Raw genomic sequence first — 72,089 nt, forward strand, 5'->3', positions numbered from 1 at the left:
CTTGTGACAAAGGCAACTCAGTAATTGATTCCACTAATGGTTGCTCTACTATAGCATGAAAAGTGGACAAGTGTAGCTCACCTTGAGAATACTCACCTTCATTTCTCTCAGCACCATTTAATTTACCTTGCGAACTTTCTTCAGATAATGTAGCTGCATCAGCCTTCTCCTCATTCGCGAGTGATGGAAGTGACATCTCAAACATATCGTTCTTCTCATTTTGGAGACTTTTCTGAACTTCCTGCAAAACATCAGTGATAGGAGGCACAAGCATATCTTGTTGCTCCGTTGGATTCTCCAAAATTTTGCGCTCAACAATGCAAGCAAGCATGAACAATTGGCCTATATGATTATATGTCACATTAACAAGCCCAGCCTGAATATTGAAATTAAGCCCTCTGAAAAATCTAGTCATTGTGTTCTCATTAGATTCTTGTAAACCACTATAAGTGATACAAATTTTAAAATCATGAAAGTACTCCCTAACAGTTTTGTCACCTTGTTTTAGATGTTCCCATTTCTCAAGGAGAGCACGTCTATAGTATGAAAACACAAATCTTTTTCTCATCAGTATTTTGCATTCATCCCAAGTTTCAAGCTTATTCCCCACAGTATGCCACCAAAAAGATGCAGAACCGGTACACTTATTACTAGCAGCCTTAATCATTTGAGCATTAGAAAAATCATACTCATCAAATTGTTTTTCTACTGCTAGCTCCCAATTAATGTATGCAGCGGAATCATACTTTCCATCATAGACTGGTAACTTACATGCAACTTGTGCAAAATTATAGTCATGTACCTCATATGCATCACGTGAAGAAGTTGTCATATCTCGTCGAAGGTGTAGATGTTGACGTTGAGCATGACCATCTTGTTTCCCCTTGCGCAATCCTGCCATGGTTAGCAGCAAACAAGAAACATACACAAGAATATACACGCTCCTATCAACTATTAGGTACTGGCAGCTCAAATGTCACACACACTCAAGCTTTTAACCAAGCTCTTACAAGATCTTACCAATGCAAGTGGAATGGTGATGTACACCGACTCAACCAAGCAGCCCAATAGAGGTTGGATATATCGATGCCTCGGCAAACACTTGCTGTACGGCTGCAATCAAATCTGTGGAGCTCTGGGTAGGCTTAAATATGTAGCAAAGGAATAGCAAATGCTCAAATCAGAGAACGCAAAGTTGAATAATTGTTCAAAGTCAAGTACCGTGCTGGTCCTAGGCTAGAACGTACTAGAGACGCGAGCCTAGACACAAACGATACCACAAGATAGCACTAGGAACAACTCATGCACAACTCTGATATATGAAGTTCAGCTCAAACATAACAGTATTTTCTCTTTTCTTTCTTTCTTCTTTCTTCTTTTCTTTTTTTTCTTTCCTTTTCTTTTCTGTTTTTTTTTTGGTGCGGCTTTTTTTTTCTTTTTTTTGCACCTTTCTGCCTTTTTTTCACTTTTTTCTTGATTTTTTTTAACAAAAACTGACTCAAGGACCTTAATGTAAGATTACAGGGACTCAAACATAAATATAAAATTTATAGGGACTCAAATGTAAAAGTCTAAACCCAAAATTAAAATTATACAAAAAATGGAATGCTGAATTTATGCCGGTTCCGTTTTTCCAAACAGATCTCGAAACCGACACCAAACAAAAATTCGCCAAGGTGTTTGACACAACTCGGAACGGTGGAAGAGAGGGAGGGAGTCGGACTCGGCCAAAGGGGCGAGTGGGACTCGGCCAGGAGGTGGAGTGGATGGCAGCCGAATTTGGTGTATGGGATAAAAAGGAAACTGATTTTTAACCAATCCAATCTACTATATCTTTCCAAAACAAACTTGACTACTTCCAAAATCAGATATGGTAATTCACCTTCCTCCTCTCGTGCACGACACAGGCACGGCCAAAACAAACACACACAAGGATCGGCAAACTCTAGATGCAACTCAAGAACTCCAAAACTAACCGATAGAAACGTCTGAAAACTACAAAAATAGAACCGTGGCAGCGAGCCGATTCCGTTTTCGTAGGTCCCGACAACAACAGAGACACGGTGGCAGCGACGACTGTGGTACAAAACGTGACCAGAACTCGAAACTCTAAACGAACTAGACGCTAAGACCAGCAACACGACGTGACGATGCAACACAAAATTCAACAAAGCAAAAACTGAAAAGAACAATGCAATGGCACAATATGGCTAGGTAAATGATACGAATTTTTTTGTATGGCTATTTTCTGGTTATAGGAAGATAAAAACTCACCGAGCAACGAAAGCTCTGATACCACCTGATGAACCCTGAGTTCCTCTCAACACTCAAGGCTGTTGTTGGCCCGATCTTTCGGTGAGTTGTGATAACTACGATTTGGGAGAAACGTTGACGATCCGACTACAAACGTACGAGACGTTGTGTTGCGCCTTAGCGATCGATACACCTCTCCGTGGGTTGTTGATCTTGCCGGTGCAGATCAACCCTATTCCTGCAAGCAAATCGAAGAAACAAGCAAGAACAAGATAAAAGCAATCTGATATTGCAAATAGGAATTTAATACAAATGATAAGTTGGGGTTCCGAAGAACAAGCAGACGGACGGTCTAGCCGACACGCGCGCTGCAAGCAAGTAGCAATGGCTAAACTTTAATCTATCAAAACCCAAGAAACCCTGAAGGGGTACCTAACTATTTATAGAGGTGGGAGGACGACCAAGAGGGTCCAAGGGTCGTGCTCCACCAGATTGGGGCGCACCCCACATGGGCCTCACATGGGCCAGGGTCCCAAACAAAGTTACAAGCCCATTGGCCCAATACAGCAGATGCAGCACCTTGCTTTTGTGATTGCGGCCAAACGAGATAGATTTCCGAGATGAGGCTGGATCCGTTGGAAGGAGGACTTCGAGAGCTTTCCATCAAGTACTCACGGGCCCAAAACGGAGCACGTATGTAGATTTGGCGGCCGTTTGAAGTCAGCAATGTAACACGTGGCCGAATCAGATTGCAGCACATGGAGGACTTGATCTTGATGTCTTCTTGTTGATTCATGATGTGAGCAATGGTCGTATCCATAGTAGCCATGATCACATCAAAACATCGCACCCGTCGGTGCTCAATATGTGCCAATATTGGCATTAATTGACAAAAGTTCGTCAATGTTTTTGCTACGAACTGATGTGACCATGGCTACTACGGATACATCCGTTGCTGACATCATGGATGAACAACAAGATATCAAGTTCGAGATCTCCAAGTGCCAAAATCCAATTCGGCCACCTGCTACACTGCTGACTTCAAACGGCCGCCGAAGCTCCATACGACCTCCGTTTTCAGCCCGTGAGTACTTGATGGAAAGCTCTCGGAGTCCTCTTTCCAATGCATCAAGCCTCATTGCCAATATCCATCTCAGTCGGCAGCAACTGAAGAAACAAGGTGCTGTGACACCTGTAATGGGCCTATGGGCTTGTAACCTCATTTGGGACCCCGGCCCAGGTGGGGCCCATGTGGGGTGCGCCCCAAGCTGGTGGAGCACGACCCTAGGCACCCCTAGGTCGTCCTCCCACCCCTATATATAGCTAGTTACCCCTTCAGGGTTTCTTGGGTTTTGTTTAGATGAAAGTTTAGCCATTGCTACTTCGCTTGCAGCGCGCGTGTCGGCTAGACCGTCCGTCTGCTTGTATTCGAAAACCCAACTTATCATTTGTATTAAATTCCTATTTGCAATATCAGATTGCTTTTATCTTGTTCTTGCTTGTTTCTTCGATTTGCTTGCAGGAATAGGGGTGATCTGCACCGGCAAGATCAGCAACCCACGGAGAGGTGTATCGATCGCTAAGGCGCAACACAACGTCTCGTACGGTTGTAGTCGGATCGTCAACGTTTCTCCCAAATCGTAGTTATCACAACTCACCGAAAGATCGGGCCAACAACAGCCTTGAGTGTCGAGAGGAACTCAAGGTTCATCACGAACGCACCCAATACACTCCAATATGTTCAAAAAATCATGTTTTGGTGCTTTTTGAACTTTTTCATTCTGGTCAAAAACATCGCACCCGTGAGGGCTCAATATATGCCAACATTGGCATAAATTGACAGATGTTGGCCGCGCAAATCACGAAGTGAGTTTTTGGCACGAACGGACCAAATACACTCCAATATGTCCAAAAGTCTTATTTTGGTGCTTTTTGAACTTTTTCATTCCGGTCAAAAAAACATCGCACCCGTCGGTGCTCAATATATGCCAATATTGGCATTAATTGACAAATGTTCGTCAATGTTTTTGCTACGAACGCACCCAATACACTCCAATATGTTCAAAAAATCATGTTTTGGTGCTTTTTGAACTTTTTCATTCCGGTCAAAAACATCGCACCCGTGAGGGCTCAATATATGCCAACATTGGCATAAATTGACAAAAGTTCGCCGCGCGAATCACGAAGTGAGTTTTTGCCACGAACGCACCAAATACACTCCAATATGTCCAAAAGTCTTATTTTGGTGCTTTTTGAACTTTTTCATTCTGGTCAAAAAAACATCGCACCCGTCGGGCTCAATATATGCCAATATTGGCATTAATTGACAAAAGTTCGCCGCGCGAATCACGAAGTGAGTTTTTGCCACGAACGCACCAAATACACTCCAATATGTCCAAAAGTCTTATTTTGGTGCTTTTTGAACTTTTTCATTCCGGTCAAAAAAACATCGCACCCGTCGGTGCTCAATATATGCCAATATTGGCATTAATTGACAATTGTTCGTTAATGTTTTTGCTACGAATGCACCCAATACACTCCAATATGTTCAAAAAATCATATTTTGTTGCTTTTTGAACTTTTTCATTCCGGTCAAAAACATCGCACCCGTGAGGGCTCAATATATGCCAACATAGGCATAAATTGACAAAAGTTCGCCGCGCGAATCACGAAGTGAGTTTTTGCCACGAACGCACCAAATACACTCCAATATGTCCAAAAGTCTTATTTTGGTGCTTTTTGAACTTTTTCATTCCGGTCAAAAAAACATCGCACCCGTCGGTGCTCAATATATGCCAATATCGACATTAATTGACAAAAGTTCACCACGCTAGTCACGGAGTGAATTTTCGACGAGGGCGCACCCAATCTACTGCAATATGTCCAAAACTCATGTTTTTGTGGTTTTTGAACTTTTTTTTCCGGCTAAAAACATCGCACCCACGTGTGGCAATGTAGGCCAATATTGGCATTAATTGACAAACTTTCGCCGCGCGAGTTACGGAGTGATTTTTCAATATGGACGCACCCAATCCACTCCATTATGTCCAAAACACATCTTTTGGTGCTTTCTAAACTTTTTCGTTCCGATTAAAAACATTGCACGCACGTGTGCCAATATTGGCATTAATTGACAAAGTTCGCCACGCAAGTCACGGAGTGAATTTTTAACAAGGACGCACCCAATCCATTCCAATAAGTCAAAATCTCATGTTTTTTTGGTTTTTTAACTGTTTTTTCTTGTTTAGGTTAAAACCATTGCACCCACGCGTGCCATCGTAGGCCAATACCTACATTAATTGGCAAAAACAACGGACCCACGTGTGCCAACATAGGCCAATATTTGCTAGCTCTTTGAACATTTCATTCCGGTTAAAAACATCGCACCCACGTGTGCCAATATCAGCATTAATTGACAAAAGTTGGCCACGCGAGTAAAGGAGTAATTTTTCAACACGGACGCACCCAATCCGCTTCATGATGTCCAAAACTCATGTTTTGCTGCTTTTTGAACTTTTTCGTTCCGGTTGAAAACATCGCACCCATGTGTGCAAATATTGGTATTAATTGACAAAGTCTGCCGATGATGTGACCACGCCTACGACGGATACAACCATTGATCATGTCATATACCCACAGGTGGTCTCGTTTCATAACAAGTGCCAATTTAATCTAATCAAGAATATGACACTACCTCATAAATGTATGCGTTTATATGTTCAGGACCAATCCACTTATTTGGGGCTGCATATGGAAGATAAAGACGACGGCCATGGTGCATGCAGAGATGGAGATGAAGTCCGCCGCGTTCTAGAATCCAATTCGACCACTTGAGATAGTGTTGAATTCAAACGGTCGCAAAATCTCCATATGGCCTTCATTTTGGGCCCACGAGTACTTGATAGAAAGCTCTCGGAATCCTCCTTCCAACGGATCCAACCTCATTGTCAAATTCTATCTGAGTCATTGGCAATTGAAGAAACAAGGGGCTGCATTGTCTGTAATGGGCCTATGGGCTTGTAATTTCGTCTGGGACCCCGGCCCAAGTGGGGCCCAAGGGGGGGCTGCACTCTAAACAGAGGGAGGACGCCCTTCTGACCTCCTACATCCCTTAAATAGCTAGTAACCCCTTCAGGGTTAGTTGGCTTTTGTTTAGATGAAAGTTTAGCCATTGCTACTTCCTTGCAGCGCGCGTGTCGGCTAGACCGTCCATCTGCTTGTATCCGAAACCCCAACTTATTGTGTGCATTCATTCCTAGTTGCAATTCAAATTGCTTTTATCTTGTTCTTGCTTGTTTCTTCGATTTGCTTGCAGGAATAGGGTTGCTTTGCACCGGCAAGATCAACAACCTACGGAGAGGTGTATCGATCGCTAAGGCGCAACACAACGTCTTGTACGGTTGTAGTCGGGTCGTCAACGTTTCTCCCAAATCGTAGTTATCTCAACTCATCGAAAGATCGGGCCAACAACAGCTTTGAGTGTCATGTGGAACTCAGGGTTCATCAGCCGCACGAGTCACGAAGTGATTTTTCGACACGGACGTACACAATACACTCCAATATGTCTAAAACAAATGGTTTTGTGGTTTTTAAACTTATTCATTCCGGTCAAAAAAATCGCACCCACGTGTACCAATATATGCCAATAATGGCATTAATTGACAAAAGTTCGCCAAGCGTATCACGAAGTGATTTTTTGCCACGAACGCACCCAATACACTCCAATAAGTCCAGAAATCGTGTTTTGGTACTTTTTGAACTTTTTCATTCCGATCAAAAACATCGCACCCGTGGGGGCTCAATATATGCCAATATTGGCATTAATTGACAAAAGTTCGCCGCGCGAATCACGAAGTGAGTTTTTTCCACGAACGCACCCAATACACTCCAATATGTCCAGAAATCGTGTTTTGATGCTTTGTGAACTTTTTCATTCCGGTCAAAAACATCGCACCCGTGGGGTCTCATCATATGCCAATATTGGCATTAATTGACAAAAGTTCATCGCGCGAATCACGAAGTGAGTTTTTGCCACGAACGCACCCAAAACACTCAAATATGTCGAAAAATCATGTTTTGGTGCTTTTTGAACTTTTTTAATCCGGTCAAAAACATCGCACCCGTGGGGGCTCAATATATGCCAATATTGGCATTAATTGACAAAAGTTCGCTGCGCGAATAACGAAGTGAGTTTTTGCCACGAACGCACCCAATACACTCCAATATGTCCAAAAATCTTATTTTGGTGATTTTTGAACTTTTTCATTCCGGTCAAAAAATATCGCACCTGTGGGGGCTCAGGATATGCTAAAATTGGCATTAATTGACAAAAGTTCGCCGTGCGAATCACGAAGTGAGTTTTTGCCACGAACGCACCAAATACACTCCAATATGTCCAAAAGTCTTATTTTGGTGCTTTTTGAACTTTTTCATTCCGGTCAAAAACATCGTACCCGTGTGGGCCAATATATGCTAATATTGGCACTAATTGAGAAAAGTTCGCTGCACGAATCACGAAGTGAGTGTTTGCCACGAACGCACCCAATACACTCCAATATGTCCAAAAATCATGTTTGGATGTTTTTTGAACTTTTTCAATCCGGTCAAAAACATCGCACCCGTGGGGGCTCAATATATGCCAATATTGACATTAATTGACAAAAGTTCGCCGCGCGAATCACGAAGTGAGTTTTTGCCACGAACGCACCCAATACACTCCAATATGTCCAAAAATCATGTTTTGGTGCTTTTTGAACTTTTTCATTCCGGTCAAAAAACATCGCACCTGTGGGGGCCCAAGATATGCCAATATTGGCATTAATTGACAAAAGTTCGTCGTGCGAATCACGGAGTGAGTTTTTGCCACGAACGCAACCAGCACACTCCAATAAGTACAAAAATCATGTTTTGGTGCTTTTTAAACTTATTTAATCCGGTCAAAAACATCGTACCCGTGGGGGCTCAACATATGCCAATATTGGCATTAATTGACAAAAGTTCGTCGCGCGAATCACGAAGGGAGTTTTAGCAACGAACGCACCCAATACACTCCAATATGTCCAAAAATCATGTTTTGGTGCTTTTTAAACTTTTTCATTCCGGTCAAAAACATCATACCCGTGTGGGCCAATATATGCTAATATTGGCACTAATTGACAAAGGTTCGCCGCACGAATCACGAAGTGAGTGTTTGCCACGAACGCACCCAATACACTCCAATATGTCCAAAAATCATGTTTGGATGCTTTTTGAACCTTTTCAATCCGGTCAAAAACATCGCACCCGTGGGGGCTCAATATATGCCAAAATTGATATTAATTGACAAAAGTTCGCCGCGCGAATCACGAAGTGAGTTTTTGCCACGAACGCACCCAATACACTCCAATATGTCCAAAAATCATGTTTTGGTGCTTTTTGAACTTTTTCATTCCGGTCAAAAAACATCGCACCCGTGGGGGCTCAAGATATGCCAATATTGGCATTAATTGAAAAAAGTTCGTCGTGCGAATCACGGAGTGAGTTTTTGCCACGAACGCACCCAATACACTCCAATAAGTACAAAAATCATGTTTTGGTGCTTTTTAAACTTATTTAATCCGGTCAAAAACATCGTACCCGTGGGGGCTCAACATATGCCAATATTGGCACTAATTGACAAAAGTTCGTCGCGCGAATCACGAAGGGAGTTTTAGCAACGAACGCACCCAATACACTCCAATAAGTCCAAAAATCATGTTTTGGTGCTTTTTAAACTTTTTCATTCCGGTCAAAAACATCATACCCGTGTGGGCCAATATATGATAATATTGGCACTAATTGACAAAGGTTCGCCGCACGAATCACGAAGTGAGTTTTTGCCACGAACGCACCCAATACACTCCAATATGTCCAAAAATCATGTTTGGATGCTTTTTGAACTTTTTCAATCTGGTCGAAAACAACGCACCCGTGGGGGCTCAATATATGCCAATATTGATATTAATTGACAAAAGTTCGCCGCGCAAATCACGAAGTGAGTTTTTGCCACGAACGCACCCAATACACTCCAAAAAGTCCAAAAATCATGTTTTGGTGCTTTTTGAACTTTTTCATTCCTGTCAAAAACATCGCACCCTCGTGTGCCAGTATTGGCATTAATTCAGAAAAGTTCGCCGCGCGAATCGCGAAGTGAGTTTTTGTCCAAAAATAATGTTTTGGTGCTTTTTGAACTTTTTCATTCCGTTCAAAAACATCGTACCCGTGTGGGCCAATTTATGCTAATATTGGCATTAATTGACAAAAGTTCGCCGCGTGAATCATCAAGTGATTTTTTACCACGAACGCAACCAATACATTCCAATATGTCCAAAAATCCTGTTTGGATGCTTTTTGAACTTTTTGAATCCAGTCAAAAACATCGCACCCGTGGGGGCTCAATATATGCCAATATTGGCATTAATTGACAAAAGTTCCCCGCGCGAATCACGAAGTGAGTTTTTGCCACGAACGCACCCAATACACTCCAATATGTCCAGAAATCATGTTTTGGTGCTTTTTGAACTTTTTCATTCCTGTCAAAAACATCGCGGCCTCGTGTGCCAGTATTGGCATTAATTCAGAAAAGTTCGCCGCGCGAATCGCGAAGTGAGTTTTTGTCCAAAAATAATGTTTTGGTGCTTTTTGAACTTTTTCATTCCGGTCAAAAACATCGTACCCGTGTGAGCCAATTTATGCTAATATTGGCATTAATTGACAAAAGTTCGCCGCGTGAATCATGAACTGATTTTTTACCACGAACGCACCCAATACATTCCAATATGTCCAAAAATCCTGTTTGGATGCTTTTTGAACTTTTTGAATCCAGTCAAAAACATCGCACCCGTGGGGGCTCAATATATGCCAATATTGGCATTAATTGACAAAAGTTCGTCAATGTTTTTGCCACGAACGCACCCAATACACTCCAATATGTTCAAGAAATCATGTTTTGGTGCTTTTTGAACTTTTTCATTCCGGTCAAAAACATCGCACCTGTGAGGGCTCAATATATGCCAATATTGGCACTAATTGACATAAGTTCGTCAATGTTATTGGTACGAACGCACCCAAAAAACTCCAATATGTCGAAAAAATCATGTTTTGGTGCTTTTTGAACTTTTTCATTCCGGTCAAAAAACATCGCACCCGTGGGGGCTCAAGATATGCCAATATTGGCATTAATTGAAAAAAGTTCGTCGTGCGAATCACGGAGTGAGTTTTTGCCACGAACGCACCCAATACACTCCAATAAGTACAAAATTCATGTTTTGGTGCTTTTTAAACTTATTTAATTCATCTTTTGGTGATTTTCGAACTTTTTCATTCCGGTCAAAAAACATCGCACCCGTGAGGGCTCAATATATGCCAATATTGGCACTAATTGACAAAAGTTCTTCGTGCGAATCACGAAGTGAGTTTTTGCCACGAACGCACCCAATACACTCCAATATGTCCAAAAATCATGTTTGGTGCTTTTTGAACTTTTTCATTCCGGTCAAAAAACATCGCACCCGTGGGGGCTCAATATATGCCAATATTGACATTAATTGACAAAAGTTCGCCGCGCGAATCACGAAGTGAGTTTTTGCCACGAACGCACCCAATACACTCCAATATGTCCAAAAATTTTGTTTGGGTGCTTTTTGAACTTTTTCATTCCGGTCAAAAAACATCGCACCCGTCGGGGCTCAATATATGCCTATATTGGCATTAATTGACAAAAGTTCGTCAATGTTTTTGCTACGAACGCACCCAAAAAACTCCAATATATCCAAAAATTATGTTTGGATGCTTTTTGAACTTTTTCAATGTCGCGTCCCAAAACGACTCTAAAATACATCCTCGAAATTATGCCTAGAATAATTAAAATCCGTGTGAAAGCCTCCAACAATTAAAATGTGCAAAGTTAAAAGTCAAATAAGGCTTGGAGGATTTTTGTATATTTCCTAAAAGCCTAAAATGCGTAAATAAATTTTAGTGGAATTTTCAGAGCACAAATAATAATTATTAAGAAATAAACAAAGTTAAAATGATTTTATAAAAAGAAAAGCTCTAAAAGTCCTTTTCCCCCCCCCCTCCCCCTCTTGGGCCGGCTCGGCCCATCTCTCTCCCTCTCTCTCCTCTCCCCCGCGGCCCATTCGGCATCCTCCCCGCGCGCGTGCCGCCGACGGGCGGGCCCGCCCGCCTCCCTCGATGACGGGTGGGGCCCACCCGTCATCCCCTTCCTCCCGCCGCTCCCGCCGCCCCGCCCGCGCCCTAGCGCCGCCGCCGCCGCGAATCCCGCCGCCCCCGTCCGCCCCGCGTGCAATCAATAGGGGGGAATTATTCCCCGGGATCCCCTCCCCCTTTCCCCCCATTTTTCCCTCTCTCTCTCCCTCGGATTCGTTAGGAAACTCCTCCCCTAACCTCGCCGGCGCCACTAATGGCGGCCGGGTCTCCCGCGCCCGTTTCCCCCTCCTCCGGCCGCCCTCTCTCACACCCAACCCTATATAAACCCTCCCCGTGCCTCCCTCCACCGTTTCCGCCACTCGCCGCTCTCTCTCCCCGCCGAAATCGAGCTCGCGCCGTCGCTCTCTCTCTCGGCCGTCGCCGCCGAGCTCCGGTCCGCCGCCGTCGTCGCCCCGGACCACCTTCCCCCTCGGCGCCGCCTCCTTCGGCTTCGCCGCATCCTCGGCGACCTCGTCCACCCCTCCGTTTCACTCGCCGACCGCCGGAACACCGTCGTCCCCGTCGACCCGAGCCACGCCGCCGCCTTCCTCCGCTCCGGCTGCCTTTCCGTCATCGCCGTCGACCTAGGGTGAGCCGTGGACCGCCGCTTCTTTTCCCCCTTCCCTCCCCCTCTCTCGGCCGCCGCTCCGCCGTGCCTATGGCCGCCGCCGGCGACCATAGGGGCGCGGGCGCGCCGCCTCCCGCCGCTGCGCCGGCGTGGCCGCCTTCGGGCGCACCGTGCGGCTGCCGCGTGGGGCCCGGCTGTCAGCCGCCCGCGCCCTCGGGTGCGGCTGACGCGTGGGACCCACGGTGCCGGCCGGTGTGAGCCCGGGTGCGCCCGGTCCACCGTGGGCCGTGGGGCTGCCGCGTGGGCCCCACCCCCATGGACCCGGTCCGCGCGCCCCTCCCCTCGGCTGACGCAATAAATCCATTTTTAAATTAAAATTTAAATAAAGAAATTCGTAAATATTCATTTAAAGAGCATATAACCTTCAAATGGCCATAACTTGGCCATTTGAACTCGGAATTGGACCGTTCAAGTCTCTAATTTTTCCTTAAGAAGTCAAGAACCCATTTTTGTGCTTTGTTCCTGCTTGTTATGTGGAGTTTATTAGAGTAAAAGCCTTTTCTTTTCCGTTGGTCGTGTAGACGCTGCAGCTTCGGAAGATCCACTCTTCGTGGAAGTTGAAGCCGACGTTTGGGAAAGCGAGCAAGGCAAGTCACATCATCCTTGAACATATTGAATCCCAGTTTATAAAATTATGTTGATTTAAATTATTGCACTATCGCTTTATTTAAATTCCCGCGTAATCACTGTTTTATCTAGCCATGCCTATTTAACTTTGTTATGACCTTATTATTGTTATTGTTATTATTTCCTTGTTCACCCTAGAATAAACAAAACCCCAACTAGTGGACACTCTACTCATGGTACCACTAGTATGATTTTAGGTAGATGCTTCGCTATTTAATTAGGTAACATTAGGTGGTTTTTCAATTCTAGACTTTGGGATATTCTCATCACCTGGACACTATGGAATGGATGAATTATTGTGGAATTGGATTCACACCGCCCCCTCTATTCAAAATCTCCAAAAATGGTTTTAGGCTGGGCTCAGGGTGCATGGTTTTGATAGTAGCACCTCGGCCATATAAGGACCGGTCTTCGGGCCTCTGTTGCAAAGCACTACCGTACTTCCACATGTCTAGTGGGTAAGGCTTAGTTTGTGGCTCAGTCTGGTTATAAACAAAAGTACACGGATGGAGATGGACGAAGTCGGGGGTCGATGGACATCTCCAGGGCAAATGAAGGCTACACGAGCTGCGGCCCGGTAGTCGAGATGTCATGGCACAGGGCCGGTGTCCTGCTGCTAGGGGCTCAGTCCTGCCTACCTGTCCCGGGGGTTCCGGCCGTAGGTGGGATTGGGTCGGTACTCTTGTCTATGGCTAGGATGGGTTGGAAACTATGTCACGTCTTCCGTCCGTATACCGTGGTGGTATGTGGCACGTGGTTACACGTGAGGAAGATGTGTCTTGTGGGTAAAGATGTACACCTCTGATCAGAGTATAATCTATTCGAATAGCCGCGCCCTCGGTTATGGGCAAGCCGAGCAATGTACCCAAGTTAGTGTTTTAATTCTTAAAACCTGCTAAACAACTAAAATGTGGAATGGTTGGCCTGGGTTGGCTTGGGACGAGCTGGGACCCAGGGTCGGGTTGCCAGTTCGGTTTGAATCATCGTAGGCCTTGGGTTAAGGCAGGTTCGTGTGGGTTCACGGCCTTGATTATAACTCTGGAATCGTGTTTACAAAATAGCTTTGAGCAACTAAGTGTCTTTTAATGCTGTTTACTGCAAACCCTAACCCTTTATATTATAACTCCCTTGTACTCCCTTGCATTTATCCTGCACTTGTGGGTGTGTCTTGTTGAGTACAGTGGTTGTACTCAGTCTTGCTCAATTTTTCCCAAACCCAGAAGAGGAGCCTCTGGAAGATGAAGGCCTTGGTGTCTAGCTCGTGCCTGCCGTCAAGCGCCTGTGGTCGTCGCCCTAGTCTTCCGCTGTTTCCTGTTTGTCTTTTTGTGTGCTGGGCCTTCGCTGCCCATGTAATAAATTATCTATTTACGCTTCCGCTTGTTAAACTCTGAACTGTATCAACTTTTAGTGTACCTTGCCTCCTGGGACAAGGAATAATGCACGCACGTAAGGAACGCCCGTTGGGTTATTTCCGGTCGTGACAAGTTGGTATCAGAGCCCCCTTGACCCTAGGACGAGCCGTAGATCCCAAGCCTTAGCAATATTTTCAAAATAAAAATCCTTTCTTATTTGTGAAAATCCTCTAGTCTCTCTCTGTCCTACTGCTTCATTTATCGTCAAAATCTGACCTTTAAAATGTTGCTTTTCTTTTTGTTTTTGTTTGTAGATGGCCGGCAGCATCAACCGTCGTGGTCTGGACCTGACTGGCTTTGTTTTGGAGTAGCGGGGCATGTGCGTTGTCCTGGGGTATCCGCATGGAGTGGACTACCAGGGCAGGCAGCTCCCGGAGCAGGAGGGTGACGATGCAGAGCCCCACGCTGCTTGGGAGGTTACTGCAGTGATCCTCACTGGCTCACCCGAGAGGACTTCGTTGGCAGTCACCGCGGGTGGAGATTCCTTCTCCGCCGCTTGCCAGAACGCCGCTCTCCTCGCCATCGGCACTCTTCACCAGCGCTACCCGGACGAGTTGCAGCACTCGCCCTACCGCTACCACCCTCGCCGCGGAGGAGCCCGCGACTACGCCACCTTCCGGGATGCTAGCTCGGAGGATGACGCTACCATCATGCACCTGGCGCGCATGGTGGAGGCGTACGACGCGGCTCGTATCGACTTCCATCATATGGTGCGCCGTGGGATGGTCGAGAACAACATGAAGATCCTGGAGCTGCGTCAGGAGAATCTGCAGCTGAAGAAGGACCTAGACGCAGTGGAGGCGCAGCTGCATCAGCTCAAGATTGCCCAGGGAGAGGTCTGTCGCCCCAAGCGTCGCCCGTCTGCCGCAGCCAGAAGATCACCGCCCGCAAGAGCACCTCCAGGCCTGAGCTTGTTCGTCAGTCCCTGGCGTGGACCTGCTTCGTGGAGACCCCTCGTGCCGAGCCCGCGCCCGTGGTTCCTCAGGAGGGGGAAGCCTCCGGCGTTGGTAGCACGGAGGATGCGCTGTTGCTCACCTTCCGTCCTGGACCGTCGCAGCGGTAGACGAGCAGTTAGTAGGCTTGCGCGTGTGTTCTTTCTCGTTTGTCTTCTTGTTGGAGTCGTGTGGGGCATGGTTATGCCGGTGTGTGGTATAACTGTGTCGGAGCCTGTCTTTATTTTATTTGCTTAAGCAACTTGAACTTTAATGAACCAATTTAATAGCAGTAATAAATTCAAGAATTATGGTAGTCGTGGGTGGCTAGTTTTAATTGTCAGCTCTCTCTGTTTGCTGGTTCTGTGTGGGGTTTTCAGATGGTGATGACCAGGAGAAGTGCTGCTACCGGTGAAGGCAGTCACCCCGAAGGCAGCAACCACAACAACCAGGGCAGCCCACCTCCACCTCCTCCTCCGCCTCCACCACCACCACCAGACACCAACGCCATTCTCACCCAAATCCTCGCCCAGCAGGCCAACATGATGACTGCTTTCCTCCACCACCTCCAAAATCCGCCACAACATAATGCTCCACCACCACCCCCACAACACTCTAAACTCGCCGAGTTCCTCCGCATCCGTCCACCTACCTTCTCTAGCTCCAACAACCCCGTGGATGCGTTGGATTGGTTGCATGCCGTGGGGAAAAAGCTAGACACCGTGCAGTGCAGCGATGAGGAGAAAGTCATCTTCGCCGCCCACCAACTGCAGGGGCCCGCATCTCTATGGTGGGACCATTTCCAGGCTACGCAGCCAGAGGGGCAGCCTATTACTTGGGCCCGCTTCACCGCCGCTTTCCGGAGGACCCATGTGCCCGCCGGAGTCATGGCCCTTAAGAAAAGGGAATTCCGAGAGTTGAAGCAAGGCAACCGCTCCGTGATGGAGTATTTGCATGAGTTCAACAACCTGGCCCGGTACGCCCCGGAGGATGTACGGGAAGATGAGGAAAAGCAGGAGAAGTTCTTGGCAGGAATGGACCCTGAGCTGTCCGTGCGTCTAGTCTCCGGTGACTATCTGGATTTCCAACGTCTGGTGGACAAGAGCATCCGCTTGGAAGCCAAGCACAAGGAACTGGAGTCGCACAAGCGCCGCTTGGCGAATTTCCGCAATCAACAGGGAGCTAACCAAAGGATCCGCTACACCAATCCCTATCCAGGGGGATCGTCCTCGCAACAGCAACAGCAGCAGCAACCTCGCTCCGCGCCCCGACCTCAATTCGTGGTGCGCGTCCCACAGCCGCAGCAACAGCAGAGCCAGCAAGGGACCCGTGCGCCCCGTCCTCCTACGCCAGCCGCGCAGTCTGGTCAAGGCCGCAGGGACGTTCAAGGTCCGCAGCGTCTGTGCTTCAACTGCTTCGAGCCTGGGCACTTTGCGGATAAATGCCCAAAGCCGAGGCGCCAGCAAGGCCAAGCGCCTCCCCGCTCAAACAACGGTGGTAAGGATGTCATTCGGGGTCGTGTGAACCACGTGACGGCCGAGGACGTGCTGACGACTCCAGACGTCATCGTTGGTACGTTCCTCATTCATTCCATCCCTGCTACCATTTTGTTCGACTCTGGAGCTTCCCACTCGTTTATATCTGTGCCATTCGTGGGGAGAAATCAGTTGGGGGTAGAAAGGTTTAGGAACCCTCTCCTCATCACCACCCCTGGAGGGGTTATGACAGCAAAGTATTATAGTCCTGCCGTCCCTATAGAAATTCAGGGGATCCCTTTTCCCTCGGATCTGATTCTTCTAGACACCAAGAACTTGGATGTGATCCTTGGGATGAATTGGTTGGCTCAATTCCAAGGAGTAGTGGATTGTGCAAGACGCACTGTCACTCTGTACCGAGGGCCGGAACAACCGGTTGTTTTCTTTGCACCTCCAACCTCTGTCAGTAGTTCAGAACTTCATCAGATAGGACTGTCAGAAATCCCCATCGTCAGAGAGTTCGGAGACGTGTTTCCGGAAGAACTACCCGATATGCCGCCCAAGCGAGAGATTGAGTTCCGGATAGATCTTGCTCCAGGAACCACTCCTCTGTACAAACGACCCTACCGTATGGCAGCAAATGAACTGGCCGAAGTTAAGAAACAGTTGGAAGAGTTGAAAGAAAAGGGGTATATACGGCCGAGTACTTTCCCCTGGGGTGCTCCTATGATTTTTGTGGAGAAGAAAGACAAGACGAAGAGGATGTGCGTTGACTACAGAGCTCTCAATAAAGTCACCATCAAAAACAAGTACCCTCTTCCCCGGATCGATGATCTGTTCGATCAGCTTAAAGGTGCCACGGTATTCTCCAAGATTGATCTTCGTTCCGGATATCACCAGTTGCGCATCCGTGAAGAAGATATTCCGAAGACCGCATTCACCACACGATACGGACTGTATGAATTCACGGTGATGTCGTTCGGTTTAACCAATGCTCCTGCCTTCTTCATGAACTTAATGAACAAAGTGTTCATGGAATACTTGGATAAGTTTGTTGTGGTTTTCATTGATGACATTCTGTGATGAACCCTGAGTTCCTCTCGACACTCAAGGCTGTTGTTGGCCCGATCTTTCGGTGAGTTGTGATAACTACGATTTGGGAGAAACGTTGACGATCCGACTACAACCGTACGAGACGTTGTGTTGCGCCTTAGCGATCGATACACCTCTCCGTGGGTTGCTGATCTTGCCGGTGCAGATCAACCCTATTCCTGCAAGCAAATCGAAGAAACAAGCAAGAACAAGATAAAAAGCAATCTGATATTGCAAATAGGAATTTAATACAAATGATAAGTTGGGGTTCCGAAGAACAAGCAGACGGACGGTCTAGCCGACACGCGCGCTGCAAGCAAGTAGCAATGGCTAAACTTTAATCTAACAAAACCCCAAGAAACCCTGAAGGGGTAACTAGCTATATATAGGGGTGGGAGGACGACCTAGGGGTGCATAGGGTCGTGCTCCACCAGCTTGGGGCGCACCCCACATGGGCCCCACCTGGGCCGGGGTCCCAAATGAAGTTACAAGCCCATAGGCCCATTATAGGTGATGCAACACCTTGTTCCTGTGATTCTGGCCACACGAGATAGAATTCAGAGAAGAGGCTGGATCCGTTAGAAAGAGGGCTCCGAGAGCTTTCCATCAAGTACTCACAGGCCGAAAACGGAGGTCGTATGCAGATTCGGTGGCCGTTTGAAGTCAGCAGTGTAGTAGGTGGCCGAATCGGATTCCAGCACTTGGAGTACTTGATCTCGATATCTTCTTGTTCATCCATGATGTGAGCAATGGTTGCATCCGTGGTAGCCATGGTCACATCATTCTGGTATACTCACAATCAGAGGAAGACCATCAGCACCATCTCCGTCTGGTGTTGGGAAAGTTGCGGGAACATCAATTGTATGCCAAACTTAGCAAGTGTGAGTTCTGGTTGTCCGAAGTCAAATTCTTAGGGCACGTGATATCTGCTAAAGGAGTTGCTGTGGACCCCGAAACAGTGACCGCCGTCACCGATTGGAAGCAACCCAAGACAGTCACTCAAATCCGCAGTTTCTTAGGTTTGGCAGGATACTACCGGAGGTTCATCGAGAACTTCTCCAAAATCGCTCGACCCATGACACAGTTGTTGAAGAAAGAAGAGAAATTTGTGTGGAGCCCGCAATGCGAGAAGGCGTTCAAAACTCTCAAAGAAAAGCTGGTTTCCTCGCCAGTGTTAATCTTGCCGGATACTCGCAAGGACTTCATGGTGTATTGTGACGCTTCGCGCCAAGGATTGGGGTGCGTGCTCATGCAGGAAGGTCATGTGGTGGCCTATGCCTCACGCCAGCTACGGCCTCATGAAGGCAACTACCCTACCCATGATTTGGAGTTAGCCGCGGTGGTTCATGCTCTAAAAATCTGGCGGCATTATCTCATTGGGAATCGCTGTGAAATATATACTGATCATAAGAGTTTGAAATACATCTTCACCCAGTCGGATCTGAATCTTCGGCAGAGAAGATGGTTAGAGCTCATCAAGGATTATGATGTGGGAATCCACTATCATCCCGGTAAGGCCAACGTGGTCGTCGACGCTCTAAGTCAAAAAAGCCATTGCAACACTCTTAACGTCCGTGGCATTCCACCCGAACTTAATCAACAGATGGAAGCCCTGAACCTAAGCATAGTTGGTCGCGGATTCTTGGCTGCGTTGGAGGCCAAGCCTACCTTGCTCGATCAAATCCGCGAGGCTCAGAAGAATGATCCGGACATGCGTGGACTCCTCAAGAATATGAAACAGGGTAAAGCCGCTGGTTTCACAGAGGATGAATACGGAACCCTATGGAACGGAAATCGGGTATGCGTTCCAGATAACAGAGAACTTAAACAGCTGATACTTCAGGAAGCTCACGAAAGTCCTTATTCCATCCACCCTGGCAGTACGAAGATGTACTTAGACTTGAAGGAGAAATACTGGTGGGTTAGTATGAAGCGGGAAATTGCAGAGTTCGTGGCCCTTTGTGATGTGTGCCAGCGTGTCAAGGCAGAGCACCAACGACCGGCCGGACTCCTCCAACCTCTCCAAGTACCAGAATGGAAATGGGATGAAATTGGGATGGATTTCATCACCGGACTTCCAAAAACCCAAGGTGGATATGATTCTATATGGGTAGTTGTGGACCGACTAACCAAAGTAGCTCGGTTTATTCCTGTGAAGACCACCTATGGAGGGAACAAACTAGCCGAGCTCTACTTCGCTAGGATCGTGAGTCTCCATGGCGTTCCTAAGAAAATTGTATCTGATAGGGGAAGCCAATTCACCTCTCACTTTTGGAAGAAGCTCCAAGAAGAGCTGGGTACCCGATTAAATTTCAGCACCGCGTATCACCCGCAGACAGATGGACAGACCGAGCGTCTGAATCAGATCCTAGAAGATATGCTTCGCGCATGTGTCCTAGATTTCGGGAAGACCTGGGATAAGAGTCTCCCCTATGCCGAGTTCTCCTACAATAACAGCTACCAAGCCAGCATACAAATGGCACCCTATGAAGCGTTGTATGGACGCAAATGCCGGACATCGCTATTGTGGGACCAAGTTGGGGAAAGCCAAGTGTTCGGGACTGATATCCTGAGAGAAGCTGAAGCTAAAGTCAGAACCATTCGGGATAATCTAAAGGTGGCACAGTCCTGGCAGAAAAGTTATGCAGATAACCGTCGCCGTAACCTGGAATTCGCAGTGGACGATTTTGTGTACCTTCGGGTCACGCCATTGCGAGGTGTACACAGGTTTCAGACGAAAGGGAAGCTCGCACCTCGGTATGTGGGTCCTTTCCGTATCGTTGCCCGACGCGGAGAAGTCGCTTACCAGTTGGAGCTGCCCGCCTCCTTGGGCAACGTGCATGATGTGTTCCATGTGTCGCAACTCAAGAAATGTCTTCGAGTGCCATCCGAGCAGGCCGACTCAGAGCAAATTGAAGTTCGCGAAGACTTGACCTACGTGGAGAGGCCAGTGAAAATCCTGGACACCATGGAGCGCAGGACCAGGAACCGGGTAATCCGTTTTTGCAAGGTCCAATGGAGCAACCACGCCGAGGAAGAAGCTACCTGGGAGCGTGAAGACGAGCTGAAGGCAGCCCATCCCGATCTCTTCGCCAGTTCTTCCGAATCTCGGGGTCGAGATTCCGTTTAAGGGGGGTAGGTTTGTCGCGTCCCAAAACGACTCTAAAATACATCCTCGAAATTATGCCTAGAATAATTAAAATCCGTGTGAAAGCCTCCAACAATTAAAATGTGCAAAGTTAAAAGTCAAATAAGGCTTGGAGGATTTTTGTATATTTCCTAAAAGCCTAAAATGCGTAAATAAATTTTAGTGGAATTTTCATAGCACAAATAATAATTATTAAGAAATAAACAAAGTTAAAATGATTTTATAAAAAGAAAAGCTCTAAAAGTCCTTTTCCCCCCCCCTCCCCCTCTTGGGCCGGCTCGGCCCATCTCTCTCCCTCTCTCTCCTCTCCCCCGCGGCCCATTCGGCATCCTCCCCGCGCGCGTGCCGCAGACGGGCGGGCCCGCCCGCCTCCCTCGCTGACGGGTGGGGCCCACCCGTCATCCCCTTCCTCCCGCCGCTCCCGCCGCCCCGCCCGCGCCCTAGCGCCACCGCCGCCGCGAATCCCGCCGCCCCCGTCCGCCCCGCGTGCAATCAATAGGGGGGAATTATTCCCCGGGATCCCCTCCCCCTTTCCCCCCATTTTTCCCTCTCTCTCTCCCTTGGATTCGTTAGGAAACTCCTCCCCTAAACTCCTCCCCTCAGTCAAAAAACATCGCACCCGTGGGGGCCCAACATATGCCAATATTGGCATTAATTGACAAAAGTTCGCCGCGCGAATCACGAAGTGAGTTTTTGCCACGAACGCACCCAATACACTCCAATATGTCCAAAAATCATGTTTTGGTGCTTTTTGAACTTTTTCATTCCGGTCAAAAACATCGCACCGGTGGGGCCTCAATATATGCCAATATTCGCATTAATTGACAAAAGTTCTTCGTGCGAATCACGAAGTGAGTTTTTGCTACTAACGCACCCAATACACTCCAATATGTCCAAAAATCATGTTTTGGTCTTTTTGAACTTTTTCATTCCAGTCAAAAACATCGCACCCGTGGGGGCTCAACATATGCCAATATTGGCATTAATTGACAAAAGTTCGCCGCGCGAATCACGAAGTGAGTTTTTGCCACGAACGCACCCAATACACTCCAATATGTCCAAAAATCATGTTTGGGTGCTTTTTGAAATTTTTCATTCCGGTCAAAAAACATCGGACCCGTTGGGGCTCAATATATGCCAATATTGGCATTAATTGACAAAAGTTCGCCGCGCGAATCACAAAGTGAGTTTTTGCCACGAACGCACCAAATACACTCCAATATGTCCAAAAATCTTGTTTTGGTGCTTTTTGAACTTTTTCATTCCGGTCAAAAAAACATCGCACCCGTCGGTGCTCAATATATGCCAATATTGGCATTAATTGACAAATGTTCGTCAATGTTTTTGCTACGAACGCACCCAATACACTCCAATATGTTCAAAAAATCATGTTTTGGTTCTTTTTGAACTTTTTCATTCCGGTCAAAAACATCGCACCCGTGAGGGCTCAATATATGCCAATATTGGAACTAAGTGACATAAGTTCGCCGCGCGATTCACGAAGTGAGTTTTTGCCTCGAACGCACCCAATACGCTCCAATATGCCCAAAAATCATGTTTTGGTGCTTTTGAACTTTTTTATTCCGGTCAAAAAACATCGCACCCGTGGGGGCTCAACATATGCCAATATTGGCATTAACTGACAAAACTTCGCCGCGCGAATCACGAAGTGAGTTTTTGCCACGAACGCACCCAATACACTCCAATATGTCCAAAAATCATGTTTTGGTGCTTTTTGAACTTTTTCATTCCGAACAAAAACATCGCACCCGTGTGGGCCAATATATGCAAATATTGACATTAATTGACAAAAGTTCGCCGCGCGAATCCCGAAGTGAGTTTTTTCCACGAATGGTGCCAATACACTAGAATATGTGCAAAAATCATGTTTTGGCGTTTTTTGAACTTTTTCATTCCGGTCAAAAACAACGCACCCTCGTGTGCCAATATTGGCATTAATTGACAAAAGTTCGTCGCGCGAATCACGAAGTGAGTTTTTGCCACGAACGCACCCAATACACTGCAATATGTCAGAAAATCAAGTTTTTGTGCTTTATGAACTTTTTCATTCCGGTCAAAAACATCGCACCCGTGGGGGCTCAACATATGCCAATATTGACATTAATTCACAAAAGTTCGCCGCGCGAACCACAAAGTGAGTTTTTTCCACTAACGGTGCCAAAACACTAGAATATGTGCAAAAATCATGTTTTGGCGTTTTTTGAACTTTTTCATTCCGGTCAAAAACAACGAACCCTCGTGTGCCAATATTGGCACTAATTGACAAAAGTTCGCCGCGCGAATCACGAAGTAAGTTTTTGCCACGAACGCACCCAATACACTCCAACATGTCAAAAAATCATGTTTTGGTGCCTTTTGAACTTTTTCATTCCGGTCATAAAACATCGCACCCCTGGGGCTCAATATATGCCAATATTGGCATTAATTGACAAAAGTTCGCCGCGCGAATCCCGAAGTGAGCTTTTTCCATGAATGGTGCCAATACACTAGAAAATGTGCAAAAATCATGTTTTGGCGTTTTTCGATCTTTTTCATTTCGGTCAAAAACAACGCACCCTCGTGTGCCAATATTGGCATTAATTGACAAAAGTTCGCCGCGCGAATCACGAAGTGAGTTTTTGCCACGAACGCACCCAATACACTCCAATATGTCCAAAAATCATGTTTTGGTGCCTTTTGAACTTTTTCATTCCGGTCATAAAACATTGCACCCGTGGGGGCTCAATATATGCCAATATTTACATTAATTGACAAAAGTTCTCCATCGGAATGACGAAGTGAGTTTTTGCCACGAACGCACCCAATACACTCCAACATGTCCAAAAATCATGTTTTGGTGCCTTTTGAACTTTTTCATTCCGGTCATAAAACATAGCACCCGTGGGGGCTCAATATGTGCCAATATTGGCATTAATTGACAAAAGTTCTCCGCCCGAATCACGAAGTGAGTTTTTGCCACGAACGCACCGAATACACTCCAATATGTCCAAAAATCATGTTTTGGTGCCTTTTGAAACTTTTTCATTCCGGTCATAAAACATTGCACCCGTGGGGGCTCAATATATGCCAATATTGGCATTAATTGACAAAACTTCGCCGCGCGAATCCCGAAGTGAGCTTTTTCCACGAATGGTGCCAATACACTAGAAAATGTGCAAAAATCATGTTTTGGCGTTTTTCGATCTTTTTCATTTCGGTCAAAAACAACGCACCCTCGTGTGCCAATATTGGCATTAATTGACAAAAGTTCTCCGCCCGAATCACGAAGTCAGTTTTTGCCACGAACGCACCCAATACACTCCAATATGTCCAAAAATAATGTTTTGGTGCTTTTTGAACTTTTTCATTCCGGTCAAAAACATCGCACCCGTGGGGGCTCAACATATGCCAATATTGGCATTAATTGACAAAAGTTCGCCGCGCGAATTACGAAGTGAGTTTTTGCCACGAACGCACCCAATACACTCCAATATGTCCAAAAATCATGTTTTGGTGCTTTTTGAACTTTTTCATTCCGAACAAAAACATCGCACCCGTGTGGGCCAATATATGCAAATATTGACATTAATTGACAAAAGTTCGCCGCGCGAATCACGAAGTGAGTTTTTTCCACGAATGGTGCCAATACACTAGAATATGTGCAAAAATCATGTTTTGGCGTTTTTTGAACTTTTTCATTCCGGTCAAAAACAACGCACCCTCGTGTGCCAATATTGGCATTAATTGACAAAAGTTCGTCGCGCGAATCACGAAGTGAGTTTTTGCCACGAACGCACCCAATACACTGCAATATGTCAGAAAATCATGTTTTTGTGCTTTTTGAACTTTTTCATTCCGGTCAAAAACATCGCACCCGTGGGGGCTCAACATATGCCAATATTGACATTAATTCACAAAAGTTCGCCGCGCGAACCACGAAGTGAGTTTTTTCCACTAACGGTGCCAAAACACTAGAATATGTGCAAAAATCATGTTTTGGCGTTTTTTGAACTTTTTCATTCCGGTCAAAAACAACGAACCCTCGTGTGCCAATATTGGCACTAATTGACAAAAGTTCGCCGCGCGAATCACGAAGTAAGTTTTTGCCACGAACGCACCCAATACACTCCAACATGTCAAAAAATCATGTTTTGGTGCCTTTTGAACTTTTTCATTCCGGTCATAAAACATCGCACCCCTGGGGCTCAATATATGCCAATATTGGCATTAATTGACAAAAGTTCGCCGCGCGAATCCCGAAGTGAGCTTTTTCCATGAATGGTGCCAATACACTAGAAAATGTGCAAAAATCATGTTTTGGCGTTTTTCGATCTTTTTCATTTCGGTCAAAAACAACGCACCCTCGTGTGCCAATATTGGCATTAATTGACAAAAGTTCGCCGCGCGAATCACGAAGTGAGTTTTTGCCACGAACGCACCCAATACACTCCAATATGTCCAAAAATCATGTTTTGGTGCCTTTTGAACTTTTTCATTCCGGTCATAAAACATTGCACCCGTGGGGGCTCAATATATGCCAATATTTACATTAATTGACAAAAGTTCTCCATCGGAATGACGAAGTGAGTTTTTGCCACGAACGCACCCAATACACTCCAACATGTCCAAAAATCATGTTTTGGTGCCTTTTGAACTTTTTCATTCCGGTCATAAAACATAGCACCCGTGGGGGCTCAATATGTGCCAATATTGGCATTAATTGACAAAAGTTCTCCGCCCGAATCACGAAGTGAGTTTTTGCCACGAACGCACCGAATACACTCCAATATGTCCAAAAATCATGTTTTGGTGCCTTTTGAAACTTTTTCATTCCGGTCATAAAACATTGCACCCGTGGGGGCTCAATATATGCCAATATTGGCATTAATTGACAAAACTTCGCCGCGCGAATCCCGAAGTGAGCTTTTTCCACGAATGGTGCCAATACACCAGAAAATGTGCAAAAATCATGTTTTGGCGTTTTTCGATCTTTTTCATTTCGGTCAAAAACAACGCACCCTCGTGTGCCAATATTGGCATTAATTGACAAAAGTTCTCCGCCCGAATCACGAAGTCAGTTTTTGCCACGAACGCACCCAATACACTCCAATATGTCCAAAAATAATGTTTTGGTGCTTTTTGAACTTTTTCATTCCGGTCAAAAACATCGCACCCGTGGGGGCTCAACATATGCCAATATTGGCATTAATTGACAAAAGTTCGCCGCGCGAATTACGAAGTGAGTTTTTGCCACGAACGCACCCAATACACTCCAATATGTCCAAAAATCATGTTTTGGTGCCTTTTGAACTTTTTCATTCCGGTCATAAAACATTGCACCCGTGGGGGCTCAATATATGCCAATATTTACATTAATTGACAAAAGTTCTCCATCGGAATGACGAAGTGAGTTTTTGCCACGAACGCACCCAATACACTCCAACATGTCCAAAAATCATGTTTTGGTGCCTTTTGAACTTTTTCATTCCGGTCATAAAACATAGCACCCGTGGGGGCTCAATATGTGCCAATATTGGCATTAATTGACAAAAGTTCTCCGCCCGAATCACGAAGTGAGTTTTTGCCACGAACGCACCGAATACACTCCAATATGTCCAAAAATCTTGTTTTGGTGCTTTTTGAACATTTTCATTCCGGTCAAAAAAACATCGCACCCGTCGGTGCTCAATATATGCCAATATTGGCATTAATTGACAAATGTTCGTCAGTGTTTTTGCTACGAACGCACCCAATACACTCCAATATGTTCAAAAAATCATGTTTTGGTTCTTTTTGAACTTTTTCATTCCGGTCAAAAACATCGCACCCGTGAGGGCTCAATATATGCCAATATTGGAACTAAGTGACATAAGTTCGCCGCGCGATTCACGAAGTGAGTTTTTGCCTCGAACGCACCCAATACGCTCCAATATGCCCAAAAATCATGTTTTGGTGCTTTTGAACTTTTTTATTCCGGTCAAAAAACATCGCACCCGTGGGGGCTCAACATATGCCAATATTGGCATTAACTGACAAAACTTCGCCGCGCGAATCACGAAGTGAGTTTTTGCCACGAACGCACCCAATACACTCCAATATGTCCAAAAATCATGTTTTGGTGCTTTTTGAACTTTTTCATTCCGAACAAAAACATCGCACCCGTGTGGGCCAATATATGCAAATACTGACATTAATTGACAAAAGTTCGCCGCGCGAATCCTGAAGTGAGTTTTTTCCACGAATGGTGCCAATACACTAGAATATGTGCAAAAATCATGTTTTGGCGTTTTTTGAACTTTTTCATTCCGGTCAAAAACAACGCACCCTCGTGTGCCAATATTGGCATTAATTGACAAAAGTTCGTCGCGCGAATCACGAAGTGAGTTTTTGCCACGAACGCACCCAATACACTGCAATATGTCAGAAAATCAAGTTTTTGTGCTTTATGAACTTTTTCATTCCGGTCAAAAACATCGCACCCGTGGGGGCTCAACATATGCCAATATTGACATTAATTCACAAAAGTTCGCCGCGCGAACCACAAAGTGAGTTTTTTCCACTAACGGTGCCAAAACACTAGAATATGTGCAAAAATCATGTTTTGGCGTTTTTTGAACTTTTTCATTCCGGTCAAAAACAACGAACCCTCGTGTGCCAATATTGGCACTAATTGACAAAAGTTCGCCGCGCGAATCACGAAGTAAGTTTTTGCCACGAACGCACCCAATACACTCCAACATGTCAAAAAATCATGTTTTGGTGCCTTTTGAACTTTTTCATTCCGGTCATAAAACATCGCACCCCTGGGGCTCAATATATGCCAATATTGGCATTAATTGACAAAAGTTCGCCGCGCGAATCCCGAAGTGAGCTTTTTCCATGAATGGTGCCAATACACTAGAAAATGTGCAAAAATCATGTTTTGGCGTTTTTCGATCTTTTTCATTTCGGTCAAAAACAACGCACCCTCGTGTGCCAATATTGGCATTAATTGACAAAAGTTCGCCGCGCGAATCACGAAGTGAGTTTTTGCCACGAACGCACCCAATACACTCTAATATGTCCAAAAATCATGTTTTGGTGCCTTTTGAACTTTTTCATTCCGGTCATAAAACATTGCACCCGTGGGGGCTCAATATATGCCAATATTTACATTAATTGACAAAAGTTCTCCATCGGAATGACGAAGTGAGTTTTTGCCACGAACGCACCCAATACACTCCAACATGTCCAAAAATCATGTTTTGGTGCCTTTTGAACTTTTTCATTCCGGTCATAAAACATAGCACCCGTGGGGGCTCAATATGTGCCAATATTGGCATTAATTGACAAAAGTTCTCCGCCCGAATCACGAAGTGAGTTTTTGCCACGAACGCACCGAATACACTCCAATATGTCCAAAAATCATGTTTTGGTGCCTTTTGAAACTTTTTCATTCCGGTCATAAAACATTGCACCCGTGGGGGCTCAATATATGCCAATATTGGCATTAATTGACAAAACTTCGCCGCGCGAATCCCGAAGTGAGCTTTTTCCACGAATGGTGCCAATACACTAGAAAATGTGCAAAAATCATGTTTTGGCGTTTTTCGATCTTTTTCATTTCGGTCAAAAACAACGCACCCTCGTGTGCCAATATTGGCATTAATTGACAAAAGTTCTCCGCCCGAATCACGAAGTCAGTTTTTGCCACGAACGCACCCAATACACTCCAATATGTCCAAAAATAATGTTTTGGTGCTTTTTGAACTTTTTCATTCCGGTCAAAAACATCGCACCCGTGGGGGCTCAACATATGCCAATATTGGCATTAACTGACAAAAGTTCGCCGCGCGAATTACGAAGTGAGTTTTTGCCACGAACGCACCCAATACACTCCAATATGTCCAAAAATCATGTTTTGGTGCTTTTTGAACTTTTTCATTCCGAACAAAAACATCGCACCCGTGTGGGCCAATATATGCAAATATTGACATTAATTGACAAAAGTTCGCCGCGCGAATCACGAAGTGAGTTTTTTCCACGAATGGTGCCAATACACTAGAATATGTGCAAAAATCATGTTTTGGCGTTTTTTGAACTTTTTCATTCCGGTCAAAAACAACGCACCCTCGTGTGCCAATATTGGCATTAATTGACAAAAGTTCGTCGCGCGAATCACGAAGTGAGTTTTTGCCACGAACGCACCCAATACACTGCAATATGTCAGAAAATCATGTTTTTGTGCTTTTTGAACTTTTTCATTCCGGTCAAAAACATCGCACCCGTGGGGGCTCAACATATGCCAATATTGACATTAATTCACAAAAGTTCGCCGCGCGAACCACGAAGTGAGTTTTTTCCACTAACGGTGCCAAAACACTAGAATATGTGCAAAAATCATGTTTTGGCGTTTTTTGAACTTTTTCATTCCGGTCAAAAACAACGAACCCTCGTGTGCCAATATTGGCACTAATTGACAAAAGTTCGCCGCGCGAATCACGAAGTAAGTTTTTGCCACGAACGCACCCAATACACTCCAACATGTCAAAAAATCATGTTTTGGTGCCTTTTGAACTTTTTCATTCCGGTCATAAAACATCGCACCCCTGGGGCTCAATATATGCCAATATTGGCATTAATTGACAAAAGTTCGCCGCGCGAATCCCGAAGTGAGCTTTTTCCATGAATGGTGCCAATACACTAGAAAATGTGCAAAAATCATGTTTTGGCGTTTTTCGATCTTTTTCATTTCGGTCAAAAACAACGCACCCTCGTGTGCCAATATTGGCATTAATTGACAAAAGTTCGCCGCGCGAATCACGAAGTGAGTTTTTGCCACGAACGCACCCAATACACTCCAATATGTCCAAAAATCATGTTTTGGTGCCTTTTGAACTTTTTCATTCCGGTCATAAAACATTGCACCCGTGGGGGCTCAATATATGCCAATATTTACATTAATTGACAAAAGTTCTCCATCGGAATGACGAAGTGAGTTTTCGCCACGAACGCACCCAATACACTCCAACATGTCCAAAAATCATGTTTTGGTGCCTTTTGAACTTTTTCATTCCGGTCATAAAACATAGCACCCGTGGGGGCTCAATATGTGCCAATATTGGCATTAATTGACAAAAGTTCTCCGCCCGAATCACGAAGTGAGTTTTTGCCACGAACGCACCGAATACACTCCAATATGTCCAAAAATCATGTTTTGGTGCCTTTTGAAACTTTTTCATTCCGGTCATAAAACATTGCACCCGTGGGGGCTCAATATATGCCAATATTGGCATTAATTGACAAAACTTCGCCGCGCGAATCCCGAAGTGAGCTTTTTCCACGAATGGTGCCAATACACTAGAAAATGTGCAAAAATCATGTTTTGGCGTTTTTCGATCTTTTTCATTTCGGTCAAAAACAACGCACCCTCGTGTGCCAATATTGGCATTAATTGACAAAAGTTCTCCGCCCGAATCACGAAGTCAGTTTTTGCCACGAACGCACCCAATACACTCCAATATGTCCAAAAATAATGTTTTGGTGCTTTTTGAACTTTTTCATTCCGGTCAAAAACATCGCGCCCGTGGGGGCTCAACATATGCCAATATTGGCATTAATTGACAAAAGTTCGCCGCGCGAATTACGAAGTGAGTTTTTGCCACGAACGCACCCAATACACTCCAATATGTCCAAAAATCATGTTTTGGTGCTTTTTGAACTTTTTCATTCCGAACAAAAACATCGCACCCGTGTGGGCCAATATATGCAAATATTGACATTAATTGACAAAAGTTCGCCGCGCGAATCACGAAGTGAGTTTTTTCCACGAATGGTGCCAATACACTAGAATATGTGCAAAAATCATGTTTTGGCGTTTTTTGAACTTTTTCATTCCGGTCAAAAACAACGCACCCTCGTGTGCCAATATTGGCATTAATTGACAAAAGTTCGCCGCGCGAATCACGAAGTGAGTTTTTGCCACGAACGCACCCAATACACTCCAATATGTCCAAAAATCATGTTTTGGTGCCTTTTGAACTTTTTCATTCCGGTCATAAAACATTGCACCCGTGGGGGCTCAATATATGCCAATATTTACATTAATTGACAAAAGTTCTCCATCGGAATGACGAAGTGAGTTTTCGCCACGAACGCACCCAATACACTCCAACATGTCCAAAAATCATGTTTTGGTGCCTTTTGAACTTTTTCATTCCGGTCATAAAACATAGCACCCGTGGGGGCTCAATATGTGCCAATATTGGCATTAATTGACAAAAGTTCTCCGCCCGAATCACGAAGTGAGTTTTTGCCACGAACGCACCGAATACACTCCAATATGTCCAAAAATCATGTTTTGGTGCCTTTTGAAACTTTTTCATTCCGGTCATAAAACATTGCACCCGTGGGGGCTCAATATATGCCAATATTGGCATTAATTGACAAAACTTCGCCGCGCGAATCCCGAAGTGAGCTTTTTCCACGAATGGTGCCAATACACTAGAAAATGTGCAAAAATCATGTTTTGGCGTTTTTCGATCTTTTTCATTTCGGTCAAAAACAACGCACCCTCGTGTGCCAATATTGGCATTAATTGACAAAAGTTCTCCGCCCGAATCACGAAGTCAGTTTTTGCCACGAACGCACCCAATACACTCCAATATGTCCAAAAATAATGTTTTGGTGCTTTTTGAACTTTTTCATTCCGGTCAAAAACATCGCACCCGTGGGGGCTCAACATATGCCAATATTGGCATTAACTGACAAAAGTTCGCCGCGCGAATTACGAAGTGAGTTTTTGCCACGAACGCACCCAATACACTCCAATATGTCCAAAAATCATGTTTTGGTGCTTTTTGAACTTTTTCATTCCGAACAAAAACATCGCACCCGTGTGGGCCAATATATGCAAATATTGACATTAATTGACAAAAGTTCGCCGCGCGAATCACGAAGTGAGTTTTTTCCACGAATGGTGCCAATACACTAGAATATGTGCAAAAATCATGTTTTGGCGTTTTTTGAACTTTTTCATTCCGGTCAAAAACAACGAACCCTCGTGTGCCAATATTGGCACTAATTGACAAAAGTTCGCCGCGCGAATCACGAAGTAAGTTTTTGCCACGAACGCACCCAATACACTCCAACATGTCAAAAAATCATGTTTTGGTGCCTTTTGAACTTTTTCATTCCGGTCATAAAACATCGCACCCCTGGGGCTCAACATATGCCAATATTGGCATTAACTGACAAAAGTTCGCCGCGCGAATTACGAAGTGAGTTTTTGCCACGAACGCACCCAATACACTCCAATATGTCCAAAAATCATGTTTTGGTGCTTTTTGAACTTTTTCATTCCGAACAAAAACATCGCACCCGTGTGGGCCAATATATGCAAATATTGACATTAATTGACAAAAGTTCGCCGCGCGAATGGTGCCAATACACTAGAAAATGTGCAAAAATCATGTTTTGGCGTTTTTCGATCTTTTTCATTCCGGTCAAAAACAACGCACCCTCGTGTGCCAATATTGGCATTAATTGACAAAAGTTCGTCGCGCGAATCACGAAGTGAGTTTTTGCCACGAACGCACCCAATACACTGCAATATGTCAGAAAATCATGTTTTTGTGCTTTTTGAACTTTTTCATTCCGGTCAAAAACATCGCACCCGTGGGGGCTCAACATATGCCAATATTGACATTAATTCACAAAAGTTCGCCGCGCGAACCACGAAGTGAGTTTTTTCCACTAACGGTGCCAAAACACTAGAATATGTGCAAAAATCATGTTTTGGCGTTTTTTGAACTTTTTCATTCCGGTCAAAAACAACGAACCCTCGTGTGCCAATATTGGCACTAATTGACAAAAGTTCGCCGCGCGAATCACGAAGTAAGTTTTTGCCACGAACGCACCCAATACACTCCAACATGTCAAAAAATCATGTTTTGGTGCCTTTTGAACTTTTTCATTCCGGTCATAAAACATCGCACCCCTGGGGCTCAATATATGCCAATATTGGCATTAATTGACAAAAGTTCGCCGCGTGAATCCCGAAGTGAGCTTTTTCCATGAATGGTGCCAATACACTAGAAAATGTGCAAAAATCATGTTTTGGCGTTTTTCGATCTTTTTCATTTCGGTCAAAAACAACGCACCCTCGTGTGCCAATATTGGCATTAATTGACAAAAGTTCGCCGCGCGAATCACGAAGTGAGTTTTTGCCACGAACGCACCCAATACACTCCAATATGTCCAAAAATCATGTTTTGGTGCCTTTTGAACTTTTTCATTCCGGTCATAAAACATTGCACCCGTGGGGGCTCAATATATGCCAATATTTACATTAATTGACAAAAGTTCTCCATCGGAATGACGAAGTGAGTTTTTGCCACGAACGCACCCAATACACTCCAACATGTCCAAAAATCATGTTTTGGTGCCTTTTGAACTTTTTCATTCCGGTCATAAAACATAGCACCCGTGGGGGCTCAATATGTGCCAATATTGGCATTAATTGACAAAAGTTCTCCGCCCGAATCACGAAGTGAGTTTTTGCCACGAACGCACCGAATACACTCCAATATGTCCAAAAATCATGTTTTGGTGCCTTTTGAAACTTTTTCATTCCGGTCATAAAACATTGCACCCGTGGGGGCTCAATATATGCCAATATTGGCATTAATTGACAAAACTTCGCCGCGCGAATCCCGAAGTGAGCTTTTTCCACGAATGGTGCCAATACACTAGAAAATGTGCAAAAATCATGTTTTGGCGTTTTTCGATCTTTTTCATTTCGGTCAAAAACAACGCACCCTCGTGTGCCAATATTGGCATTAATTGACAAAAGTTCTCCGCCCGAATCACGAAGTCAGTTTTTGCCACGAAAGCACCCAATACACTCCAATATGTCCAAAAATAATGTTTTGGGGCTTTTTGAACTTTTTCATTCCGGTCAAAAACATCGCACCCGTGGGGGCTCAACATATGCCAATATTGGCATTAATTGACAAAAGTTCGCCGCGCGAATTACGAAGTGAGTTTTTGCCACGAACGCACCCAATACACTCCAATATGTCCAAAAATCATGTTTTGGTGCTTTTTGAACTTTTTCATTCCGAACAAAAACATCGCACCCGTGTGGGCCAATATATGCAAATATTGACATTAATTGACAAAAGTTCGCCGCGCGAATCACGAAGTGAGTTTTTTCCACGAATGGTGCCAATACACTAGAATATGTGCAAAAATCATGTTTTGGCGTTTTTTGAACTTTTTCATTCCGGTCAAAAACAACGCACCCTCGTGTGCCAATATTGGCATTAATTGACAAAAGTTCGTCGCGCGAATCACGAAGTGAGTTTTTGCCACGAACGCACCCAATACACTGCAATATGTCCAAAAATCATGTTTTTGTGCTTTTTGAACTTTTTTATTCCGGTCAAAAACATCGCACCCGTGGGGGTTCAACATATGCCAATATTGACAGTAATTCACAAAAGTTCGCCGCGCGAACCACGAAGTGAGTTTTTTCCACTAACGGTGCCAAAACACTAGAATATGTGCAAAAATCATGTTTTCGCGTTTTTTGAACTTTTTCATTCCAGTCAAAAACAACGAACCCTCGTGTGCCAATATTGGCACTAATTGACAAAAGTTCGCCGCGCGAATCACGAAGTGAGTTTTTGCCACGAACGCACCCAATACACTCCAACATGTCAAAAAATCATGTTTTGGTGCCTTTTGAACTTTTTCATTCCGGTCATTAAACATCGCACCCCTGGGGCTGAATATATGCCAATATTTGCATTAATTGACAAAAGTTCGCCGCGCGAATCCCGAAGTGAGCTTTTTCCACGAATGGTGCCAATACACTAGAAAATGTGCAAAAATCATGTTTTGGCGTTTTTCGATCTTTTTCATTTCGGTCAAAAACAACGCACCCTCGTGTGCCAATATTGGCATTAATTGACAAAAGTTCGCCGCGCGAATCACGAAGTGAGTTTTTGCCACGAACGCACCCAATACACTCTAATATGTCCAAAAATCATGTTTTGGTGCCTTTTGAACTTTTTCATTCCGGTCATAAAACATTGCACCCGTGGGGGCTCAATATATGCCAATATTTACATTAATTGACAAAAGTTCTCCATCGGAATGACGAAGTGAGTTTTTGCCACGAACGCACCCAATACACTCCAACATGTCCAAAAATCATGTTTTGGTGCCTTTTGAACTTTTTCATTCCGGTCATAAAACATAGCACCCGTGGGGGCTCAATATATGCCAATATTGGCATTAATTGACAAAAGTTCTCCGCCCGAATCACGAAGTGAGTTTTTGCCACGAACGCACCCAATACACTCCAATATGTCCAAAAATCATGTTTTGGTGCCTTTTGAAACTTTTTCATTCCGGTCATAAAACATTGCACCCGTGGGGGCTCAATATATGCCAATATTTACATTAATTGACAAAAGTTCTCCGTCGGAATCACGAAGTGAGTTTTTGCCACGAACGCACCCAATACACTCCAACATGTCCAAAAATCATGTTTTGGTGCCTTTTGAACTTTTTCATTCCGGTCATAAAACATAGCACCCGTGGGGGCTCAATATATGATATTGGCATTAATTGACAAAAGTTCGCCGCGCGAATCACGAAGTGAGTTTTTGCCACGAACGCACCCAATACACTCCAATATGTCCAAAAATCATGCTTTTGTGCTTTTTGAATATTTTCATTCCGGTCAAAAACATCGCACCCATGTGGGCCAATATATGCCATGATGAGGACATCCCTTCCAACGATACAACCACACCTATTGCACAGCAAGGACCAATGACTAGAGCTCGAGCTCGTGAACTTAATTATCAGGTAAAGTCATTCCTAGCTAATCATACAAGTTCTTCTCAGAATTGTGTGCTACTAAATGGTTGTTGTGATCTACTTGTTGTTAGGAATATGGAAGAGGAACCAAATCGCAAGCAGCACTAGCAGCGCTGAGTTGATGAAGTCAATGCTCTTCACTCCGGAGGGCAAACGGGGCAAATGAGTACTTGTTGGAAAGATCTCGTCGTCTACTTTCAGCTATGTGTGGCCTCACCATCAACTTTGACCCAGGCTGCTCAGAATGACGAAAATAGTTCTTTACATCAGAAACTTGGGCTTGGGCCTTGTATCATTACAGCCCATTAGGGGTCCACAAAACCTAGGGTTTGCTCCCACCTCCTCTCCTGGTCATTCCTCCACCTATATAAACTCCTAGCAGCCACCATTTTGCACTTTGGGTTTTGTTTTGATGTAAGTTTAGCTGCAGCTACTTCCTTGTACTCGCGTGTGTCGGCTAGACCACCCGGATACTTGTATTCAGAACCCCATTTTGGTTTGTTTAAGTTTCATCATTTGACAAGTGCCGTGAGCTGTTTCCTTGTCAACTTGTTCTTGCTTGTTCTTCGATTGCTTGCAGGTTCAAGGTTGTTCTTGGCACGGCAAGAACAGCAACAACGTGGAGTCGGTGTACCGGTTGCTAAGGCGCAGCACCCCTGTGGTAGTTGTAGTCGGACCGCCAACGTCGTATCCTTCCCCAAATCGAAGTTTACCCTCCTCTCATCGAAAGATCGGGAACCCCCGTTGCTGCATCAAGTGGTATCAGAGCTCAAGTTGCTCGGTGAGAGATTTTATCACTTCTTTGTTTTTACCTACAGCCCAAAAGAAAAACCACTAAAATAGGACAGACCCGAAATCACCAAAACATGTTGAGCCTTTGCTGTTCTACTTAGTCTTTGCTTGCTGAGTTTTCGATTGCATCGATTGGTTGAGTTGCTGGTTCTAGTAGTTTAGTCCTTTAGAGTTTCGAGTTCTGCTCACGAATTCGTCACCGCAAACACTTCCACCATCACTTCATTTATCTTCATCCCGCTGCCACCATCACCACCATATTCACCACGAAATCCACCTCCAACCCCACCAAATTTCGTCCACCACAACCAGCAGCACCCTCATCACCACATCAGCCACCCCCAAATGCATTTATTGCTGCCTCCACCAACAGCCAACCCTTTTGCAACTTTTTGAAGTGAATCAGCCCTTCCCAAGAAAGCATTTAAGTGCTCTCACTTTTGACTTGTTGGCTGAATCATGTAACTAGCCAACCAACCCATCATTACTTCTTGTTTTGACTTGTTGGCTGAAGCTTTGAGCTTGCTGTACAAAAAAAAAGAAAGAAAACAAAAAAAAAAGAAAGAAAAAAAAATCAGAAATGAAGAGAAGGAAAAAAAAAAGGAAGGGAAGAGAGGAAGTTGTTGTTGTTGCTGTTTTGTTTGTGTTATTTTCGTGCTATTTTGAGTGGCTACGCTTGTGACTAGGCTCGCGTCTCTAAAGGGTTTTGCCTAGGACCAGCACAATACCATCGTTGAATGATTATTCAACTTGCTTTGATTCATGTGGTTCTAGCTGTACCTTGATATTACTTGCAGCCACCTATAGCTCCACAAATTTTTATCTACTATATCACAGGATCGTGCTTGTTGTCGGCTCCGGTACTACTAACCGTTGTTGCTGTTCTTGCTGTTTGCCAACGCCTTTTACATAACAAAGTAAGAACATGTAAGAACTCGTTTGCACAAGTTTGGTAGAAGTGGAGATGGACAACACCTAGCTTCAATAGTTGATAGGACATATTTCTTGTGAATTGTTTCTTTCCATTAACCATGACAGGAGGATCGGGGGAGCACCCTCAACATTCACCACGTATGAGGGGCATCATACAACATTTTGAGCGCCAAGTGAGGGAGCATGCTGAAGGCCTTGATGAGGATGTTAGGGTCGCCAATGATCGCCTTGGTCAATTGGAGGCCGCTCAAATTGACACCAACTCCAAGCTTTCCTCATTGGAGAGGTCCCTTGTGGCTGTGAACACTTCTCTTGCAGGTATCTTGAATACGTTGGAGAGAATGGGCCAAGAAGGTCATGATGGATCGGCTAGGCGCAACCACAATGGCCATGATGCTAATAGCAGCATCGCAGCAAGGGAAGAACTGGAGTACGCTGCTGACACTGAGCATGATGAGGAGGTACTTGGTCGTCCACAAAGACAACAACGCCGGCAGCGCCATGGCATGGGCGCTCCACCACGGCGGGAGGTACGTGATAATGATGATTCTTTAGGCAAGATCAAGTTTACCATTCCTTGCTTTGATGGAAAATATGACCCTGATGCATATCTTACATGGGAGTTAGCCATTGATCAGAAATTTGCTTGCCATGATTTTCCTGAGAATAAACGTGTTAGGGCTGCTACTAGTGAGTTCACTGATTTTGCATCCATTTGGTGGAGTGAATTTGTTCGTTCCAATCCAAATAACACTCCCCAAACCTGGGATGCAATGAAAAGAGTCATGCGAGCTAGATTTGTTCCTTCATATCATGCACGTGATTTGCTGCACAAATTGCAACAACTTAGACAGGGAAACAAATCTGTAGAGGAGTATTATCAAGCTTTGCAAACAGGAATGCTTCGTTGTGGATTGGTAGAAAATGATGATGCTGGTATGGCTAGATTCATGGGTGGGCTGAACCGAGAAATTCAGGACATTCTAGCCTACAAAGAATATAATTCAATTAATCGTTTGTTTCATCTTGCTTGTAAAGCTGAAAGGGAAGTACAGGGACGAAGAGCTAGCTTCAGGACTAACATTTCTGCAGGTCGTGCTAGCTCTTGGACATCTTCTAACGCTGCTGCACCGTCAACTCGAGCAGCAGCACCATCATCCTCAAGCAACAAGCTGCGTCCCTCTACAACAAACTCTACACCATGCCCGAGTGAACCAACAAGAGGGGTTGCTGCTACACCTTCCAAGAGCTCATCATCAGTAGCTTCATCAGGAAGGACAAGAGATATTCAGTGCCTACGCTGCAGGGGCTATGGTCACGTGCGCAAGGACTGCCCAAGCACTCGTGTAATGATTGTGAGAGCTGATGGTGGGTACTCCTCCGCTAGTGATTTAGATGAAGAAACCTATGCTTTGCTTGCAACTAACAATGCAGGGGAAGGTGACGCGTCCCACCAAGATGAGGAACACATTGGGGCTGAAGCTGCAGAGCACTATGAGAGCCTCGTGGTGCAGCGAGTGCTAAGCGCACAAATGGAAAGGGCTGAACAGAATCAGCGCCACACCTTGTTTCAAACCAAGTGTGTGATCAAGGAACGCTCTTGCCGCGTGATCATAGATGGAGGAAGCTGCAATAATTTGGCTAGTGCTGAAATGGTGGAGAAACTTGCATTGAGCACACAGCCACATCCACAGCCTTACTATATTCAATGGCTTAATAGCAGCGGCAAGGTAAAGGTAACACGATTGGTAAGAGTACATTTTGCCATTGGTTCTTATCATGATTCAATCAACTGTGATGTTGTGCCTATGCAAGCATGTTCTATGTTATTAGGTAGGCCATGGCAGTTTGATAAAGATTCTTTACACTTTGGCAAATCCAATCAATACTCCTTTGTGCATAATGGAAAAAAACTTGTGTTACATCCTATGTCTCCTGAAGTTATTTTAAAGGATGAACTTGCTAGAGCTAGCAAACAAAAAAATCAGGAGCGTACTAGGAGTGAGCATCTTATTGCGGCTAATGAACTTGAGAAGCATAAGAAGAAACCCACCAACTCTGTTCAAAATAATAAAAATGAGATTAAGCTGAAGGGATCTTGTTTCATTGCAACAAAATCAGATTTGGATGAAGTTGACACTGACACTGTTGTTTGCTATGATTTGGTTTGCAAAGAAACCTTATTTCCAATTGAGGATATTCCTATTTCTTTGCCTCCTCCGGTCACTAACCTTTTGCAGGAGTATGCTGATATTTTCCCAAAGGAGGTTCCACCGGGGCTGCCACCAATTCGAGGGATTGAGCACCAAATTGACCTCATTCCTGGGGCCTCTCTGCCAAACCGTGCGCCATACAGGACCAACCCGGAGGAAACAAAGGAGATTCAGCGTCAAGTGCAAGAGTTACTCGACAAGGGGTATGTACGTGAGTCTCTTAGTCCTTGTTCTGTCCCCGTGCTTTTAGTTCCTAAGAAAGATGGCTCATGGCGCATGTGTGTGGATTGTAGAGCAATTAACAACATCACAATCAGATATCGTCATCCTATCCCTAGGCTAGATGATATGCTTGATGAATTGAGTGGTTCACTTGTGTTCTCTAAAATTGATTTGCGTAGTGGTTACCACCAGATTCGCATGAAGTTAGGAGATGAATGGAAAACAGCTTTTAAAACTAAATTCGGCCTATATGAGTGGTTAGTCATGCCCTTTGGTCTCACTAATGCACCCAGTACTTTCATGAGATTAATGAATGAAGTTTTACGTGCTTTCATTGGCAGATTTGTGGTGGTATATTTTGATGACATTCTCATATATAGCAGATCAATAGAGGATCATCATGGTCATTTGCGTGCTGTTTTTGATGCTCTACGAGATGCACGTTTATTTGGTAACCTTGAGAAGTGCACATTTTGCACAGATCGAGTCTCTTTTCTTGGCTATGTTGTGACTCCGCAGGGAATTGAAGTAGATCAAGCCAAGGTTGAAGCCATACATAGCTGGCCGGTTCCAACAACGATCACACAAGTGAGAAGCTTTCTAGGACTTGCTGGGTTCTACCGCCGCTTTGTGAAGGATTTTAGCACCATTGCAGCCCCATTACATGAGCTTACCAAGAAAAATGTCACATTCACTTGGGCTGCAGCACAAAGGAATGCATTCGACACTTTGAAAGATAAGTTAACACACGCTCCTTTACTCCAACTTCCTGATTTCAACAAAACTTTTGAGCTTGAATGTGATGCTAGTGGGATTGGATTGGGTGGTGTGTTGTTACAAGAAGGCAAACCTGTAGCATATTTCAGCGAGAAATTGAGTGGGCCTAGTTTGAATTATTCTACTTATGATAAGGAATTGTTTGCTCTAGTGCGAACATTGGAAACATGGCAGCATTATTTATGGCCCAAAGAATTTGTTATACACTCTGATCATGAATCTTTGAAACACATTCGAAGTCAAGCAAAACTTAACCGTAGGCATGCTAAATGGGTTGAATTTATTGAATCTTTTCCATATGTCATCAAACATAAGAAGGGAAAAGAAAATGTCATTGCTGATGCTTTGTCTAGACGTTACGCAATGCTATCCCAACTTGACTTCAAAATTTTTGGCTTAGAAACAATAAAAGAGCAATATGCGCACGATGATGATTTTAAAGATGTGTTGTTGAATTGCAAGGAGGGAAGGACTTGGAACAAATTCGTTCTCACCAATGGGTTTGTGTTTAGAGCTAATAAGTTATGCATTCCAGCTAGCTCCGTGCGTATGCTATTATTGCAGGAAGCGCATGGTGGAGGGCTGATGGGACACTTTGGTGTGAAGAAGACGGAGGATATCCTTGCTGATCATTTCTTTTGGCCTAAGATGAGGAGAGACGTGGAGAGGTTCGTTGCTCGCTGCACAACATGCCAAAAAGCTAAGTCACGCCTTAACCCTCATGGTTTGTATATGCCTTTGCCTGTTCCTAGTGTGCCTTGGGAGGATATTTCTATGGACTTTGTTTTAGGGCTGCCTAGAACAAAGAAGGGGAGGGACAGTATCTTTGTTGTTGTAGATAGATTTTCTAAGATGGCGCATTTCATACCTTGTCATAAGAGTGATGATGCTACACATGTTGCTGATTTGTTCTTTCGTGAGATTGTTCGCTTGCATGGAGTGCCAAACACCATAGTTTCTGATCGCGATACAAAATTCCTTAGTCATTTTTGGAGAACCTTGTGGGCTAAGTTGGGGACTAAACTTTTATTTTCTACTACATGTCACCCCCAAACTGATGGACAAACTGAGGTGGTGAATAGAACATTATCTACAATGCTTAGGGCTGTTTTGAAAAAGAATATTAAAATGTGGGAAGAATGTTTGCCTCATGTTGAGTTTGCTTATAATCGTTCACAACATTCTACTACTAAGAAGTGCCCTTTTGAGATTGTTTATGGCCTTCTACCCCGTGCTCCAATTGATCTTTTGCCCCTCCCAACTTCAGAGAGAGTGAACTTTGATGCAAAATATCGCGCTGAATTGATGTTAAAACTGCATGAGACCACTAAGGAGAACATAGAGCGCATGAATATTAAGTATAAACTTGCTGGGAGCAAAGGAAAAAAACATGTTGCTTTTGAACCTGGTGATTTGGTTTGGTTGCATTTGAGAAAGGATAGGTTCCCTAATTTGAGAAAATCTAAGTTGCTACCTAGAGCTGATGGTCCTTTCAAAGTGCTACAAAAGATTAATGACAATGCATACAAGCTTGAGCTACCTGCCGATTTTGGGGTTAGCCCCACGTTTAACATTGCAGATTTAAAGCCATATTTGGGAGAAGAAGATGAGTTAGTGTCGAGGACGACTCAAATGCAAGAAGGGGAGGATGATGAGGACATCCCTTCCAACGATACAACCACGCCTATTGCACAGCAAGAACCAATGACTAGAGCTCGAGCTCGTGAACTTAATTATCAGGTAAAGTCATTCCTAGCTAATCATACAAGTTCTTCTCAGAATTGGGTGCTACAAAATGGTTGTTGTGATCTACTTGTTGTTAGGAATATGGAAGAGGAACCAAATCGCAAGCAGCACTAGCAGCGCTGAGTTGATGAAGTCAATGCTCTTCACTCCGGAGGGCAAACGGGGCAAATGAGTACTTGTTGGAAAGATCTCATCGTCTACTTTCAGCTATGTGTGGCCTCACCATCAACTTTGACCCAGGCTGCTCAGAATGACGAAAATAGTTCTTTACATCAGAAACTTGGGCTTGGGCCTTGTATCATTACAGCCCATTAGGGGTCCACAAAACCTAGGGTTTGCTCCCACCTCCTCTCCTGGTCATTCCTCCACCTATATAAACTCCTAGCAGCCACCATTTTGCACTTTGGGTTTTGTTTTGATGTAAGTTTAGCTGCAGCTACTTCCTTGTACTCGCGTGTGTCGGCTAGACCACCCGGATACTTGTATTCAGAACCCCATTTTGGTTTGTTTAAGTTTCATCATTTGACAAGTGCCGTGAGCTGTTTCCTTGTCAACTTGTTCTTGCTTGTTCTTCGATTGCTTGCAGGTTCAAGGTTGTTCTTGGCACGGCAAGAACAGCAACAACGTGGAGTCGGTGTACCGGTTGCTAAGGCGCAGCACCCCTGTGGTAGTTGTAGTCAGACCGCCAACGTCGTATCCTTCCCCAAATCGAAGTTTACCCTCCTCTCATCGAAAGATCGGGAACCCCCGTTGCTGCATCATGCCAATATTGGCATTAATTGACAATAGATCGCCGCGCGAATCACGAAGTGAGTTTTTGCCACGAACACACCCGATACACTCCAATATGTCCAAAAATCATGTTTTGGCTCTTTTTGAACTTTTTGATTCCAGTAGAAAACATCGCACCCTCGTGTGCCAATATTGGCATTAATTGACAAAAGTTCGCCGCGCGAATCACGAAGTGAGTTTTTGCCACGAATGCACCCGATACACTCCAATATGTCCAAAAATCATGTTTTGGCTCTTTTTGAACTTTTTGATTCCAGTACATTACATCGCACCCTCGTGTGCCAATATTGGCATTAATTGACAAAAGTTCACCGCGCGAATCACGAAGTGAGTTTTTGCCACGAACGCACCCAATACACTCCAATATGTCCAAAAATCTTGTTTTGGCTCTTTTTGAGCTTTTTGATTCCAGTACAAAACATCGCACCCTCGTATGCCAATATTGGCATTAATTGACAAAAGTTCGCCGCGCGAATCACGAAGTGAGTTTTTGCCACGAACGCACCCAGTACACTCCAATATGTCCAAAAATCATGCTTTGGTGCTTTTTGAACATTTTCATTCCGGTCAAAAACATCGCACCCGTGTGGGCCAATATATGCCAATATTGATATTATTTGACAAAAGTTAGCCACGCGAATCACGAAATGTGTTTTTGCCACGAACACACCCGATACACACCAATATGTACAAAAATCATGTTTTGGCTCTTTTTGAACTTTTTGATTCCAGTAGAAAACATCGCACCCTCGTGTGCCAATATTGGCATTAATTGACAAAAGTTCGCCGCGCGAATCACGAAGTGAGTTTTTGCCACGAACGCACCCAATACACTCCAATATGTCCAAAAATCATGTTTTGGCTCTTTTTGAACTTTTTGATTCCAGTACAAAACATCGCACCCTCGTATGCCAATATTGGCATTAATTGACAAAAGTTCGCCGCGCGAATCACGAAGTGAGTTTTTGCCACGAACGCACCCAATACACTCCAATATGTCCAAAAATCATGCTTTGGTGCTTTTTGAACATTTTCATTCCGGTCAAAAACATCGCACCCGTGTGGGCCAATATATACCAATATTGACATTATTTCACAAAAGTTCGCCACGCGAATCACGAAATGTGTTTTTGCCACGAACCCACCCGATACACTCCAATTTGTCCAAAAATCATGTTTGGGCTCTTTTTGAACTTTTTGATTCCAGTAGAAAGCATCGCACCCTCCTATGCCAATATTGGCATTAATTGACAAAAGATCGCCGCGCGAATCACGAAGTGACTTTTTGCCATGAATGCACCCAGTACACTCCAATATTTCCAAAAATCATGTTTTGGCGTTTTTGAACTTTTTCATTCTGGTCAAAAACATCGCACCCGTGTGGGCTAATATATGCCAATATTGACATTATTTGAGAAAAGTTAGCCACGCGAATCACGAAATGTGTTTTTGCCACGAACACACCCGATACACTCCAATATGTCCAAAAATCATGTTTTGGCGTTTTTTGAACTTTTTGATTCCAGTAGAAAACATCGCACCCTCGTGTGCCAATATTGGCATTAATTGACAAAAGATCGCCGCGCGAATCACAAAGTGTGTTTTTTGCCACGAACGCACCCAATACCCTCCAATATGTCCAAAAATCATGTTTTGGCGTTTTTTGAACTTTTTGATTCCAGTACAAAACATCGCACCCTCGTGTGCCAATATTGGCATTAATTGACAAAAGTTCGCCGCGCGAATCACGAAGTGAGTTTTTGCCACGAACACACCCAATACATTCTGATATGTCCAAAAATCATGCTTTGGTGCTTTTTGAACATTTTCATTCTGTTCAAAAACATCGCACCCGTGTGGGCCAATATATGCCAATATTGACATTATTTGACAAAAGTTAGCCACGCGAATCACGAAATGTGTTTTTGCCACGAACACACCCCATACGCACCAATATGTACAAAAATAATGTTTTGGCTCGTTTTGAACTTTTTGATTCCAGTAGAAAACATCGCACCCTCGTGTGCCAATATTCGCATTAATTGACAAAAGTTCGCCGCGCGAATCACGAAGTGACTTTTTGCCATGAATGCACCCAGTACACTCCAATATTTCCAAAAATCATGTTTTGGCGTTTTTGAACTTTTTCATTCTGGTCAAAAACATCGCACCCGTGTGGGCTAATATATGCCAATATTGACATTATTTGAGAAAAGTTAGCCACGCGAATCACGAAATGTGTTTTTGCCACGAACACACCCGATACACTCCAATATGTCCAAAAATCATGTTTTGGCGTTTTTTGAACTTTTTGATTCCAGTAGAAAACATCGCACCCTCGTGTGCCAATATTGGCATTAATTGACAAAAGATCGCCGCGCGAATCACGAAGTGTGTTTTTGCCACGAACGCACCCAATACCCTCCAATATGTCCAAAAATCATGTTTTGGCGTTTTTTGAACTTTTTGATTCCAGTAGAAAACATCGCACCCTCGTGTGCCAATATTGGCATTAATTGACAAAAGTTCGCCGCGCGAATCATGAATTGAGTATTTGCCACGAACGCACCCAATACACTCCAATAAGTCCAAAAATCATGCTTTGGTGTTTTTTGAACATTTTCATTCTGGTCAAAAACATCGCACCCGTGTGGGCTAATATATGCCAATATTGACATTATTTGACAAAAGTAAGCCACGCGAATCACGAAATGTGTTTTTGCCACGAACACACCCGATACACACCAATAAGTCCAAAAATCATGTTTTGGCTCTTTTTGAACTTTTTGATTCCAGTAGAAAACATCGCACCCTCGTGTGCCAATATTGGCATTAATTGACAATAGATCGCCGCGCGAATCACGAAGTGAGTTTTTGCCACGAATGCACCCAATACACTCCAATATGTCCAAAAATCATGTTTTGGCTCTTTTTGAACTTTTTGATTCCAGTAGAAAACATCGCACCCTCGTGTGCCAATATTGGCATTAATTGACAAAAGTTCGCCGCGCGAATCACGAAGTGAGTTTTTGCCACGAATGCACCAGATACACTCCAATATGTCCAAAAATCATGTTTTGGCTCTTTTTGAACTTTTTGATTCCAGTACAAAACATCGCACCCTCGTGTGCCAATATTGGCATTAATTGACAAAAGTTCACCGCGCGAATCACGAAGTGAGTTTTTGCCACGAACGCACCCAATACACTCCAATATGTCCAAAAATCTTGTTTTGGCTCTTTTTGAGCTTTTTGATTCCAGTACAAAACATCGCACCCTCGTATGCCAATATTGGCATTAATTGACAAAAGTTCGCCGCGCGAATCACGAAGTGAGTTTTTGCCACGAACGCACCCAGTACACTCCAATATGTCCAAAAATCATGCTTTGGTGCTTTTTGAACATTTTCATTCCGGTCAAAAACATCGCACCCGTGTGGGCCAATATGTGCCAATATTGACATTATTTGACAAAAGTTAGCCACGCGAATCACGAAATGTGTTTTTGCCACGAACACACCCGATACACACCAATATGTACAAAAATCATGTTTTGGCTCTTTTTGAACTTTTTGATTCCAGTAGAAAACATCGCACCCTCGTGTGCCAATATTGGCATTAATTGACAAAAGTTCGCCGCGCGAATCACGAAGTGAGTTTTTGCCACGAACGCACCCAATACACTCCAATATGTCCAAAAATCATGTTTTGGCTCTTTTTGAACTTTTTGATTCCAGTAGAAAACATCGCACACTCGTATGCCAATATTGGCATTAATTGACAAAAGTTCGCCGCGCGAATCACGAAGTGAGTTTTTGCCACGAACGCACCCAATACACTCCAATATGTCCAAAAATCATGCTTTTGTGCTTTTTGAACATTTTCATTCCGGTCAAAAACATCGCACCCGTGTGGGCCAATATATACCAATATTGACATTATTTCACAAAAGTTCGCCACGCGAATCACGAAATGTTTTTGACTCACGGAGTGTATTGGGTGCGTTCGTGGTAAAAACTCACTTCGTGGTTCGCACGGCGAACTTTTAACAATTAATGCCAATATTGGCAAATGTTGAGACCCCACGGCTGCGATGTTTTTGACAGGATTGAAAAAGTTCAAAAAGCATCCAAACATAATTTTTGGACATATTGGAGTGTATTGGGTGCGTTCGTGGAAAAAACTCACTTCGTGATTCGCGCGGCGAACTTTTGTCAATTAGTGCCAATATTAGCATATATTGGCCCACACGGGTGTGATGTTTTTGACCGGATTGAATAAGTTCGAAAAGCCTCCAAACATGAGTTTTTGACATATTGGAGTGAATTGGGTTCTTTCGTGGCAAAAACTCACTTCGTGATTCGGGTGACGAACTTTTGTCAATTAGTGCCAATATTAGCATATATAGGCCCACACGGGTACGATGTTTTTGACCGGATTGAAAAAGTTCAAAAAGCACCAAAACATGATTTTTGGACATATTGGAGTCTATTGGGTGCGTTCGTGGCAAAAACTCACTTCGTGATTCGCGCGGCGAACTTTTGTCAATTAATGCCAATATTGGCACACGAGGGTGCGATGTTTTGACCGGAATGAAAAAGTTCAAAAAATGCCAAAACATGATTTTTGCACATATTCTAGTGTATTGGGTGCGTTCATGGCAAAAACTCACTTCGTGATTCGCGCGACGAACTTTTGTCAATTAGTGCCAATATTAGCATATATAGGCCCACACGGGTGCGATGTTTTTGTCCGGAATGAAAAAGTAGAAAAAGCATTAAAACATGATTTTTGGACATATTGGAGTGTACTGGGTTCGTTCGTGGCAAAAACACACTTCGTGATTCGTGCGGCGAACTTTTGTCAATTAGTGCCAATATTGGCGTATATTGAGCCCCCCACGGGTGCGATGTTTTTTGACCGGAATAAAAAATTTCAAAAAGCACCAAAACATGATTTTTGGACTTATTGGAGTGTATTGGGTGCGTTCGTGGCAAAAACTCACTTCGTGATTCGCGCGACGAACTTTTGTCAATAAGTGCCAATATTTAGCATATATAGGCCCCCACGGGTGCGATGTTTTTGACCGGATTGAAAAAGTTCAAAAATAACCAAAACATGATTTTTGGACATATTGCAGTGTATTTTGTGTGTTCGCGGTAAAAACTTACTTCGTGATTCGCACGAAGAACTTTTGTCAATTTATGCCAATATTGGCATATATTGAGCCCCCACTGATGCGATGTTGTTGACCAGAATAAAAAAGTTCAAAAGGCATCCAAACTTGATTTTTGGATATATTGGAGTGTATTGGGTGCGTTCGTGTTAAAAACTCACTTCGTGATTCGTACAGCGAACTTTTGTCAATTAGTGTCAATTTTAGCACAAATTGGCCCCCACGGGTGCGATGTTTTTGACCGGATTGATTAAGTTCAAAAAGCATCCAAACATGATTTTTGGACATATTGGAGTGTATTGGGTGCGTTCGTGGCAAAAACTCACTTCGTGATTCGCGCGACGAACTTTTGTCAATAAGTGCCAATATTTAGCATATATAGGCCCCCACGGGTGCGATGTTTTTGACCGGATTGAAAAAGTTCAAAAATCACCAAAACATGATTTTTGGACATATTGCAGTGTATTGGGTGTGTTCGTGGCAAAAACTCACTTCGTGATTCGCACGAAGAACTTTTATCAATTTATGCCAATATTGGCATATATTGAGCCCCCACGGGTGCGACCATGGCTACCACGGATGCAACCATTGCTCACATCATGGATGAACAAGAAGATATCGAGATCAAGTACTCCAAGTGCTGGAATCCGATTCGGCCACCTACTACACTGCTGACTTCAAACGGCCACCGAATCTGCATACGACCTCCGTTTTCGGCCCGTGAGTACTTGATGGAAAGCTCTCGGAGCCCTCTTTCTAACGGATCCAGCCTCTTCTCTGAATTCTATCTCGTGTGGCCAGAATCACAGGAACAAGGTGTTGCATCACCTATAATGGGCCTATGGGCTTGTAACTTCATTTGGGACCCCGGCCCAGGTGGGGCCCATGTGGGGTGCGCCCCAAGCTGGTGGAGCACGACCCTAGGCACCCCTAGGTCGTCCTCCCACCCCTATATATAGCTAGTTACCCCTTCAGGGTTTCTCGGGTTTTTGTTAGATTAAAGTTTAGCCATTGCTACTTGCTTGCAGCGCGCGTGTCGGCTAGACCGTCCGTCTGCTTGTTCTTCGGAACCCCAACTTATCATTTGTATTAAATTCCTATTTGCAATATCAGATTGCTTTTATCTTGTTCTTGCTTGTTTCTTCGATTTGCTTGTAGGAATAGGGTTGATCTGCACCGGCAAGATCAGCAACCCACGGAGAGGTGTATCGATCGCTAAGGCGCAACACAACGTCTCGTACGGTTGTAGTCGGATCGTCAACGTTTCTCCCAAATCGTAGTTATCACAACTCACCGAAAGATCGGGCCAACAACAGCCTTGAGTGTCGAGAGGAACTCAGGGTTCATCACATCCAAACTTGATTTTTGGATATATTGGAGTGTATTGGGTGCGTTCGTGTTAAAAACTCACTTCGTGATTCGCACGGCGAATTTTTGTCAATTACTGTCAATTTTAGCACAAATTGGCCCCCACGGGTGCGATGTTTTTGACCGGATTGAATAAGTTCAAAAAGCATCCAAACATGATTTTTGGACATATTGGAGTGTACTGGGTGCGTTCGTGGCAAAAACTCACTTTGTGATTCGCGCGACGAACTTTTGTCAATAAGTGCCAATATTTAGCATATATAGGCCCCCACGGGTGCGATGTTTTTGACCGGATTGAAAAAGTTCAAAAATCACCAAAACATGATTTTTGGACATATTGCAGTGTATTGGGTGTGTTCGCGGTAAAAACTCACTTCGTGATTCGCACGAAGAACTTTTGTCAATTTATGCCAATATTGGCATATATTGAGCCCCCACTGATGCGATGTTGTTGACCGGAATAAAAAAGTTCAAAAAGCACCCAAACATGATTTTTGGACATATTAGAGTGTATTGGGTGCATTCGTGGCAAAAACTCACTTCGTGATTCGCACGAAGAACTTTTATCAATTTATGCAAATATTGGCATATATTGAGCCCCCACGGGTGCGATGTTTTTTGACCGGAATGAAAAAGTTCAAAAAGCACCCGAACATGATTTTTGGACATATTGGAGTGTATTGGGTGCGTTCGTGGTAAAAACTCACTTCGTGATTCGCGCGGCGAACTTTTGTCAATTAATGCCAATATTGGCATATGTTGAGCCTCCAGGGTTGCGATGTTTTCTGACAGGAATAAAAAAGTTTAACAGCACCAAAACATGATTTTTGGACACATTGGAGCGTATTGGGTGCGTTCGAGGCAAAAACTCACTTCTTGAATCGCGCGGCAAACTTATGTCAATTAGTGCCAATATTGGGTACGTTCGTGGCAAAAACTCACTTCGTGATTCGTGCGGCGAACTTTCGTCAATTAGTGCCAATATTGGCACACGAGGGTGCGATGTTTTTGACCGGAACGAAAAAGTTCAAAAAATGCCAAAACATGAGCTTTGCACATATTCTAGTGTATTGGGTGCGTTCGTGGAAAAAACTCTCTTCGTTATTCGCGCGGCGAACTTTTGTCAATTAATGCCAATATTGGCACACGAGGGTGAGATGTTTTTGACCGGAATGAAAAAAGTTCAAAAAATGTCAAAACATGATTTTTGCACATATTCTAGTGTATTGGGTGCGTTCGTGGAAAAAACTCTCTTCGTGATTCGCGCGACGAACTTTTGTCAATTAGTGCCAATATTAGCATATATAGGCCCACACGGGTGCGATGTTTTTGTCCGGAATGAAAAAGCATTAAAACATGATTTTTGGACATATTGGAGTGTACTGGGTTCGTTCGTGGCAAAAACACACTTCGTGATTCGTGCGGCGAACTTTTGTCAATTAGTGCCAATATTGCCACACGAGGGTGCGATGTTTTTGACCGGAACGAAAAAGTTCAAAAAATGCCAAAACATGATTTTTGCACATATTCTAGTGTATTGGGTGCGTTCGTGGAAAAAACTCTCTTCGTTATTCACGCGGCGAACTTTTGTCAATTAATGCCAATATTGGCACACGAGGGTGAGATGTTTTTGACCGGAATGAAAAAAGTTCAAAAAATGTCAAAACATGATTTTTGCACATATTCTAGTGTATTGGGTGCGTTCGTGGCAAAAACTCACTTCGTGATTCGTGCGGCGAACTTTTGTCAATTAGTGCAAATATTAGCATATATTGGCCCACACGAGTGCGATGTTTTTGTTCGTGATTCGCACGGCGAACTTTTGTTAATTAATGCCAATATTGGCAAATATTGAGCCCCCACGGCTGCGATGTTTTTGACTGGATTGAAAAAGTTCAAAAAGTATCCAAACATAATTTTTGGACATATTGGAGTGTATTGGGTGCTTTCATGGTAAAAACTCACTTCGTGATTCGTGCGACGAACTTTTGTCAATTAATGCGAATATTGGCATATGTTGAGCCCCCACGGGTGCGATATTTTTTACCGGATTGAAAAAGTACAAAAAGCACAAAAACATGATTTTTGGACATATTGGAGTGTACTGGGTTCGTTCGTGGAAAAAACTCACTTCGTGATTCGCGCGACGATCTTTTGTGAATTAATGCCAATATTGGCATATATTGAGCCCCCCACTAGTGCGATGTTTTTTGACCAGAATAAAAAAGTTCAAAAAGCACCAAAATATGATTTTTGGACATATTGGAGTGTATTGGGTGCGTTCGTTGCTAAAACTCCCTTCGTGATTCGCGCGACGAACTTTTGTCAATTAATGCCAATATTGGCATATGTTGAGCCCCCACGGGTATGATGTTTTTGACCGGATTAAATAAGTTTAAAAAGCACCAAAACATGATTTTTTTACTTATTGGAGTGTATTGGGTGCGTTCGTGGCAAAAACTCACTCCGTGATTCGCACGACGAACTTTTGTCAATTAATGCCAATATTGGCATATATTGAGCCCCCCACGGGTGCGATGTTTTTTGACCGGAATAAAAAAGTTCAAAAAGCACCAAAACATGATTTTTGGACTTATTGGAGTGTATTGGTTGCGTTCGTGGCAAAAACTCACTTCGTGGTTCGCACGGCGAACTTTTGTCAATTAATGCCAAAATTGGCAAATGTTGAGCCCCCACGGCTGCGATGTTTTTGACTGGATTGAAAAAGTTCAAAAAGCATCCAAACATAATTTTTGGACATATTGGAGTGTATTGGGTGCGTTCGTAGCAAAAACTCACTTCGTGATTTGCGCGACGAACTATTGTCAATTAATGCCAATATTGGCATATGTTGAGACCCCACGGGTGCGATGTTTTTGACCGGATTGAATAAGATCAAAAAGCATCCAAACTTGAATTTTGGACATATTGGAGTGTATTGGGTGCGTTCGTGGCAAAAACTCACTTCGTGATTCGCGCGGCGAACTTTTGTCAATTAATGCCAATATTGGCATATATTGAGCCCCCACGGGTGCGATGTTTTTGACTGGATTCAAAAAGTTCAAAAAGCATCCGAACATAATTTTTGGACATATTGTAGTGTATTGGGTGCGTTCGTGGCAAAAACTCATTTCGTGATTTGCGCGCCGAACTATTGTCAATTAATGCCAATATTGGCATATGTTGAGACCCCACGGGTGCGATGTTTTTGACCGGATTGAATAAGATCAAAAAGCATCCAAACTTGAATTTTGGACATATTGGAGTGTATTGGGTGCGTTCGTGGCAAAAACGCACTTCGTGATTCGCGCGGCGAACTTTTGTCAATTAATGCCAATATTGGCATATATTGAGCCCCCACGGGTGCGATGTTTTTGACTTTATTCAAAAAGTTCAAAAAGCATCCAAACTTGATTTTTGGATATATTGGAGTGTACTGGGTGCGTTCGTGGTAAAAACTCACTTCGTGATTCGCGCGGGTACTTTTGTCATTTAATATCAATATTGGCATATGTTGAGACCCCACGGGTGCGATGTTTTTGACCGGATTGAATAAGTTCAAAAAGCATCCAAACATGAATTTTGGACATATTGGAGTGTATTGGGTGCGTTCGTGGCAAAAACTCACTTCGTGATTCGCGCGGCGAACTTTTGTCAATTAATGCCAATATTGGCATATATTGAGCCCCCACGGGTGCGATGTTTTTGACTGGATTCAAAAAGTTCAAAAAGCATCCAAACATAATTTTTGGACATATTGTAGTGTATTGGGTGCGTTCGTGGCAAAAACTCACTCCGTGATTCGCACGACGAACTTTTGTCAATTAATGCCAATATTGGCATATATTGAGCCGCCCACGGGTGCGATGTTTTTTGACCGGAATAAAAAAGTTCAAAAAGCACCAAAACATGATTTTTGGACTTATTGGAGTGTATTGGTTGCGTTCGTGGCAAAAACTCACTTCGTGGTTCGCGCGGCGAACTTTTGTCAATTAATGCCAATATTGGCATATATTGAGCCCCCACGGGTGCGATGTTTTTGACTGGATTGAAAAAGTTCAAAAAGCATCCAAACATAATTTTTGGACATATTGGAGTGTATTGGGTGCGTTCGTAGCAAAAACTCACTTCGTGATTTGCGCGACGAACTATTGTCAATTAATACCAATATTGGCATATGTTGAGACCCCACGGGTGCGATGTTTTTGACCGGATTGAATAAGATCAAAAAGCATCCAAACTTGAATTTTGGACATATTGGAGTGTATTGGGTGCGTTCGTGGCAAAAACTCACTTCGTGATTCGCGCGGCGAACTTTTGTCAATTAATGCCAATATTGGCATATATTGAGCCCCCACGGGTGCGATGTTTTTGACTGGATTCAAAAAGTTCAAAAAGCATCCAAACTTGATTTTTGGATATATTGGAGTGTACTGGGTGCGTTCGTGGTAAAAACTCACTTCGTCATTCGCGCGGGTACTTTTGTCATTTAATATCAATATTGGCATATGTTGAGACCCCACGGGTGCGATGTTTTTGACCGGATTGAATAAGTTCAAAAAGCATCCAAACATGAATTTTGGACATATTGGAGTGTATTGGGTGCGTTCGTGGCAAAAACTCACTTCGTGATTCGCGCGGAGAACTTTTGTCAATTAATGCCAATATTGGCATATATTGAGCCCCCGCGGGAGCGATGTTTTTGACTGGATTCAAAAAGTTCAAAAAGCATCCAAACATAATTTTTGGACATATTGTAGTGTATTGGGTGCGTTCGTGGCAAAAACTCATATCGTGATTTGCGCGCCGAACTATTGTCAATTAATGCCAATATTGGCATATGTTGAGACCCAACGGGTGCGATGTTTTTGACCGGATTGAATAAGATCAAAAAGCATCCAAACTTGAATTTTGGACATATTGGAGTGTATTGGGTGCGTTCGTGGCAAAAACTCACTTCGTGATTCGCGCGGTGAACTTTTGTCAATTAATGCCAATATTGGCATATATTGAGCCCCCACGGGTGCGATGTTTTTGACTGGATTCAAAAAGTTACAAAAGCATCCAAACATAATTTTTGGACATATTGTAGTGTATTGGGTGCGTTCGTGGCAAAAACTCATTTCGTGATTTGCGCGCCGAACTATTGTCAACTAATGCCAATATTGGCATATGTTGAGACCCCACGGGTGCGATGTTTTTGACCGGATTGAATAAGATCAAAAAGCATCCAAACTTGAATTTTGGACATATTGGAGTGTATTGGGTGCGTTCGTGGCAAAAACGCACTTCGTGATTCGCGCGGCGAACTTTTGTCAATTAATGCCAATATTGGCATATATTGAGCCCCCACGGGTGCGATGTTTTTGACTGGATTCAAAAAGTTCAAAAAGCATCCAAACTTGATTTTTGGATATATTGGAGTGTACTGGGTGCGTTCGTGGTAAAAACTCACTTCTTGATTCGCGCGGGTACTTTTGTCATTTAATATCAATATTGGCATATGTTGAGACCCCACGGGTGCGATGTTTTTGACCGGATTGAATAAGTTCAAAAAGCATCCAAACATGAATTTTGGACATATTGGAGTGTATTGGGTGCGTTCGTGGCAAAAACTCACTTCGTGATTCGCGCGGCGAACTTTTGTCAATTAATGCCAATATTGGCATATATTGAGCCCCCGCGGGAGCGATGTTTTTGATTGGATTCAAAAAGTTCAAAAAGCATCCAAACATAATTTTTGGACATATTGTAGTGTATTGGGTGCGTTCGTGGCAAAAACTCATTTCGTGATTTGCGCGTCGAACTATTGTCAATTAATGCCAATATTGGCATATGTTGAGACCCCACGGGTGCGATGTTTTTGACCGGATTGAATAAGATCAAAAAGCATCCAAACTTGAATTTTGGACATATTGGAGTGTATTGGGTGCGTTCGTGGCAAAAACTCACTACGTGATTCGCGTGGCGAACTTTTGTCAATTAATGCCAATATTGGCATATATTGAGCCCCCATGGGTGCGATGTTTTTGACTGGATTCAAAAAGTTCAAAAAGCATCCAAACATAATTTTTGGACATATTGTAGTGTATTGGGTGCGTTCGTGGCAAAAACTCATTTCGTGATTTGCGCGCCGAACTATTGTCAACTAATGCCAATATTGGCATATGTTGAGACCCCACGGGTGCGATGTTTCTGACCGGATTGAATAAGATCAAAAAGCATCCAAACATGAATTTTGGACATATTGGAGTGTATTGGGTGCGTTCGTGGCAAAAACGCACTTCGTGATTCGCGCGACGAACTTTTGTCAATTAATGCCAATATTGGCATATATTGAGCCCCCACGGGTGCGATGTTTTTGACTGGATTCAAAAAGTTCAAAAAGCATCCAAACTTGATTTTTCGATATATTGGAGTGTACTGGGTGCGTTCGTGGTAAAAACTCACTTCGCCATTCGCGCGGGTACTTTTATCATTTAATATCAATATTGGCATATGTTGAGACCCCACGGGTGCGATGTTTTTGACCGGATTGAATAAGTTCAAAAAGCATCCAAACATGAATTTTGGACATATTGGAGTGTATTGGGTGCGTTCGTGGCAAAAAACTCACTTCGTGATTCGCGCGGAGAACTTTTGTCAATTAATGCCAATATTGGCATATATTGAGCCCCCGCGGGAGCGATGTTTTTGACTGGATTCAAAAAGTTCAAAAAGCATCCAAACATAATTTTTGGACATATTGTAGTGTATTGGGTGCGTTCGTGGCAAAAACTCATTTCGTGATTTGCGCGCCGAACTATTGTCAACTAATGCCAATATTGGCATATGTTGAGACCCCACGGGTGCGATGTTTTTGACCGGATTGAATAAGATCAAAAAGCATCCAAACTTGAATTTTGGACATATTGGAGTGTATTGGGTGCGTTCGTGGCAAAAACGCACTTCGTGATTCGCGCGGCGAACTTTTGTCAATTAATGCCAATATTGGCATATATTGAGCCCCCACGGGTGCGATGTTTTTGACTGGATTCAAAAAGTTCAAAAAGCATCCAAACTTGATTTTTGGATATATTGGAGTGTACTGGGTGCGTTCGTGGTAAAAACTCACTTCTTGATTCGCGCGGGTACTTTTGTCATTTAATATCAATATTGGCATATGTTGAGACCCCACGGGTGCGATGTTTTTGACCGGATTGAATAAGTTCAAAAAGCATCCAAACATGAATTTTGGACATATTGGAGTGTATTGGGTGCGTTCGTGGCAAAAACTCACTTCGTGATTCGCGCGGCGAACTTTTGTCAATTAATGCCAATATTGGCATATATTGAGCCCCCGCGGGAGCGATGTTTTTGACTGGATTCAAAAAGTTCAAAAAGCATCCAAACATAATTTTTGGACATATTGTAGTGTATTGGGTGCGTTCGTGGCAAAAACTCATTTCGTGATTTGCGCGCCGAACTATTGTCAATTAATGCCAATATTGGCATATGTTGAGACCCCACGGGTGCGATGTTTTTGACCGGATTGAATAAGATCAAAAAGCATCCAAACTTGAATTTTGGACATATTGGAGTGTATTGGGTGCGTTCGTGGCAAAAACTCACTTCGTGATTCGCGCGGCGAACTTTTGTCAATTAATGCCAATATTGGCATATATTGAGCCCCCACGGGAGCGATGTTTTTGACTGGATTCAAAAAGTTCAAAAAGCATCCAAACATAATTTTTGGACATATTGTAGTGTATTGGGTGCGTTCGTGGCAAAAACTCATTTCGTGATTTGCGCGTCGAACTATTGTCAATTAATGCCAATATTGGCATATGTTGAGACCCCACGGGTGCGATGTTTTTGACCAGATTGAATAAGATCAAAAAGCATCCAAACTTGAATTTTGGACATATTGGAGTGTATTGGGTGCGTTCGTGGCAAAAACGCACTTCGTGATTCGCGCGGCGAACTTTTGTCAATTAATGCCAATATTAGCATAAATTGGCCCACACGGGTGCGATGTTTTTGACCGGATTGAAAAAGTTCAAAAAGCATCCAAACATGATTTTTGTACTTATTGGAGTGTATTGGATGCGTTCGTGGCAAAAACTCACTCCGTGATTCGGACGACGAACTTTTGTTTATTAACGCCAATATTGGCATATCTTGAGCCCCCACGGGTGCGATGTATTTTGACCGGAATAAAAAAGTTCAAAAAGCACGAAAACATGATTTTTGGACATATTGGAGTGTATTGGGTGCGTTCATTGCTAAAACTCCCTTCGTGATTCGCGCGACGAACTTTTGTCAATTAATGCCAATATTGGCATATGTTGAGCCCCCACGGGTACGATGTTTTTGATCGGATTAAATAAGTTTAAAAAGCACCAAAACATGATTTTTGTACTTATTGGAGTGTATTGGGTGCGTTCGTGGCAAAAACTCGCTCCGTGATTCGCACGACGAACTTTTGTCAATTAATGCCCATATTGGCATATATTGAGCCCCCCACGGGTGCGATGTTTTTTGACCGGAATGAAAACGTTCAAAAAGCACCCGAACATGATTTTTGGACATATTGGAGTGTATTGGGCGTGTTCGTGGTAAAAACTCACTTCGTGATTCGCGCGGCGAACTTTCGTCAATTAATGCCAATATTGGCATATGTTGAGCCTCCAGGGTTGTGATGTTTTCTGACAGGAATAAAAAAGTTTAACAGCACCAAAGCATGATTTTTGGACATATTGGAGCGTATTGGGTGCGTTCGAGGCAAAAACTCACTTCTTGAATCGCACGGCGAACTTATGTCAATTAGTGCCAATATTGGGTACGTTCGTGGCAAAAACTCACTTCGTGATTCGTGCGGCGAACTTTCGTCAATTAGTGCCAATATTGGCACACGAGGGTGCGATGTTTTTGACCGGAACGAAAAAGTTCAAAAAATGCCAAAACATGATTTTTGCACATATTCTAGTGTATTGGGTGCGTTCGTGGAAAAAACTGTCTTCGTTATTCGCGCGGCGAACTTTTGTCAATTAATGCCAATATTGGCACACGAGGGTGAGATGTTTTTGACCGGAATGAAAAAAGTTCAAAAAATGTCAAAACATGATTTTTGCACATATTCTAGTGTATTGGGTGCGTTCGTGGCAAAAACTCACTTCGTGATTCGCGCAACAAACTTTTTTTAATTAGTGTCAATATTAGCATATATTGGCCCACACGGGTGCGATGTTTTTGTTCGTGATTCGCACGGCGAACTTTTGTCACTTAATGCCAATATTGGCAAATATTGAGCCCCCACTGCTGCGATGTTTTTGACTGGATTGAAAAAGTTCAAAAAGCATCCAAACATAATTTTTGGACATATTGGAGTGTATTGGGTGCTTTCGTGGTAAAAACTCACTTCGTGATTCGTGCGACGAACTTTTGTCGATTAATGCGAATATTGGCATATGTTGAGCCCCCACGGGTAAGATATTTTTGACCGGATTGAAAAAGTACAAAAAGCGCAAAAACATGATTTTTGGACATATTGGAGTGTACTGGGTTCGTTTGTGGAAAAAACTCACTTCGTGATTCGCGCGACGTACTTTTGTGAATTAATGCCAATATTGGCATATATTGAGCCCCCCACGGGTGCGATGTTTTTTGACCGGAATAAAAAAGTTCAAAAAGCACCAAAACATGATTTTTGAATATTTTGGAGTGTATTGGGTGTGTTCGTTGCTAAAACTCCCTTCGTGATTCGCGCGACGAACTTTTGTCAATTAATGCCAATATTGGCATATGTTGAGCCCCCACGGGTACGATGTTTTTGACCGGATTAAGTAAGTTTAAAAAGCACCAAAACATGATTTTTGTACTTATTGGAGTGTATTGGGTGCGTTCGTGGCAAAAACTCACTCCGTGATTCGCACGACGAACTTTTGTCAATTAATGCCAATATTGGCATATATTGAGCCCCCCACATGTGCGATGTTTTTTGACCGGAATAAAAAAGTTCAAAAAGCACCAAAACATGATTTTTGGACTTATTGGAGTGTATTGGGTGCGTTCGTGGCAAAAACTCACTTCGTGATTCGCGCGGCGAACTTTTGTCAATTAATATCAATATTGGCATATATTGAGCCCCCACGAGTGCGATGTTTTTGACCGGATTGAAAAGTTCAAAAAGCACCAAAACATGATTTTTGGACTTATTGGAGTTTATTGGGTGCGTTCGTGGCAAAAACTCACTTCGTGGTTCGCACCGCGAACTTTTGTCAATTAATGCCAAAATTGGCAAAAGTTGAGCCCCCACGGCTGCGATGTTTTTGGCTGGATTGAAAAAGTTCAAAAAGCATCCAAACATAATTTTTGGACATATTGGAGTGTATTGGGTGCGTTCGTGGCAAAAACTCACTTCGTGATTGGCGCGACGAACTATTGTCAATTAATGCCAATATTGGCATATGTTGTGATGAACCCTGAGTTCCTCTCGACACTCAAGGCTGTTGTTGGCCCGATCTTTCGGTGAGTTGATGAAAACTACGATTTGGAAGAAACGTTGACGACCCGACTACAACCGTACAAGACGTTGCGTTGCGCCTTAGCGATCGATACACCTCTCCGTGGGTTGTTGATCTTGCCGTTGCAAATCAACCTTATTCCTGCAAGCAAATCGAAGAAACAAGCAAGAACAAGATAAAAGCAATCTGAATTGCAAATAGGAGTTAAATACGAATGATAAGTTGGGGTTCCGAAGAACAAGCAGACGGACGGTCTAGCCGACACGCGCGCTGCAAGCAAGTAGCAATGGCTAAACATTAATCTAACAAAACCCAAGAAACCCTGAAGGGGTAACTAGCTATATATAGGGGTGGGAGGACGACCTAGGGGTGCCTAGGGTCGTGCTCCACCAGCTTGGGGCGCACCCCACATGGGCCCCACCTGGGCCGGGGTCCCAAATGAGGTTACAAGCCCATAGGCCCATTACAGGTGTCACAGCACCTTGTTTCTTCAGTTGCTGCCGACTGAGATGGAATTTGGCAATGAGGCTTGATGCATTGGAAAGAGGACTCCGAGAGCTTTCCATCAAGTACTCACGGGCTGAAAACGGAGGTCGTATGGAGCTTCGGCGGCCGTTTGAAGTCAGCAGTGTAGCAGGTGGCCGAATTGGATTTTGGCACTTGGAGGACTCGAACTTGATATCTTGTTGTTCATCCATGATGTGAGCAACGGATGTATCCGTAGTAGCCATGGTCACATCATCCTCCCCTTCTTCACGGAAAACCGTCCTCGGTTTTTCCATATGGTGTTCTTCATATAGTCCATTCAAAATAACCTGTTTCATCCAATCAAAACTAGAGAAACTCGAAATAGTGTGATTAGCAATAACATGTTTCTCTAAATCCAAACAAATGAAAACTCTATGCACCAAATATATTCCTCTATCATTATATTTGCCAAAGATATGAAAAATAGCATTAGTTAGACATGGCAAATCAGACTTAGCAAATAATTTCTCCTTCAAATTATCGAGCTCACAAAAATCATCAAACTGAACATAGCCCAAAGTATTTAAAGAAGATAGCAATTTACGTTCCTCAACTTCATTAACAATATGAACAGCATGCTTAAAATCAGCACACAAAGAAACACTAGGAATAGCATGTTCATCCACTAGTTGTGGCATGGATATAAGTGAAGCATTATCACACAACTCTTCTTTATCACAAGGAACAGCGAGTAAATCAACTTGTGACAAAGGAATTCCAGCATTTGGTTCCACTAACGGTTGCTCTACTTTTGCATGAAAAGTGGACAAATTTACTTCGTTAACAATGCACTCACCTTGATTAATTTCAGTACCATTTACTTTACCTTGGATGTCCTCTTTAGATGATGGAGGTGTCTCGAACTTGAGTGTGAACAATGGAATTGGTGGCTCTTTCATGTCTCTCTCCTCCTTTTCGTGATTACGCACTTCCTGCAAATAGTTAGTAATTGGAGGCAAAGACATAGCGTGTTTCTTTTTCATATCCTCCTCTATTTTACTTTCAGCATTGCAAGCAAGTTGTAACAAATGAGAAAGAGATGTATATCTTTGACAATCAAGCATGTCCTGAATTTCTTTGTTAAGCCCACATAAAAACCTCAATTCTTTAGCTTCTTCGCATTCATCTAAACCACAACGTAATAAACAAGCTTGCATATCATGATAGTATGAAGTAACAGTTCTGGTATCTTGTTTTAAACATTGTAGTTTGTTGAACAAAATGTCAGCATAATACATGGGAACATAAACATCTCTGAAATATCGTTTCAGGTCTTTCCAAGATTGTGGTATTTTGTTATGCCTACAAAGATGTTTCCAATCATTAGAAGCATGTTTAATTAAAACACTAGAGGCACACATAACCTTTTGTTTCTCCGACAAGACATGCTTTTGAAATTCACTATCAACCGCTAGCTCCCAATTAATGTAAGCACGAGGATCATAGTTTCCCTCGAAATAAGGCAGTGCAGATTTGATCTTACCTAGAACATCATCACTTACCTCATAATGGTCATGTTGATCCCTCCTCATGTCTCGACGAAGATGTCGATGTTGAGCACAGCTATCCCCAATTATCTTGCATATCCCTGCCATTGTTAGTAGAAAACAAGAAACATACACAAAAATATGCGCGTTCCTATTAACTACTAGGTAGTGGCAGCTCAAAAATCGCACACACTCAAGCTTTTAACCAAGCTCTTACAAGATCTTACCAATGCAAGTGGAATGGTGACATACACCGACTCAACCAAGCACCCCAATGAAGGTTGGATGTATCGATGCCTTGGCAAACACTTGCGGTACGGCTGTAATCAAATATGTGGAGCTCTGGGTAGGCTTAAATATGTAGCAAAGGAATAGCAAATGCTCAAATCAGATAATGCAAAGTTGAATAATTGTTCAAAGTCAAGTACCGTGCTGGTCCTAGGCTAGAACGTACTAGAGACGCGAGCCTAGACACAAACGATACCACAAGATAGCACTAGGAACAACTCATGCACAACTCTAATATATGAAGTTCAGCTCAAACATAACAGTATTTTCTCTTTTCTTTCTTTCTTCTTTCTTCTTTTCTTTTTTTTTCTTTCCTTTTCTTTTCTGTTTTTTTTTGGTGCGGCTTTTTTTTTTTTGCACCTTTCTGCCTTTTTTTTTCACTTTTTTCTTGATTTTTTTTAACAAAAATTGACTCAAGGACCTTAATGTAAGATTACAGGGACTCAAACATAAATATAAAATTTACAGGGACTCAAATCTAAAAGTCTAAACCCAAAATTAAAATTATACAAAAAATGGAATGCTGAATTTATGCCGGTTCCGTTTTTCCAAACAGATCTCGAAACCGACACCAAACAAAAATTCGCCAAGGTGTTTGACACAACTCGGAACCGTGGAAGAGAGGGAGGGAGTCGGACTCGGCCAAAGGGGCGAGTGGGACTCGGCCAGGAGGTGGAGTGGATGGCAGCCGAATTTGGTGTATGGGATAAAAAGGAAACTAATTTTTAACCAATCCAATCTACTATATCTTTCCAAAACAATCTTGACTACTTCCAAAATCAGATATGGTAATTCACCTTCCTCCTCTCGTGCACGACACAGGCACGGCCAAAACAAACACACACAAGGATCGGCAAACTCTAGATGCAACTCAAGAACTCCAAAACTAACCGACAGAAACTTCTGAAAACTACAAAAATAGAACCTTGGCAGCGAGCCGATTCCGTTTTCGTAGGTCCCGACAACAACAGAGACACGGTGGCAGCGACGACTGTGGTACAAAACGTGACCAGAACTCGAAACTCTAAACGAACTAGACGCTAAGACCAGCAACACGACGTGACGATGCAACACAAAATTCAACAAAGCAAAGACTGAAAAGAACAATGCAATGGCACAATATGGCTAGGTAAATGATACGAATTTTTTTGTATGGCTATTTTCTGGTTATAGGAAGATAAAAACTCACCGAGCAACGAAAGCTCTGATACCACCTGATGAACCCTGAGTTCCTCTCGACACTCAAGGCTGTTGTTGGCCCGATCTTTCGGTGAGTTGATGAAAACTACGATTTGGAAGAAACGTTGACGACCCGACTACAACCGTACAAGACGTTGCGTTGCGCCTTAGCGATCGATACACCTCTCCGTGGGTTGTTGATCTTGCCGTTGCAAATCAACCTTATTCCTGCAAGCAAATCGAAGAAACAAGCAAGAACAAGATAAAAGCAATCTGAATTGCAAATAGGAGTTAAATACGAATGATAAGTTGGGGTTCCGAAGAACAAGCAGACGGACGGTCTAGCCGACACGCGCGCTGCAAGCAAGTAGCAATGGCTAAACATTAATCTAACAAAACCCAAGAAACCCTGAAGGGGTAACTAGCTATATATAGGGGTGGGAGGACGACCTAGGGGTGCCTAGGGTCGTGCTCCACCAGCTTGGGGCGCACCCCACATGGGCCCCACCTGGGCCGGGGTCCCAAATGAGGTTACAAGCCCATAGGCCCATTACAGGTGTCACAGCACCTTGTTTCTTCAGTTGCTGCCGACTGAGATGGAATTTGGCAATGAGGCTTGATGCATTGGAAAGAGGACTCCGAGAGCTTTCCATCAAGTACTCACGGGCTGAAAACGGAGGTCGTATGGAGCTTCGGCGGCCGTTTGAAGTCAGCAGTGTAGCAGGTGGCCGAATTGGATTTTGGCACTTGGAGGACTCGAACTTGATATCTTGTTGTTCATCCATGATGTGAGCAACGGATGTATCCGTAGTAGCCATGGTCACATCATGTTGAGACCCCACGGGTGCGATGTTTTTGACCGGATTGAATAAGTTCAAAAAGCATCCAAACATGAATTTTGGACATATTGGAGTGTATTGGGTGCGTTCGTGGCAAAAACTCACTTCGTGATTCGCGCGGCGAACTTTTGTCAATTAATGCCAATATTGGCATATATTGAGCCCCCGCGGGAGCGATGTTTTTGACTGGATTCAAAAAGTTCAAAAAGCATCCAAACATAATTTTTGGACATATTGTAGTGTATTGGGTGCGTTCGTGGCAAAAACTCATTTCGTGATTTGCGCGCCGAACTATTGTCAATTAATGCCAATATTGGCATATGTTGAGACCCCACGGGTGCGATGTTTTTGACCGGATTGAATAAGATCAAAAAGCATCCAAACTTGAATTTTGGACATATTGGAGTGTATTGGGTGCGTTCGTGGCAAAAACTCACTTCGTGATTCGCGCGGCGAACTTTTGTCAATTAATGCCAATATTGGCATATATTGAGCCCCCGCGGGAGCGATGTTTTTGACTGGATTCAAAAAGTTCAAAAAGCATCCAAACATAATTTTTGGACATATTGTAGTGTATTGGGTGCGTTCGTGGCAAAAACTCATTTCGTGATTTGCGCGTCGAACTATTGTCAATTAATGCCAATATTGGCATATGTTGAGACCCCACGGGTGCGATGTTTTTGACCAGATTGAATAAGATCAAAAAGCATCCAAACTTGAATTTTGGACATATTGGAGTGTATTGGGTGCGTTCGTGGCAAAAACGCACTTCGTGATTCGCGCGGCGAACTTTTGTCAATTAATGCCAATATTAGCATAAATTGGCCCACACGGGTGCGATGTTTTTGACCGGATTGAAAAAGTTCAAAAAGCATCCAAACATGATTTTTGTACTTATTGGAGTGTATTGGATGCGTTCGTGGCAAAAACTCACTCCGTGATTCGCACGACGAACTTTTGTTTATTAACGCCAATATTGGCATATCTTGAGCCCCCACGGGTGCGATGTATTTTGACCGGAATAAAAAAGTTCAAAAAGCACGAAAACATGATTTTTGGACATATTGGAGTGTATTGGGTGCGTTCATTGCTAAAACTCCCTTCGTGATTCGCGCGACGAACTTTTGTCAATTAATGCCAATATTGGCATATGTTGAGCCCCCACGGGTACGATGTTTTTGATCGGATTAAATAAGTTTAAAAAGCACCAAAACATGATTTTTGAACTTATTGGAGTGTATTGGGTGCGTTCGTGGCAAAAACTCGCTCCGTGATTCGCACGACGAACTTTTGTCAATTAATGCCCATATTGGCATATATTGAGCCCCCCACGGGTGCGATGTTTTTTGACCGGAATGAAAACGTTCAAAAAGCACCCGAACATGATTTTTGGACATATTGGAGTGTATTGGGCGTGTTCGTGGTAAAAACTCACTTCGTGATTCGCGCGGCGAACTTTCGTCAATTAATGCCAATATTGGCATATGTTGAGCCTCCAGGGTTGTGATGTTTTCTGACAGGAATAAAAAAGTTTAACAGCACCAAAGCATGATTTTTGGACATATTGGAGCGTATTGGGTGCGTTCGAGGCAAAAACTCACTTCTTGAATCGCACGGCGAACTTATGTCAATTAGTGCCAATATTGGGTACGTTCGTGGCAAAAACTCACTTCGTGATTCGTGCGGCGAACTTTCGTCAATTAGTGCCAATATTGGCACACGAGGGTGCGATGTTTTTGACCGGAACGAAAAAGTTCAAAAAATGCCAAAACATGATTTTTGCACATATTCTAGTGTATTGGGTGCGTTCGTGGAAAAAACTGTCTTCGTTATTCGCGCGGCGAACTTTTGTCAATTAATGCCAATATTGGCACACGAGGGTGAGATGTTTTTGACCGGAATGAAAAAAGTTCAAAAAATGTCAAAACATGATTTTTGCACATATTCTAGTGTATTGGGTGCGTTCGTGGCAAAAACTCACTTCGTGATTCGCGCAACAAACTTTTTTTAATTAGTGTCAATATTAGCATATATTGGCCCACACGGGTGCGATGTTTTTGTTCGTGATTCGCACGGCGAACTTTTGTCACTTAATGCCAATATTGGCAAATATTGAGCCCCCACGGCTGCGATGTTTTTGACTGGATTGAAAAAGTTCAAAAAGCATCCAAACATAATTTTTGGACATATTGGAGTGTATTGGGTGCTTTCGTGGTAAAAACTCACTTCGTGATTCGTGCGACGAACTTTTGTCGATTAATGCGAATATTGGCATATGTTGAGCCCCCACGGGTAAGATATTTTTGACCGGATTGAAAAAGTACAAAAAGCGCAAAAACATGATTTTTGGACATATTGGAGTGTACTGGGTTCGTTTGTGGAAAAAACTCACTTCGTGATTCGCGCGACGTACTTTTGTGAATTAATGCCAATATTGGCATATATTGAGCCCCCCACGGGTGCGATGTTTTTTGACCGGAATAAAAAAGTTCAAAAAGCACCAAAACATGATTTTTGAATATTTTGGAGTGTATTGGGTGTGTTCGTTGCTAAAACTCCCTTCGTGATTCGCGCGACGAACTTTTGTCAATTAATGCCAATATTGGCATATGTTGAGCCCCCACGGGTACGATGTTTTTGACCGGATTAAGTAAGTTTAAAAAGCACCAAAACATGATTTTTGTACTTATTGGAGTGTATTGGGTGCGTTCGTGGCAAAAACTCACTCCGTGATTCGCACGACGAACTTTTGTCAATTAATGCCAATATTGGCATATATTGAGCCCCCCACATGTGCGATGTTTTTTGACCGGAATAAAAAAGTTCAAAAAGCACCAAAACATGATTTTTGGACTTATTGGAGTGTATTGGGTGCGTTCGTGGCAAAAACTCACTTCGTGATTCGCGCGGCGAACTTTTGTCAATTAATATCAATATTGGCATATATTGAGCCCCCACGAGTGCGATGTTTTTGACCGGATTGAAAAGTTCAAAAAGCACCAAAACATGATTTTTGGACTTATTGGAGTTTATTGGGTGCGTTCGTGGCAAAAACTCACTTCGTGGTTCGCACCGCGAACTTTTGTCAATTAATGCCAAAATTGGCAAAAGTTGAGCCCCCACGGCTGCGATGTTTTTGGCTGGATTGAAAAAGTTCAAAAAGCATCCAAACATAATTTTTGGACATATTGGAGTGTATTGGGTGCGTTCGTGGCAAAAACTCACTTCGTGATTGGCGCGACGAACTATTGTCAATTAATGCCAATATTGGCATATGTTGAGACCCCACGGGTGCGATGTTTTTGACCGGATTGAATAAGTTCAAAAAGCATCCAAACATGAATTTTGGACATATTGGAGTGTATTGGGTGCGTTCGTGGCAAAAACTCACTTCGTGATTCGCGCGGCGAACTTTTGTCAATTAATGCCAATATTGGCATATATTGAGCCCCCGCGGGAGCGATGTTTTTGACTGGATTCAAAAAGTTCAAAAAGCATCCAAACATAATTTTTGGACATATTGTAGTGTATTGGGTGCGTTCGTGGCAAAAACTCATTTCGTGATTTGCGCGCCGAACTATTGTCAATTAATGCCAATATTGGCATATGTTGAGACCCCACGGGTGCGATGTTTTTGACCGGATTGAATAAGATCAAAAAGCATCCAAACTTGAATTTTGGACATATTGGAGTGTATTGGGTGCGTTCGTGGCAAAAACTCACTTCGTGATTCGCGCGGCGAACTTTTGTCAATTAATGCCAATATTGGCATATATTGAGCCCCCGCGGGAGCGATGTTTTTGACTGGATTCAAAAAGTTCAAAAAGCATCCAAACATAATTTTTGGACATATTGTAGTGTATTGGGTGCGTTCGTGGCAAAAACTCATTTCGTGATTTGCGCGTCGAACTATTGTCAATTAATGCCAATATTGGCATATGTTGAGACCCCACGGGTGCGATGTTTTTGACCAGATTGAATAAGATCAAAAAGCATCCAAACTTGAATTTTGGACATATTGGAGTGTATTGGGTGCGTTCGTGGCAAAAACGCACTTCGTGATTCGCGCGGCGAACTTTTGTCAATTAATGCCAATATTAGCATAAATTGGCCCACACGGGTGCGATGTTTTTGACCGGATTGAAAAAGTTCAAAAAGCATCCAAACATGATTTTTGTACTTATTGGAGTGTATTGGATGCGTTCGTGGCAAAAACTCACTCCGTGATTCGCACGACGAACTTTTGTTTATTAACGCCAATATTGGCATATCTTGAGCCCCCACGGGTGCGATGTATTTTGACCGGAATAAAAAAGTTCAAAAAGCACGAAAACATGATTTTTGGACATATTGGAGTGTATTGGGTGCGTTCATTGCTAAAACTCCCTTCGTGATTCGCGCGACGAACTTTTGTCAATTAATGCCAATATTGGCATATGTTGAGCCCCCACGGGTACGATGTTTTTGATCGGATTAAATAAGTTTAAAAAGCACCAAAACATGATTTTTGAACTTATTGGAGTGTATTGGGTGCGTTCGTGGCAAAAACTCGCTCCGTGATTCGCACGACGAACTTTTGTCAATTAATGCCCATATTGGCATATATTGAGCCCCCCACGGGTGCGATGTTTTTTGACCGGAATGAAAACGTTCAAAAAGCACCCGAACATGATTTTTGGACATATTGGAGTGTATTGGGCGTGTTCGTGGTAAAAACTCACTTCGTGATTCGCGCGGCGAACTTTCGTCAATTAATGCCAATATTGGCATATGTTGAGCCTCCAGGGTTGTGATGTTTTCTGACAGGAATAAAAAAGTTTAACAGCACCAAAGCATGATTTTTGGACATATTGGAGCGTATTGGGTGCGTTCGAGGCAAAAACTCACTTCTTGAATCGCACGGCGAACTTATGTCAATTAGTGCCAATATTGGGTACGTTCGTGGCAAAAACTCACTTCGTGATTCGTGCGGCGAACTTTCGTCAATTAGTGCCAATATTGGCACACGAGGGTGCGATGTTTTTGACCGGAACGAAAAAGTTCAAAAAATGCCAAAACATGATTTTTGCACATATTCTAGTGTATTGGGTGCGTTCGTGGAAAAAACTGTCTTCGTTATTCGCGCGGCGAACTTTTGTCAATTAATGCCAATATTGGCACACGAGGGTGAGATGTTTTTGACCGGAATGAAAAAAGTTCAAAAAATGTCAAAACATGATTTTTGCACATATTCTAGTGTATTGGGTGCGTTCGTGGCAAAAACTCACTTCGTGATTCGCGCAACAAACTTTTTTTAATTAGTGTCAATATTAGCATATATTGGCCCACACGGGTGCGATGTTTTTGTTCGTGATTCGCACGGCGAACTTTTGTCACTTAATGCCAATATTGGCAAATATTGAGCCCCCACTGCTGCGATGTTTTTGACTGGATTGAAAAAGTTCAAAAAGCATCCAAACATAATTTTTGGACATATTGGAGTGTATTGGGTGCTTTCGTGGTAAAAACTCACTTCGTGATTCGTGCGACGAACTTTTGTCGATTAATGCGAATATTGGCATATGTTGAGCCCCCACGGGTAAGATATTTTTGACCGGATTGAAAAAGTACAAAAAGCGCAAAAACATGATTTTTGGACATATTGGAGTGTACTGGGTTCGTTTGTGGAAAAAACTCACTTCGTGATTCGCGCGACGTACTTTTGTGAATTAATGCCAATATTGGCATATATTGAGCCCCCCACGGGTGCGATGTTTTTTGACCGGAATAAAAAAGTTCAAAAAGCACCAAAACATGATTTTTGAATATTTTGGAGTGTATTGGGTGTGTTCGTTGCTAAAACTCCCTTCGTGATTCGCGCGACGAACTTTTGTCAATTAATGCCAATATTGGCATATGTTGAGCCCCCACGGGTACGATGTTTTTGACCGGATTAAGTAAGTTTAAAAAGCACCAAAACATGATTTTTGTACTTATTGGAGTGTATTGGGTGCGTTCGTGGCAAAAACTCACTCCGTGATTCGCACGACGAACTTTTGTCAATTAATGCCAATATTGGCATATATTGAGCCCCCCACATGTGCGATGTTTTTTGACCGGAATAAAAAAGTTCAAAAAGCACCAAAACATGATTTTTGGACTTATTGGAGTGTATTGGGTGCGTTCGTGGCAAAAACTCACTTCGTGATTCGCGCGGCGAACTTTTGTCAATTAATATCAATATTGGCATATATTGAGCCCCCACGAGTGCGATGTTTTTGACCGGATTGAAAAGTTCAAAAAGCACCAAAACATGATTTTTGGACTTATTGGAGTTTATTGGGTGCGTTCGTGGCAAAAACTCACTTCGTGGTTCGCACCGCGAACTTTTGTCAATTAATGCCAAAATTGGCAAAAGTTGAGCCCCCACGGCTGCGATGTTTTTGGCTGGATTGAAAAAGTTCAAAAAGCATCCAAACATAATTTTTGGACATATTGGAGTGTATTGGGTGCGTTCGTGGCAAAAACTCACTTCGTGATTGGCGCGACGAACTATTGTCAATTAATGCCAATATTGGCATATGTTGAGCCCCCACGGGTAAGATATTTTTGACCGGATTGAAAAAGTACAAAAAGCGCAAAAACATGATTTTTGGACATATTGGAGTGTACTGGGTTCGTTTGTGGAAAAAACTCACTTCGTGATTCGCGCGACATACTTTTGTGAATTAATGCCAATATTGGCATATATTGAGCCCCCCACGGGTGCGATGTTTTTTGACCGGAATAAAAAATTTCAAAAAGCACCAAAACATGATTTTTGAATATTTTGGAGTGTATTGGGTGTGTTCGTTGCTAAAACTCCCTTCGTGATTCGCGCGACGAACTTTTGTCAATTAATGCCAATATTGGCATATGTTGAGCCCCCACGGGTACGATGTTTTTGACCGGATTAAGTAAGTTTAAAAAGCACCAAAACATGATTTTTGTACTTATTGGAGTGTATTGGGTGCGTTCGTGGCAAAAACTCACTCCGTGATTCGCACGACGAACTTTTGTCAATTAATGCCAATATTGGCATATATTGAGCCCCCCACAGGTGCGATGTTTTTTGACCGGAATAAAAAAGTTCAAAAAGCACCAAAACATGATTTTTGGACTTATTGGAGTGTATTGGGTGCGTTCGTGGCAAAAACTCACTTCGTGATTCGCGCGGCGAACTTTTGTCAATTAGTGCCAATATTGGTATATATTGGCCTACACAGGTGCGCTGTTTTTGACCGGAATGAAAAAGTTCAAAAAGCACCAAAACATGATTTTTGGACATATTGGAGTGTATTGGGTGCGTTCGTGGCAAAAACTCACTTCATGATTCGCGCGGCGAACTTTTGTCAATTAATGCCAAAATTGGCAAAAGTTGAGCCCCCACGGCTGCGATGTTTTTGGCTGGATTGAAAAAGTTCAAAAAGCATCCAAACATAATTTTTGGACATATTGGAGTGTATTGGGTGCGTTCGTGGCAAAAACTCACTTCGTGATTGGCGCGACGAACTATTGTCAATTAATGCCAATATTGGCATATGTTGAGACCCCACGGGTACGA

General features: G+C 43.4%; 1 protein-coding gene and 1 long non-coding RNA gene across 2 annotated transcripts in view; one reads left to right on the forward strand and one right to left on the reverse strand.

Annotated features, from left to right (window-relative positions):
• LOC136355853 (uncharacterized) overlaps positions 1-1,381 on the reverse strand; it is a 3,256-nt gene extending 1,875 nt beyond the window's left edge. Inside the window, exons 1-2 of the mRNA XM_066309025.1 lie at positions 803-1,381; positions 1-241 (exon numbers count right to left, since the gene is read on the reverse strand). The exon at positions 1-241 is cut by the window's left edge and continues 1,875 nt beyond it. Of these exons, the coding sequence (XP_066165122.1) occupies positions 1-241; positions 803-901 (340 nt within the window). The 5' untranslated portion in view covers positions 902-1,381. The remainder of the gene's footprint in view (positions 242-802) is intronic.
• A 34,179-nt stretch (positions 1,382-35,560) lies between these two features.
• Positions 35,561-36,186, forward strand: LOC136354994 (uncharacterized). Its single transcript, XR_010738961.1, has 2 exons — positions 35,561-35,651; positions 35,735-36,186. It is a non-coding gene; the product is annotated as an uncharacterized lncRNA (long non-coding RNA).
• Positions 36,187-72,089: the final 35,903 nt, after the last annotated feature.

This window comes from Oryza sativa, chromosome 1, assembly GCF_034140825.1.
Source record: "Oryza sativa Japonica Group chromosome 1, ASM3414082v1".
NCBI classification, from domain to species: Eukaryota; Viridiplantae; Streptophyta; class Magnoliopsida; order Poales; family Poaceae; genus Oryza; species Oryza sativa.